The 72,089-nt window shown below is 42.0% G+C and overlaps 1 protein-coding gene across 1 annotated transcript; it reads right to left on the reverse strand.

Annotated features, from left to right (window-relative positions):
• Nucleotides 1-4,558: 4,558 nt before the first annotated feature.
• Nucleotides 4,559-44,363, reverse strand: LOC128711606 (BAI1-associated protein 3). The gene is made up of 11 exons (XM_053806486.1): nucleotides 44,000-44,363; nucleotides 37,298-37,523; nucleotides 28,460-28,697; nucleotides 23,065-23,233; nucleotides 8,063-8,351; nucleotides 7,779-7,980; nucleotides 7,392-7,699; nucleotides 6,720-7,248; nucleotides 5,311-6,651; nucleotides 4,720-4,963; nucleotides 4,559-4,650 (listed from the first exon to the last, which is right to left on the reverse strand). The coding sequence occupies exons 1-11, from the start codon at nucleotides 44,361-44,363 to the stop codon at nucleotides 4,559-4,561; spliced, it is 4,002 nt and encodes a 1,333-aa protein (XP_053662461.1).
• Nucleotides 44,364-72,089: the final 27,726 nt, after the last annotated feature.

Consider the following 72,089-nt stretch of genomic DNA (forward strand, 5'->3'; position numbering starts at 1 on the left):
TCTGTTCGTTTCTTGTTCCCTTCCACCACCATTTTACTGCTCATGATGGATGGTTCTTTTTTTGGGGGACTTTTCATTTCTGTTTCGTTTTCAAACACGAATAGTATAAGTCTTATATGTTTTGAATGCGATTTTGTTTGCTGATGTTATTCTCTTGCTTCTTTATAGTGTTGTTGCGTTGCGATTTGATCGTAGGATTGATAACTCATTGATGCGCGCCATCACCGCATTGCTAAACATACCCGCACCATTCTAATTGCATGTATGCATGTGTGTGTGTGTATATATATAAATATAAATGTATATAGTTTATGGTAGTTGTACAACATTGAGTTAAATTCTTTGATTTCCAACAATTAAAATCCGGCATTCCAGCGAAGGAAAAAACGTATATTAGCTAAAAGAGTAAAAACACAATTCCGTTCCGCTTCTTTCATTTCATTTTGCGTACACGTGTACCAAAGAACGCGGCCATTGCAGCCACCCCACATCATACGCCGGTTATCACGGTGGTTAGATGTTTGTTTCTGGTTGATGGTATTAAAAAAGTGGTGTACAGAAAAATATACATATACCAGTATATGTGTGTGGCCGCGCAGTTTAGCATTAAACAATAGTTCTTTGGTTTTTGTGTTTGTGTGTGTTGGTTTTTTGTTGCTCCGCTTTGCTATACTTGCCGCGTCAGTATGTAAAGTATGCTGAATCAACCCTCAAAACCCTTACGCAGTAGCTATGCCGCGGCTATCGCAGTAGTTTGTAGTAGCGATGGCAAATGGAACGGACAGCGGAAAAGGGGGATTAAAACACGTTAGACTATCCCGGGTGTTTTGGCTCCATCTTCTGCTTTCTTGTTCTCTCTTTGTCCGTTTGATCCTCTCTGATCGTGCACATCCGCATCTTCCAATACAATACTGCTAATCGATTGTTATCGGCATTTTTGATTTTTATCTAATTCTCACACTTGCCGGCGCTTAATCGCTTTTGTGGAGCGAGTCAAATAGTTGTACTGCTTGTAAGGATTTGTTAGTTTTGTGATGATGATCGATGATCGTAGACCTCCGTTAGGCTAATGAGTGGTAAAGGAAGTTGTGACTGTAAGTAAAATGGATGCATCTTTGCTAGTGTCGGGTGAATCTGAATGAATTTTTAAACTATATGTTTGACTCTAGAGCTCAATTTTGAAGAGTCATAGACATTTGACGATTCCCAAAAGATTCATCACTCCTCGACTCCATGAAGGAATCATGATTTTATGGCTGCTTATGATTTCTGAGCTTCTGAAATAAGGAATGTAGTGAGAATTCTTCGAGAATTGAAGAATTTTTGGAGAGTTGACACAGAAGCTAAATGACTCTACTCAAAAGGTTCGTACGGATGACTCGTCTCAAAAGATCCATTAAGCACACCACTAATGATGATGTACCCTTCCTGTTCCTGTAGCAGCAAGCATCGTCTACGTGATCTAACGTGTATATGTGTGTGTGCGTGCTCTTCTAAAAAGTAGAATATCGTTTTCTATGCGATGATCGTGCGGTTTCAGCTACTACTATGTTGAACATTAGTCGGGTGAGTGATTTTTTTTACAAAATGGCGCGCGCTTGATGGAGTAGATCGCACTCGATCGATGAAACGGAGCCCGCGTGGTTGGAGAGGGTTAGGGAAATTTTGTTTAGTACTAGTTTAGGAAGGGTTCGTTTGTGTTTAGTTTCACTAGAAAAAGGCTGCTCTATACAGATAGTATGTGTGTATGTGTTACGATTGCCTAAAAGGTGAGTGTATATAAGGTTGCGTTCGTTTAGTTTAAGGAGTTTAGCTCTATCGTTTGCCACATTATCATATTAGAGTTTCGTGCGTTTTTTTTTGTGTTATAGCTTTACACACGTTTCGTTACAAAAGGGGCGTTGTACACCAACGCCTAAGAAGAAAACGAAATCAAGGTAGTCAGTTCCGCGGAGGTCTTAGTTACAATACGCTTTGCCCTCGGTACTCGGGTGGAGGATATCAGGAGCAAGCTGTTCAGGAAAAATGCAGATATATAAAGATGTGATAGAAAAAAAAGTATTCGCTATACAAAATAGAGCAGCTTGTTTGTGATAGCTTCCCGTTTTTTTTTCTGTCAGGCATCTAAGATGCCCCAGTAGAGTGTGTTGACAAATGTTCCATTCACTATCGAGGATGTATTAAACGTTCAGTAGGTACATCAAGAAACGAGACACTTATCAGTTCGCTTTGGTTTGTTCTAGATCGGTTTTGGTTGCTGTGAAGTGAAGTTCAATGTCCGCTCTCACTTTGTTCGGTTGAGGGACATTGCTATATGGATACGTAGGATGCACTAACTCCTGCACCACGACAATCACATTCACTCACTGTTTTCCTTTGGTTAGTTTAAAGCTTGGCCATTGTAGAAAATACGTTTGCGGAGGGCGCTACTCTGTACAGTTTGCTGCTGCCACTACCAAGGATATTGAAGGATGCATGAATTGTCATTGAAGCGCCTACTAGACTGATCCGTACGCTATGACTACTAAGGTTGATTAGCACATCTAAGCTCGACATTTACCATTTACACTAGTAAGTTTAACTGTAGTTGTTGAGTGTTGCTGCACTTGTATGCTTTGCGGTGTACGGTTGTGGTTGAGTGCTGAGAAACGGGGAGCGAGAGGGATGGGTTATACATGGGTTCTACAACATGTTCCGGTTAGTTAAGTGCTATATGTGGTACTTGTTGATATCTCTACACAGTGATAAAAACACACACGCATTAATACACAGTTCCTTGACGCGTGTACGCGTTGTAGTATACAGTCGGTTATTACAGTTCCCGAATGATAAGTGTGTTAGTCCCTTTTGCAGGGTTGGTTGTGTTTTATTCATTTCACAATAGGAAATTTGGTCTAGCGAAGTGTGTGCGTGCCAAATGTACACAACAAAAGATTGTTGTAGCAGAATGAGACAGGGAGTAAAGATGGGTGCGCCGTCTCTCGTAACACAAAAGCAAACATGTTGCGCGTTGATTTTTGGTTTGTTTGGTTTTTTTTTTTAAATTCAACTCTATCATGTTGCTTCCGTTCCTTACCGGTTGGCGACTTCCTAGAGTCATTATTCATTCATAAGAAAATGTCTGCAGTTTGTGAAAATTTACAGCTTAAAAGTTAATCGTCCGTAATGGATTTTTTGTTTGGTTTTTACTCGTTTCTCGTTGGTCATTTACTCGATGCTAGCAGGGCGTTACTCGTGCACACATTATGTATTCCACGTTCGTACTACTACCACTATTACCCAGTCATGAAGTACGCTCTCTCACACAACCCGTACGCTCGATTCTCGATCGTTCACAAATTTCGTTTGCCTTCACAGGGTGCAGCAAACGTTTTGCCTCCGTTCCGGCGTGAAGTAGTTCATTGTAGAAGACAGATCATTACAACTGTATAGTTCCTTACAAAGGTTTCCTTTATAATTGTATATAGAGTTCTACAACCATCTCTTGCTTGCTTCCTCACAACGATGGTCTATCAAATACGTCCCGTCTCTAACTGATTGATACGTGCCTTCAATCGATGCTTTGTGGCGGTACACACTGTAAAAAACTACCCCATATCCTTACGCTTACAGGTTGTTAGTACGTTAGTTCTCCCCACCGATCAATCCCGTCAGCAGCATCAATCCTTCACGCTCACGCAGCAAGCTTTGGCGCGGGAGTATTGGAATTGGTTGCATAAATAGTTTCCTTAGACGACGCCATTGCCCCTTAGTTGTACATTATATCGTTAAAAATACATTTTCCCTAGTAGTGTCATTAGCGGTTACGTTAATATTTAATTATGCGAGGTACGGAATGCCTGTACCCCGATCACCCATAGTACACTGATTACGAGAGACACAGCATGTGTCACACTACGCCTTAGCAATGATTGAGTTGTTCGACATTTATACGGTTGTGACTTTTAGTGAACGTCCATGTGTAAATGGTACGATGAAGGATTTCCTAGCAGGATGCTAATGGGCTATGCACACGCCGCACCCAGTACACGCGGTACAGTGAGTGGTATGTACATCTAAACTACGCTCAGCATTCTACGCTACACAAGGTATGCTTTGTAAGGATTTTGTTTTAGAAGGCAATGGTTGGCTATATAAAACACAAGAAACGATGCGAACGATGAAGTAATTTTAAATGTTGCATTAAGTCTTACAAGAGTTTGCCAGTGGTTTTGTTTGGTGCAATCTAACATGTATAAGTACAATATAAACTCTCTACCATGCGTAAATGTTGCGATCTATCATACCATCACTATCCTGTTCCTTGTGTGTGTGTGTTTTACTGGAATAATGCTTTGCATCAATGATAGTTTTGCTGCGTGTGTGTGTGTTTGTGTAGGTGTGTTTTATTGAGCTCTAGATGCCTTGGCAAGTCAAATTATTACTGCAAGTCCGAAGGTCCTTTTCTGGGGGGAATTAGGAATAAAATTCCAACCGCTACGTCATCAGCAACTTTCAAAGTCTGCTTTTGCTAGGGTTTTGGGCATTCCTTGTAGCCCTTTTCTTCGTGGTTCACATTTTAACCCACAACACGAGCCTTCTGCTTGCGTAGAAAATCCATTGCATTTTTGTCGTTAACTCGTCCTTCAAGAATTTGCAGTATTGGATGACCTGAAATGGAGTGCACACGTAGGTGAGCATGGTTTAGGCGCAATTATCCCGTAAAGCGCTCAAGCTTACTTTTATCTTTCATTTCCAGCAGCGGTAGATCGATCTGTGCCAGACCGTTAAAGTTGTCGATGTTAAAGTTAGTGGCCACACCCGGGATGTTGTTGAGCGCCAGGAATGCTTCGCCCGCGAAATCGTTTGCCGTTAGTACGTCGTGATCCATTACGGTGAATACGATCATGGCCGACTCCACCTGGCACTGTTCCTGGGTGACGGAAAACTCGAAACACTCGTCAAACACTGGATTGAGCGTTTTCTGTGGAAGAAAAATAATGATACAATTATTTAATACCATTGTGGTGAAGGTGAATTAGGTATAATATATGCAATAAATTTACTTGCAAAATAATTTGGGTGATCTAAACAATAATTGATCTTTCGATCGATCGTAAAATCAGCACGATCAGTTTGTAATAAGCCCCATGAAATTTATTAAATGAACTTTTAAGCTTTTCTGGCAACACTGCCAACCGCCTGTCAGCTGTGAATGTAAACAAACATTGCTCTTCACTAAACAGCTGATCACACAAGGGAATGTGTTTAATTTTTTATGCGCATGAGTCGCTTTCACGTGGCATTTAACATATTTCGTATATTTCCTACCTTATGAACGTTGGTCTGCTGTTCGGAGCAGTGCGAAAACACCCTCCGGGGCAACAGTTCGATGATCACGAACGGATCGCTGAAACCATTGGGATCGAGCGGAATCACATCTTTGGCGTGTAGAATTTCCACACACAGTGAATCGTGGTTAAGGTACGCCTTTACCGACAGTGACCCGAGCGGCGTTTGGCCGATCGTGTTAAGCTGCTCCTGCAGTCGCTGCATGTAGAACAGATCGATCAGATGATCCGTGTCGGTTTTGTGGTACTGCAGGCGTTGTTCCACCCGCCAGAATGTGTCACTGTGCAGTAGCTCCGGCGGCAAACCAAGACCCTCGGCGTTGAAGAACTCGCCGAGCAGCTGAAGCGCCCCGTACATGCGGTCGTGGAAGTTGGTTGGCTTCTCCCCTTCGCCACCCGCATCCATCTGTTTGGCGAATTCCGTCAGTACGCTGTTCCAGATGAGCGTCATGGCACGGTAGAAGTTTTGCGAGAGCAGCGTTACGTTGAGCGTCGCCAGATGGGAATCGAGATACTCTAACAGCGGCATTACGGCTTGATTTGCCGGCAACGAATCCGGCGACCATGCGAGATGGAATACGGATTTCTGGAGCGGACCCTGCATTGAGGCGGTCAGTTTGGTGAGCACTCGGTCCGCCTTGGCCTCCAGCTGGGCGATCGTATTATCCAGCAGGGTTTCTGCGTTCTCCGGCAGCTGATGCGTTTCGGGATGAAATTCCGCGAGTCCCCGGCGCACATACTCCAGATTGTTGACGATCACGCACAGTTCGTCCGTTGAGCGGGGCTGCTGTTGCGCCTGCTTGTCATAATATCCCGTCCCACCATCGGCAAGCCCTTGGTGAATCAGATCCGAGTAAACGTTGGCCGTGGTGCAGACCAGATCAATGATGAGCGTTTCGTAATGTGCCCCGGAACTGTGGTCGGGCCAGGCGAGATTTTTCCAGAACTCGCGTATCTGGTAGAAGCAAGACGCCGTGTCGATGGACGATGTGCTGTGCCTTACGATGCGTTCCCCTTCGCACACCTGATCGACGCTAACGGCCGCCTTGATGCGTTGTATTGCCTTCGTTTTGCTGACGGAAATCCATCGCTGTACGGCGGGTTCGAACCATTCGTGGAAGTTCTGCAGTCCGAGCGGTTTCTCTGGGGGCTGTGGCGTTACGGAGAGGTGTGACTTCATGTTGTGGAACTCCTGCAGCGCGAAGTAGATCTCGAACGGTGCGGTATCGGGTTCTCGGTCGTGGTCTAGAATCGTCCAGTGATTAACTATCGTACCGGGTAGCTGCCCACACTCGATCCGGTTGGTGACTTCCTCAGCGAGCTGAAAAGGTAAAATATTGAGAACGGTTACAAATATCCCCAACATCATCTTATTTTTATATCACCAACCAATGAATCAAACTGTTTGTAAACGATGCTAAAATACTGGATGCCATTGGTCGAATCGAAAAGTCCATGGTAGTAGGTAATTCCCAGCTGCAAGTCCGCTATCAGAATCGTCGTATAGTGCACCAACGGGTTGGGCGATCGTTGCGATTCACGCAGTTGCGCCTGTGACCAGGTTATGGAACCCTTCCGCAGTGCACCAACGATTTCGCCCCGTACCCCTTTGCTGAAGGGGCTTACTTGTCGGAAGGCTCTCATCGAACCGAGCAGCCCGAGGCAACGGAGCAGATACTCTAACCGGACAAGCGATGGCGGATGCAGTGCGGGGAAGATTTCCCGATGTCGCCTCATCTGGCAGAGCGATCGTTCGACGAAACCGTTCAACGAATCGGCCAACCATTGCTCCAGTTCCCGCGTCAAGGGTTCGTTGTTGTAGTTGTTCACCCACAGCTTGTCCATCTCGATCAGTTGCCGGTGGACGAACTTTGTGTCTAGTGGCTTTTTGCGATTGATTCTTATGATAGCTACCAATCTGTGAGGCGCGATAAAAAGAGTCGGAAGCATTAGAAAAGCCAAAGGAAAATTCACGAAACGTCTTCACAACACCTCAGACATCTTTATGAGAAATTAATTTTCGTTAAGAAGTAAGTGTTGAGAATGAAAAGATAGTCTTACTTTGCTAAAGAAATTTGTAGATCCGATAGATCACTTTGCACAGCCATCTGGTGAAGGATGGTTAGCGACGGTCCGGCCAGCTCGCCGTTCCACTTCCAGGCCGGATCGAAGGCGTTCAGCTCGTGCATCATGAAGATTGTCTGCAGTCGTTCGAACTTTTTCACCTCGAGCGTGTTGTCCTCCTCGGACGTACCGCGGTCTTCCCGCGTCGATAGCCACATCTTCAACCGTATGCGACCCTGCACGGAGCTGCGTGAGCTGCGTGCCTCCAGCTTGAACCAACCCTCCAAGCCAGTTGAAGGAATATCCTGCCGGAGCCAGAAACATTCACCAAAAGTGTTATCTTTTGGCGCAATAGCCGAATCCACCAAGCGGTTCATGACTTACACAGACTGGGATATTGATGCTACCGAGGAAGTCGTCCTGCGAGCCTTGACGGGCGGACTGGCACACCTGTTTGAAAAATCTACCTAAACCCCTAACGCCCCTCACTTCGTTCAGTCGCGATACAGCGTCTAGCACGCTGCTTTCGTCGTCGTGGTCCCAAATGTCCAGATGTAGCTGATCCGAATGTATATCGTCGATGTCACTGGCAGATGGTGAAGAGGACACATCAACGTAGTTGAGTGGGCTGACTTTGGAATTGTCGGAATTGTCATCATCATACTTACAATTTAAACTTTTCATTCCACTTCGGACACAGCGTGTGCGGTTTGACGGAGGTCGCTCGGATGAATTTGGCCGGCACCGGACCGACCGAGTCCCGCTGCTGGCGACCATCCTTGCGCTTGAAGCTCAACCGAAAGCTGTGATGTTTGCGCAGTTTCCCATGCTCGGGCGAATCGAGACTGTCCATGCCGGTGTCGGAAAGGGTGCGCGGTGTCATCGGCGGTTGGGGCGACGGAGGCGGCGGTGTTCCGGAGGGCTGTATACCGAGCATACAATAGGGATCACTGAAACCTGAGAAAAACAGCAAGAGGAGCGAGAGGAAGGCAAAGAAATATGAGACAATGCGTACCAGATGGTGGTGGACGATGATTTATAAATGTTCAATAGTTCGGCGTACGTTCGAAACAAAACAAAACCCCGCAAAACGCCTGTGAGGAACCGGTAATTTATCGTTGGCGGGAGCGTTAATAAGTATGGAAATTCACTACCTTTCCAACTCGGAACAGATGTAACGCGCAAGAAAAATTGGCGAAAGTTCACCACCGGTGTTGCCGCTAGCATGACTGCGCAATCCATTTATCACCGTTCTTTAGGGTGCGGGCATTTTGCCAGCCTTGCCATCCAGCCCTTACAAATCACCAAGCTTGTTCAGGATAAAATCCTTTGCCGTTCGGGGTTTAGCGCTAAACAACGAATGTGTTCTCTGGTTTTTTGGGTGCGTGACGTTTCAATTACGTAGATGACGTTCCGCTGGTGTCACACCAGTCGAGCCGCATTCCCGAAAAAGCCAAAAAGACGAACAGAGCAGCACCGTGTTCGGTGAGCTTAAGATGAGAATATGCAAATTTGTACTTTTCATCACATAAACAAAAGTCGTCCGTCTCTATCCGCTTCTTACCAAAAAAGGAGAGCCTTTCATGTTGGTCGGTGACATTGGACAGACGTTTTTGGGCTCAAACAGCTTTCCCCACGTTGCTGGTTGGTCGGGTTGGTTGGGTTTGGTAAATCATTAAAATTTATCACCTTGAGGGAAGGTTTTGAGCGTAAAGCGACCAAAAATTGTGTATAACTACGGTGCTACGTATAACTTTGCAAAAGTTGGCACAATTCTAGAGTTAAGCAAGAAATGTCTAATGGAAATATTTAATGGAAGAATCCTCTTTAGTTATTTATAATAAATGCGGTTGTTTCTGTTTGTTAACATACCTATAGCTATGAAACGCACTGTAGAAAGAGATCCCGTTGGCACAAGCCAAGTGTACCTTCGCAATGGCGAACCGGTTAATGATATTCGGAAAAATAATGTTTGCTTTTACTTAGCAGGACGGAAATTGGAATTATAATTAGCGATTAGCATGAGTTGTTCGGTGACACGGGCGGTAAGCTATTGTAACTTATTGCTGGATAAAGTGCAACGAGGAGTAAATTCATCCAGCATTTGGAGATCCCTTCAAACCGTGCCAGAGGGAACCGATACAGGAAGATATGGTTCGGTCCCGCAACAATGGGAGTTCGATACGCGTATCAATCCCGCACGTAGCTAATCTAACATTGCCAACACAATATTGGCGCAAACGCATCGTCCTCGCCAATCAACCGATATTGGTCCCTAAGCACATGCCGAACTGCAAGCAGCACGGTTCGAACCACATACCCGTGTAACTCTCGGTTCATGTACAGCACGTTCCGGTTATTAATTATACCGTGCAATATATATATTCATCCACGCCGTGCGGCATTACAGGCGACATGTTGCTCCAACTCGACCACATCCCGGTGGACGGTGTTTGGTTGCGCTGCGAAATAATAACATCGGGCAGTTACAGGCAAATGCTTTCCCGACCAAAGCCTTCCCCAAAGGTTTTGCTAAAAGGGCGTTTTTTTTTTTTGGAAACGCGGAACATCAATCCATTCCAATTATGTGCTGCCAGGGAATAGAACCGGGAAGCACCGGGCTGAAGACCGAGGTGGGATGAAATAAAAGGACCCCATTGACAGGCAAGGCGCAACACTGGCGCGTTTATGATACGCTGCATGAAAGTGCCTGTCGATGATTAACTTGAAGTACGCGTCCGATGGTTGGGTCGTTGGCGCTTGGGTCCTTGGGCCAGCATGATAAACAAACTCGCTAGAGAGATGGTGCACGGCAATGGGAAACCGTGCCCAACAGCCGCTTGACTAGGTGCGTACCGGTTCTGCACCCAGTTCATAAAGAGAGGCACAGAGAGCGCTCTGGCGCTTTATCGGATTTCGCAGGTAGGCAAACACGACACGGTGCGGACATCCTTCTTCAGCCCAGTATCAATAGAATGACTTTACTTTGGTTCAATGAGCTTCGGTGCTGAAATAATAAAGATACGGATGAGGGAAACTGAGAGCGGAAAACACAAGGTGTTGAAGTATCGAGCATGATTGTATTGTAACCGTCAATCTACGGACAATCAGCTTTCAGCTTGCTTCTCGGTTACACACGGTTACAGGCCGCTGTTTCTTTTCCATTTTGTTGTTGTAACGGTGGTTTGTTTAGTCTTTGCTAGATTGGAGCGCGTGCCTTCACTATGCCTTTGCTTTGGCGTACAGGTATTCTGCAGGTAAAATGGTGGTTGGACATGGACAGCCGGGTAGTCCCCGGCTGGAGTGGTGTAGATAAGTAAGCAAATGTTGCCAGAACAATGCACAGTGTGAGGCGGTGTGCGGATGGGGAAGAATTCTGCTCGCAAACGGTGTTGTTTTGTATTGTACAGATTGAGCGACACCGTTTCCTTTCATTTTACATCTTGACGTGACATTATCTGATTGTCGCCTCATTACGATGCCGCTTCAATAGTTTTACATTGTCGATGTAAATGGAACATAAAAACAGTGGTTTTGCACGTGCGTTTAATTGTCATTCACGATTGAGACGGATCGTTTTGAAGCATTCTGTTGCTTTACAGCCTTTGGCATAACTTTAAGGTCATTAAAATAATTTTTAGGAATTATGTTTTTAATTAAATTTTACTTGGAAATTAAAAGTAGTAAAAAATATAAAAATATAAATTCCAATTATTATGTAGCTTCAGTTTCCATAAAATATTTGTTACGAGTTGAAGATATTGCTGTTCGATTACTATCCATCAACCGAGTTGAGTGGTTCCACTAGTGTCCTTCTCCTTCCTGCCAAGCAGAACTTTGATCCATCACAATCTCTGATGCCTGTTATACTGACTACTTACAGCGATTTTATCTTGTCACTTCAACCATTCTAATCGTATCGGTAGATAAATGGGATAACAGCAACAAAAAAAAAACGAAGCACGATAGAATTAAATCATCCAGCACTACACGAAGGTCAAGTAAATAGAAGCACGTGCTTGGTCATTTAATCGTCCCGTTTTTTTTAGTGGGTCCGTGTGTTGGGCAGTAGATACGTCTAAAAACCAATCTTCCAGTGCAACCATGTGAAATGAAATATGCTGCCCCGGGAGACCAGCCCGGAAGTGCGAACCTTTGGCGATTATCGTAAAGCGGAGATCGGAAAAAAACACCCCATAAAACCGGAAATTCCTCCTTATAAACCATCCTGAAGCTCCACTCTTCTGTTAATTGTGGTTAGCACTACTTCTCATCCGTCGAAAGGTTAAAAGTTTACCTTTGAAGATTTGAGGCATGGCACAAAAGCGATGCAAAAAAAAAACATAGACACAAGTCAATCTGGTCCAATGATAATGGCCAGAAAAGTGGGAAAATTCTTGGGCCAAAAATGGTTTTCGGTATCCATCTTTTGCCGGCAGGAAGCGAGATATGTTTGTACCACCACCACCACCAGCTGGCCCCATTGTGGTATGCCGCACTGAATGGTGTAAGGTCAGATATCGTTTTTTTCTTATCTCTCGACGCTTCGCCTGATTCCGAGCCTGAACTTTCCTATCGAATGGCCTTTATGGTGGCGTGGTTGTGATTTCGGGAACGTCGACCCCACGCGGTGCGATAGTGTAAAAAGTCATTACATTATATTGTCATATTGCTGCAAAGGTGGACAAGCTTTCGTTCCCACAGGCGAATGGTTTCGGTTTCCTTTTTGTTGCTCTTCATTTTGTGTACACGTTGAATTTCTGTTATTATTTACAGATGGAAAAATTCGAAACTGCTTGTGTGTAGTTCAAGGAACGCTGTCAGCAGCGATCAAAGCAGAGCGAGCGGTTTTTATTTGTGGAGTAAAAATATTATCAACCATTTTCGCTTCGCTTTACGTGGCATATCTGCAACGGGCTAATGAGCGCCAACGGGTGGCCAAATGCTCCGGTTCAACCGTGAACACCCGTGGCAGTGCTATAATAACGCAAACCCCAAAAAGAGTTCCAGTTGCGTGTGCTGACATGGAAAATTCCTACGTTTCCGAACGGGACGTAACAAACAATCAAAGGGCAGTGAAAATGATTAAATGAATGAGTTTTGAATTTGCGTGCGTAAGGATTTACTTACGCCCCACGTTTATTCTCGGGTTTATTCCCCCCACCCACTGGACCACCCCCCAATCGGTGGTGAAAATTTCAACAATCGTGTATGATGTTTCGTTTCACCCATTCTTTACATTCAGACTGCGTGCGGAGTGCTGTGCGTGCATGTAAGTGGTTCGTTTTTCCCCTCTCTACTTAACCGGAATTGGAAAAGCAGTCCCATAATCCATAGCAAATGGATTGTGGTAAGCGGTTTACGTTGAGGATGATGCCCAAAATTGCTTTCCGATTTGCTTTTTCCTTTTCTCTGGTGGTGGTTTGAATTTTTCGGTACTTCCCCAACATTCCCGGCTAATGTGCGCCGTGTTGTTTAGTTTGTATAGCGTCGGTCGTGCGGATTTGATTGTCGGCAGTCAACAACATTACGGTCAAACATTTGCCTTTGCTTTATGGTTGCGGTACACTTTGCGACTAACGAAGTTATGAACGCTAAATGCGATAAACGGAAAACGGGCGTTTGGTGGCTCTGTCCTTGGAGGGGGGGTGTATGTGCGATTCCTCAATGCTGCAGTAGGAATTTAGCAGCAGATAAGCTGCCGAAACGCAAACAGAATGAAGAATCCTTTGGAAAGCAGAGGGCTGTGCGGGTGAGGACAGCAATGCTATTGTTGTCCGGTATATCATAAACATGATGATGATGATTGGTTTATAAAAGGCTTGCACAAATCGCAAACATTGATATTTTATGAAATCTGCACCGTTTCTGTCCATCCAGTCCGAAATTCCTGATCATGGCACCAACAATGTTCTTTTTTGCGTATGTTTAGTGTGTGATGAAAGAGAGCCATCCATTAACGAGTATCCTTAAGGATAATAAAAGTAATTTCGAAAAAAAGGCACATCCAACCCTTTCGAGAAGGAAAAATGGATTTCCACGAAGAGCATAACGCTCCCTGTTTTAGCACACTGTAGCTTGGAAAAAACTGAGATTTTATTTTTGTCCAAGATAATTTTTCTATTAAGTTACCTCTCCTCAGAAGGTCACCGCTCCTGCACGATGAAGTACCGTTGAACGATTAATTCTTTTTTTTTTTCAAGCGGGCGTATGTTTGCACCAGGCATCTGGCTCTCCAGGACCTGCCAACGGGCTGCATCAAAGCGAACAAATTGATCTGATCCGGCGTATTAAGGGATGTAATTAAAAGTAGCAGCTGTCCTTCGACGAAGAGCCGATGGCAGCGATGGTATTACGGATCGGTTTGGGAAGTATGGACCGTGAAGTGAAGTCCTTGAGCGATGAAGTGTGCGATAGCACAACAACCGACAATATTTGCTGCGATTCCAAGCTGTAGCTCGGATGTTGTGTATACTGTTTCCCCTTGTTTAATTTCTACCCTCACCTTGCTCTCTCTCTCCCTCTCTAGGATAGCCAATTATAAGCCCGAAACGGAATTGCAGAAAATTGATCTCGTTAATGATTGACATTGGAAGTGTGTCATTATTGTCCAGGGTGAGTATTGAATTGGATATTTTTCGAAATACTTCAGCTTATAGCTTATATAACATTGTTCAGTATAGTTGTTTCTTAGTATATTTTTTGTTTGTGAGAAAACTCATCTGTTAGAGTGTTATAGTGGCTTATTTTGAAGATCTTCGTTTTGCGGTACTTGCTTTCAGTTCTTTCAATTATTAAAGATCCTCGAATTGACACCTTTCAAACAAAGACTCCAGCACCTTTCAAGGTGCAAATCAAGACTATCTTTGCACGGAATGGTGTCGGTGTTTGATTGCGTGTCACCTTAGCTCTCATGAAAGGGACAACACCGAGAGGAGAAAAGCACCAAGAGAGAAAGAAAGATAAAAGCATAATCTAAAAGATGTCAACTTGCTGATAATACCCGTCCATAATGGAACTTGCCATACCCTTGCTCTTTTCTTCCTCAATTTCGGCCCGCGCACCCGTGACGGGTCAAACACGAACAGAAAGAGCGTTTGCGTTTGAAGATTGTGCGTCGTAAAAGACGAAGAAAATTATCCTACCAATGGGTACTTCAAAGGTGTTGTGGCAGGGATAGGCTTGTGTGTGTGTGTTCGTACGCAAACGAAATGGATGCGAAGCCCCTTGATCATCAATCAGCACTAATGGGCCGGACCGACTCCTGCCACGATCACCTGCAGCAGGAATTTTCACCGTGCTGGCCGGGCAGATGGTTCTCCCGGTCACTGACCGGTTATTCTACTGGCGGAGCGTGGAAAATTATGATGATTTATCAGCCTGCACATAACGGTGGCTGAAATCTTGGAAAAACGGTTGGCGCTACCGGGGAGATGGTGATGCAAAGGCTTAAGTTGACAGTAGACACATCAATAGAACGGAAGAACGGTAAACCTCTTTTGCGTAACGTCTTGCAAACAAATTACACTCTCAGTATGAATATTATGATTGTGCGCGTATTTGGTTATGTATTTGAGGGATTGTTTTAAATTTACGATACGCATTTTGAGTTATTTATATTTTTGGAAAATTTTCATACCATTTCCTTTGAATGTGTTTTATCATGGAACGATCGATTTTATTTACAGTGATCGTAGTAGGTGAGTCTCGTCATCTTATTTTGGGAAAAAAATCGAGATTACTTTGATTTAGAATGGCTCAGTTTGGAGGCGGGTTTCTGTTTCAAATGGGGGATTTACAGAATAACATTTGGACGTTATTGTTTAAGATTGAGCCCATCCAATTCTGATTCAATGCTACGATTCGTGGATGATGATGATGATGAGAACGAAACGGGCTTAATGTTGTGTAATTTTTCACGATTTACAGCAAATTTGTTATACGGTAATGTAGTAATATGAGTTTTAAAAACTCCCATCTTTTTTCGCTGTTTAATTGCAAAACAAGAATGACGTAAGCAACACGAAAACGGTTCTGAAAATTGCTATCTTAATGCTGCAGGACCGGCCAGTGTTGTCAGTAGATAAAGTTTTATTTTAATGTACCCCACCAGTTGTTTGTTTAGTGAAAGGTTGGTGTATTATTTTTTCCAGCACGTTACGTCCCATTTTTTGGTTAAGTGTGTTTCGCAAAAGTTAATATGACAACAAAAAGTTTTCTCTTCTAGTCCGTAGCGAGCAGAAAGGCCGGCCAAGTGAGAATTTAATTAGGTGTTTAACGGTACGGGGAACCTGTTTTTGTTTCTGCGTGTTAAGAACGGTACACAACAGGGCAGCAAAAACAGAACGAAGGGGGTTAATTGGGTTTTTAGCCATGTTAACGTGTGTTGAATGCACGTATGCGTCGTGAAGCCAGTTTCAACTTTTACCTGTGTGCTGATGAAGCAATTAAATGTTTAAAATATTGACCATCTATGCAAATGTTTTAAGCTTGTTGATGGCTTGTTGGGAAAAAATAAATTCTATATTTTGTATGTATCGATAAGTCAATTGAGTAGTTAAGTAAATTGACGTCAAACATACTTAATTCATTCAAACACACTTAACTTGACTCTGTCTGTGAAATACATCGATTATTTAGGTTACTGGAGTATCGGGAGCTGATTATTACTGAAGGGATAAAAGGTAGATAGAAAAGCGCTTCTTTTCGATCAATTTAACTTTGCTGACATTTTATTCCACTTCTGCGGACAATTTCTCGGCTCGCACAGCTGGAGTGATTGCATCGCGTTGAATGGAGGGAATGTTTTAGCTCTATTTATGCCATCAGTCGCTAATGGTCTCGAGAGATTTCTTCGGCAGTAATGCGGATTGGTCGCACCGTGCACCAGACCGCTCGGGGAAGTGGTCGCGTTCTTACTGTCGTGTTTTATTTGCATTACTTCTGCGGTTTCTTTCGACTCTTGTCAATAGCAATTGAGCCACGCCCGTGTCTAGTGCTAGTCTTCATTAATGGTTTGGTTGTAATTGAATCAGGCTATTGATTTTTAATTATAATGCCTCGCTCATAACCGAAAGCTCAGCAGCAAACAAGAATCGCAATAAAAAAGGGGAACAAGACTATGTAATTTTAAACATCCTTCCACATTAGTTCAATATTAGCTGCCAACATTTATAGCACGTGGTTTGGTTGGTTTCAAGTACGAACAGTAACACCGGCAGGTTGTTTAATTTATGCAGCACCCTCGCACCTCATGCAAATTGGCTCGAGACTAAGAACGGGAATGATAGCGAACTAGGATGTGATGAGCTTCTGTCACACGTCCTTCAGCGTAGGCGATAATAATGTCCTCGTGTCAAAGCCCCGGTGCTATGCATAGGAAGGGTCGCTTTGGGGTTTTGTAATTAAAATGTACCCTCCAGAGAGAATCGGCGGCAAGCGTTAACAATCAGCTACGAACAAAACGATGAGGTTTAATGCGAGTAAATTTGAGTGTGGACGTGGCTGTAGGGAGTTTCCTAGAATTTGTATGCAATATTGTTCGCGGCAGAGCTATTATAATGGGGAATTTACGATTCTTAGAAGCATAAGACTTACGTGTTTACGTGTATTTCACAAAAAAAAATGATGGGGATAATGAACAGACTTCATTAAAATTTACTAAGAAAAAGTATATCTTTTTTCTTATTGGGTATTTAATGATATTATTATTTTACCTTAAATATTAATAATGTAGTTTTATTTAAAACATTAAACTGTAGTGTCTAGTCAAATCGGTAAACTATAAGACATTTCATATTCATAATCAACCATGCGCCTCCACCTGTTTGGCTGTACTGTTGTTGAAACCAGATATTTTTTTAGAATAGTTGGAATTTAAATAATGAATAAAATACTTATAACTTTTTAAAGCAGTTAAGAAAAATGGTAGCAAATGTTCATTGTAGATTTAATTAAACAGCCAAATTCACCCATCGCATAAGTTCATCATGATGGAGACGCCTGGTACATTTTGTGTAAGTTTTTTAATTTTATTGTATAATTCAACGCTTTCGGCTGCTTTGTTACAAGTTGTTCAATTCCACCTCAAATATTCCACTATTTCCAATCTCAAACCATCGGCAGCAGGTGCAAACGTTCGTCAAAGTATTCAATCAATCAAAATTCCATCCGCGACCAGCACCAGCCCCAAACCAATAGCGAATATTGCTTAATGTATGTTTATACTCTGCGAACAGTTCTCGCTACCACGGTGTTACAGCGTGTGTTGGTATTGAGATGAAACAATCCACCGTCTTCCTTGCTTGGAAAGGACGTTACAGTACAATAAATACTAAAATGAGGGGAAACGACTGTTTTGCGAATCCCGAAATTTTGCTCGTTCCTTCTTCTCCCGGATTGGTTTTGCGGGAAAAAGGAACCACAACAAAACGACGCGCAAAACGATCCCATTTTCTCTACCCTCGGAGTTGGGGGTTTACTCTGTCAGCCTTCGCGTCGCGTTATTTTTATTCTCGAAAAGGTACGATGGCAAAGCTGAACGCGCGTGAACATAATATTCACCGAATCAATTTTCTCTGATCTTTCCATCGCGTCTGGAAAGCCCGTTTGGCCCGTCTGGTGGCATGTCAGGGAGTGAAAGAATTCTGGTAGACTTTCGATTTATATGCATTAAAGAAGAAAGATGGATAAGAGCGTTGGAAGGATTTTAAATTGACAGATTGGTAATGTTTGGGGAAGATTCACGTTTTAAGGATTTAGCAACATCAGCATGGACGGCTTGCATTAATTTTCCAAACTAAGCAAAATTTTCAATTAAAAGTTACTCTTAGGTTGGTTTCGATTATACAAACAAAAAAGTTGCAACCTGGCTGACAATCAAAGTAAAGGCATCTATTCCTGTCTGCCAAAGGGAAAGTTATTGACTGGTATTGTGAAATCTTATGATGATTGGCATAAATCTTGGTGGAATGCTACTAGCACAAGATGGTTTCGCCTACGTTCACACCAATAAATCACTCACAGGCCGAGTGGTTGTGTTCGACCCCAGCGGTTCTTTCCCGGTAGCTGTCTAATTATGCTGATATTCCGTCCGAAATATTTCATCGGATTGTTCTTGAGCAGGAATTTCTGTCGAAAAAGGGCATTCGGTTTGATTTTGGTCTGGCGTGACGGACATTTAAAGGAGCGGCAAAGGTGTTCAAAGTGAATTTAAAATATTCCAATAATGTTTGTACCTACACGCACACATTCAACCGTAAAAAGCTGCCTAGCCCGAAATGCCAAACTCTTATTTGTGTAGTGCAGTTAATGAGTTATGTTTTATTAAAGTCTACTTATTTTTGCAAGAAATCCATTCGTCGTTACGTTCACCGCACACACCCGCACCAACACGAAGTATGAACACAATGGCATGAAACAGCTATATCAGCATCTCACAAAACCTAATTGTGCCATTTGGTTTTCGCTTTTTTGATGGGGCCGGAAATAAACGGCCCGGTATGCTTTGCTAGATCGTTTTCCTGCTTCATCCCTAATCTCTTGGCATTCAACCGGCGGCGGCGACGACGACGACGTTTTCATGGTGCGAAACATCGATACCGACTCTTCCGGACATCCGGTGGTGTTAGCAAAAAAAGAAGAAGAAGAAACCCAGTCCACCCACCCAACGGAGCGACGGTATCATTGACGCTGAACGCGCCATCCAACGCAATGGGAGCGTAAAGCTGCTGACCAAATGGTTGTTTGATTGCAAAGTTTTTCTAGCTTCCGTTTTTCCATCCACTCGTCCGCCTTTCAACACCCATATATAGACACGGAACGAGTTCGACGTACCCATCGTGCTCGGGGGTGGATTTCCACACGCAACCATCGCTTTCCCATACAGTCAGCGTGTGTACGTGTTTACTATCTAAACGCAGAGCTTCCCACTTCCGGTCGGTGTAAAAGTTTCACACACCGAACTCACCTCCGTTCGCCAGATGGAAGCTATTTGAGTGAACGATTCGCGGCCCGAAGCGAATATGTGTGTGCGTCATTCCGTTCAATCAAACTGCCATCAGAACGGGCAGACAGGCGGATAAATGCATCCTAAAGACGCCGTGGCCCGTTGGTGTCGTTTGTCGTCGGTACCTACGTTGGAACGGTTGGAAGACGACTACTAAAGTAAGTTCGAAACGATTATTGTCTGCTTGGTTATAAATAGGACAGGGTAAACTGTGGGGCATGATGGCTTCCCGAAGAGATATTCGCGGAACCGTACAGAAGGGTACTGCATGGATTTGGGTTTGCAAAATGGTGCTTCCCAGGTATTTCTTCCGAACCTTACTATAATAAAAGATGAATAAATTTCCGATTTCCTGTAAAACACACGAGCCACACGGTACCCTTCCTTGGTTGCCGTTAAGTCTTCGTTTATGAGTGGGCCATCGAGTGGGACCGCATCAGGCAGATACATATTGACTTCCTTCGCACACCGCACACTGTATAATACTTCGATGAGAAAAGTTCACCAATCAAACCGCACTACAGTGCGCAAACCGCGCCCATATTTCCTTCCGTCGGCACTTTCCCAGGGCTTAATGGTGGTAAAAATAATCGATAATTTCAATTTTCTTCACTTTCAAATTAAATCCCCCGCGGTTAGTAGGAAGAGGGGAGTCTTTTTCTCTTGTTTTTTTCCCCCCTTTCATTGCCACCAAACGAGTGGGAATTCATTCTACACCTTTATCAGCTTTACCAGAACACGTAACGAAGAGCCCGAGCCGGGAGTCGAGCAAGTTAGGCCGCTATCGTGCGATTTCTTGTGCAAACTTCTGGCCATCATTGTCGAAAGGTATAGAAAGGTGGTAGGAAGTTTTTCCGCAATTTTCCCTTATTCTTTCGCAGCAATTTCATACTTGCGTTGCGTTAGAGGAGAATAATGGTAGGTCCCAAGAGTGTACGAAAGAAAGTGATGCAAGTGGCACTATCCGTGGAAGAATGAACCGATGTGGTTATCGGCTGTCTTTAACGTTTGGTGGATCGTCGGTTATATTTGCGGAATCGCAATTTTACATGTGAGCTTTAAAACGGACGGCGAATCGAGTTTTACCACTTACTTCATTTGATGTTTTGAAGGGTAGTAAATTGGAAAGAATCTGTCTATGGCATCCATAAGTGGTGATTCCGTTGAAACATTAATAAACCCCAATAACCGCCAGCTTCTTTCCTAACCGGTGAAACGATAAGCTTACAGCGTTTTGGAGAAATTATGCTCCGGATTAGCTCACAGAATTCGGCTCGTTTTAAAATACAGCTGAACAACTGATTAACTAAAAAACAACCGTCTTGGTTTCGCTTCAAATCAAATTAATATTTGAAGTCATCCATACGAAGAGTCAATTAAATCCGTCCCACTCTAGCCTTCCTAATCCTCGATGAAACATAACGATTAATAAACTAACAACTTTTGGAAGAATATCAATACGAGCCTACGCGTCAGCAGTCGCTCCACCAACTCGAGGATCACTTATGAAGTGTTTTTTTTTCCAAAAATAAAAACGAATCTTGCGAGCATGACTTTTTTTATTGACAAGTATCATATTTTTCTTTTCTCATAATTTCACAATCATTTCTACCATCCCACGATTGCCCCGGTACGAAAAGGAAGAGAGCAAGCAAATAAAACCTTTGGCTGTTAATTTGCTACAACCTGCAAGCTCAGGAGTATTGAAATGTTCAATTTTTAAAAAAGTGTATGCACACTTCCTACATCTAGTAGCCAAAGTTTTCTGTAAAGCCGTCATTGCTATGGCAATGCCACATCCTCTGCGCTCATGAATGAAAAGAACGGAAACGGGTGGAAGAAACGGTGGGTCGAGTGGGAAAGAGTGCGTAAAAGAATTACACAATTACTGGGCTAATCATTTTAGCGAGAAAGGTATGAAAAAAAAGGTGGGAAGATTGAGAACGCTTTGGTGCCTTGGGTGCTTTGGGACAGTGCTTTGCTTGCCCATCGCCCGCAGCACAACGTTCAATCTTGGTGGAAAAAGGTGAAAAGCGAGCGTACTGGAGCTGGAGTAAGAAAGCACAAGTAAGAAAAGAACGAACGCTTTTTTCACCATCTCAAAGCTTCTGTTCGAATGTTTAACGATTCAGTCGGCTTCCAATGCCCGCATTGGTCCGATGGTGTTAATGGGCTTTCGGAAGTCAATGGCGGTGGTGGCATGTACGGTGAGTTCATGGTCCGGTGTGTGTTTGTGTTTTTTTTCCTTTGCCGCTGGAATCTGCTTATCTTTACGACGGTAGTGGCGCACTTTCTTAAATCTCTGATTACGTGCAGACGCACACACACACACAAACACAGACACAGTCAGGCGTTCGTTTTATGTCGCCTTTGTAAACTGTGGTCATGTTGGCAAGGATGTGGATGTTTTGCGCTGTATGCTGGAAGTGCTTTCGCCGCTGGATGCCAGAATGTGGTAATGGGTGGCTAAAAATAGACTCCCGAAAATCAACTTAGCTGGTCGTTGAACGGCGAAAGAAGCTATTGTGGATTGTCGTTTTCTTGTGTGGTAAAATTACATGATCCGGTCTCACATCACGTAGAAGCAAAATATACGGTACAATACCAGATGTAATTTTCCTTTCGTTGAGATAAAATATTGAGCAACAATATTTTTCGCAAGAATAAAATTCACTGAGCTGTGCTGGAGTGTGCATATCCTCTTGAACCTTGCAAATATTCATTTTAACCAGCATTGCTTCCTCTTGACAACCACGTACACCAAGCAACGCGTACCCTAATATATTGCACACTTGTTTTTCCGTTATTAAATTTATGGTACATCATCAGACCGTTGAGCACTTGCTTCACGGGCGCATCCGTCTTCAACCTACAAACAGGGCATTTGCAGATTGAGCCGCAAGTGGGACTGTAGCGGGTGTAATATATTTTATAAAAATTGACACACACCCACACAGACACACCAGCGTGAAGGCGAATCCCAACATTGTTTGGTTGTTCTTCTTCGCGAGACTGCGCTTGGTGTTGCTACGATTCTTTATTGGTATATGACAACACTTGCATGGTAGCAGCTTTACCTCGTATGCACTGTAATCGTTTTAGTGCGGATTTTGTTGTAAAGCTGGTTATGGTTGATGTAACATCACTGCCAGTGGATATGCAATGATGTGTTTACAATGTGTACCAAGTGGATTGTATACTGCATGAAGATTAGAACTTAGATGGCTATCAAAAGGTTATGTACGAGAAAGACACAAACATCATTAAATTTTGTCTTTGATTTACTTTTAAGAGTCGTTTTGTAAGGATCACTACTAAAACAGTATAATCTGCAGGGAATTGTGGAAAGATTGCAAATCTTACCATCCAATTTTGAATTGTTTCTCGAGAGTGCATGCAAGTTTTTAGCAAGTTTCTGGACAAATGTGCCACTATCCACAGCTTGGGACGAATAGTTACTAATACCATGCCCTACAGTGCTAGTGCACAAACGGACGAAACACAGGCTTCCAGCCTATATTACATAAAGCAATATTTTGGAAAACTTTTCCCAACATGACGAATGCGTCATTTCCGTGCAGTATAAATCTTTTCCACAAAGGAAGACCGCGGAGGGTGAAAAGGGAGAAAACCATTAATAATAAAAGCGAAAGCTACACTCACCGTTGGCATCCTTTGCCTCGAGCCCTTCCGCTTCCTGTACGATCACGGTAAGCACGATGATTTTGGGCTTTTCCTCGGTGGCGGCATGCAGCAGCCGGTAGTGCCGGTCGGCCGACACGTTGAACACGCGCTGTGCCTGAAGGTACATCTCCTCTTTGTAGTGCGCAAACTGCAGCCCCGTGTCAGTTGTTCCCGTGGCGATGTTGGTTTGTGGTGTGTTATGTTTGCCCGTAACGTAGATGTGACGTCCCGCCGGCGGAAGTTGGCGACGAATACAGACACAACAAGCGGCGAAAAGGATAGGCAAAAAGGTAAGAAAGATGAATGAGATCAGTGTGATTTTAATACCGTTGATGAGATGCATCCAGTTGCTTCCCTTTTAATAAAGCATCGCTACCAATGGCGGATGAAACTACAAGGCGATACAATGCACTACTGGGCTGGGTTTGAAATATGTCATGCCGTGTAGATATTTGACAGATGAAATGCGATTATGCGGAGAGGATTTATTAAGACCAGCATAGCTCATATTTAGCAGCTCCTAAAGCCAATGTTGACTTACGTGAAAAATACTGAATTATTTTTCTTTCTTGCACAGATTTTTACCTTCCCGCAAAATTTCTTTACAGGCGGTCCGAAGAAAAACGAACAGATAAAATACCAAAGCCGCTAAGTTGTGAGAAAACTCGTGAGAAAATGTAAAATGCCGATCATATCAAAATTTTACCATGCATGCATGCATGCAAATATCATTCCACAGCGGCACACACCCGGTATAATGTTGATTTTCTAACGAGCTTTTCCATTTCGTTTTTCCAATCCAGTGCCACGAAACGGGTGGGCTACCTCGCAGGCATACGATCCGGCTGGCAAACGATGTGTCACCGGTCGGTATTGGATTTTACTCCCGTTCGTTTGGCAGCAACAGACAGACGGGTAGCGAGAGAAGCGAGCAAAACTCCCAAAAAGTTGACAAAAAAAAAAAACGAACGAGCTAGAGGAACTTTTGTGCTCCAGCTGGTTTTAAGGGTTTCGATTCGATTCGGTCCGCGCTATTGGTGGAGCATATGGTGCTTGGAGCGTAGGTAGTTTTCGGCTGTCGGTAAGATGAAACCTCCTTGAGGTAGGATCCGAAACAGACACACTCACACACACACCGATACACTCGCGGAAAACGATGGATTCGTTTCCCGGTCATGCAGATCCCGGTTTGGGCAAGGGCAAGCAGGTAGCACACAGGTAGCCCAGGCAGACACAAGAAATAACAAAGCATTGATGGGCCACAAATTTAATATAGCAGACCGCAGCAGACGAGCAAACGTGCTCTAGTGGCGGGAAGGAATATGCTGCCAGCTAGCCAGTTGACTTACCAGCAGCGTACAAAGCAGTGGTGTTTTATCAGGCAGTAAAATGGTTTAAGATTCCAACGTTTTACTGCTGCGCACCGGGCAAAGCGTGTTGCACGTAAGGGGATTTTATTTCGAACAGTTGCATAGGGTTCGGAAATGCTTGTAAAAATGGTATTTTGATGTGCGATATCATGTTTCGCATTATAACATATTCCATTGAGTACAAACAACCGAATAGCGTTCTATGCAAGGTTGCCACACTAGTGCACTGTAGTATCGGCCTTTATAACGAGACGTCAAATGACGATAAACAAAACCAACTTTAGACAGGAGGTTTCGTTTGCGTCATTGTACCATTCAGTCCACGCCTGACGTACCCATTCAGTGAAGGACAACAAGTAATAGCATGCAATCATCGACTGAATTTGACAGTTTCTATACTCCCATTCACCGCTTCACAGCACTCACGGCATCCTCCGAAGGCCAGCGTCTATTGCTAAATCATTTCTCTTGCTAACCGACGCAGGATTGAATTGCACATGGTGAAGATTTTGGTTTTTTTTCCGCCCATTTCGTTTTTCTTCTGGTGACGCAAATCGGAAATCCCACGCTACTTAAACACTACGGTTTGGAGGGTTGAATGAACATTATTTTCGTTCATCCTTTTTTGTGGAATTGTCTTACGGCTTCCACCACAGCGGTGGCAATTCGATCTGTCCCGGTACGACGCCGTCGTCGTCTGGTCGTTTTTATCCGAGCTGAATGAATTTTGGCTCCGTACGCAAGTTGCTCACATGGCAGAGAAAGAAGGTACGACCTAAAGAAAATTGTACGAACGCCCACGGTCACCACGGTTGTGTCCGATGCACTTGAGTGAAATGGCACCGTTGGGAGGAGGTACCAGCTATTGTATGTCCGTTTGACTAAGACTTCGAACGCAACAGATATTGGGTGGTTTTTGGTATTGTATGAAAAGGGCCAAATAAAAGGAGTGATAAGGATTTCCTTGCCACAAACTGAACTGCCATCGTGATCAAATTTCAAAGTCGGCTCTCGTTACTTTTAACGATCGTGATCGGCATTTGGTTCCGAGTTTATTTTCATCTCAAATTATCCGGCATCTCAATGAATACTCGAGGAAATCGTTTCCAACAACAGCTAATGTTATGATGTAACAATAACAAAGGTTAAAAAGTAAAATATACAAGGGTCAGAACTTACACTGGTTTAGCTGTAAGAAATAAAGTGTTTCTTTTTGGTATTTTAAAATCGTTTTAATCAATGTGCAATTGCTTATTCTTATAAATTTTCTTTACACAATCACACTCGTCCAAAACTCTAGGTCTACGTGGTTTTAGGAAACTGTTAGAATAGGAGTGGACTCTTAAATGATAGATGATTTGAGAGACTTGCAGAATAAGACATTACATTCCATTAGACTAAGACAATACATCCTGCTTTTCATTGGTGTATCAGATTGGGCAGTATCCGGGATATTGAATACTATATTTATAAAAGTAAACATTTAAACTTGTGTTTTACTAACCTTTCGTTGATGACGAACAGTTCAGTAAGATTGAAGCACATATACCAAAAAACACCTTAAACATTCAATATGGAACCGTTTTTCGCTTTCAAAAGCATAAAATTTTGCAAAAGCTCTGTGCCTATTTTTGTGTTCCCTCTCCAAAAGCATACCGTTCGAACCATTCTTCAAACATATTTTCATCATGCAGCAAACCAGGCCCGAGTTATTGAATGTCAAGGTACCAGACGACTAGCTCAGCCTTCAGCTTGATGGTCGCATCTGGCCGATGGACGAGTCACCTTTCGATGGAAATCTTTCAATTACGAGCTAGTCAATAGGGTCGAATCTGGTCGGAATGGCGTGCACCATTTATGCTTCAAACCAACGATGCAGCAGTAAGTTGATTCCATCATACCTTGGACACCATATGCACAGGATGAACGGCCGATGCGGTCTCATACATGAGCACGGGAGCAGAGATTCTTTTAGACGTCTTTGTACCTCAAGCAAACTGACGGTTCCCATTGACTGGGGGCAATCTCAGACGAATTTCGGATAGGTTGGAGAAGGGAATTATTGGCCGTGAGAAGGGAATATTGTTCCTGGTACGGTTGCATACTCGTTGTTTTTTTCATCCCAGTGCACCCGAAGGAATTGGTTTTCATTCTAAGCTGTAAAACTCATTTCCTGTGTCTTTTTTTTCGTTTCTAGCGGGACAGTTTATCGATTGCATGGATGGTTAGTGAGAGCGATTGATGAATAGATGAACGAGGTTGAAAAGATGGCGTTGCAGTGGAAATTTTAGAGCATGTATGAAACTATCGCGGCGCAGAAAGAGAACGATTTTTGAACCAATTCATTGTACATCGCAGAACAGAATTTATGATCAGAAACAAGTGAATATTTTACTAAGCGAATTTCTATTCAAGGGTAATTTAAGCGAGAAATACTACGATGATGTTAGAAATGTATGCGTATACGAATCATGATTACGGCACTAGTTAATCATTCATTTCCAACTACATGCAGACTTTTCTAAATTAGAACAAATCGTACTACAAACTATGAAACATTGCCTTAGAGATTATGAAGAAGGTTTAGTATATTTACTTTAAGTCGCTTTTTTAAGTGATGTGTGTTAATAGAATGCACAGTAGTCCAGTGCCGTGAAAGTAAGAGTTTTATCGCACATTACCCGTTGGATGGAAAATTGGTTTTTTTTACGTTTGGTTGTGGGCCGAATTGCACGTGTCGCGCACCAAATAGTAGCACATACAGGTTTCCATACAACGACGAACGGACGGTTGCGTTTGATTAGATTTTCGTTCGGGGTTGAGGTGCAAAATACGTACGCGATGCGTGCAAAGATGTAGACAGAAGAGTAGAAAGTTGTGATAGAAGTTATAGAAGAAATAGAGAGAAAGATAGTTTAATAGAAACAGTACGAGAATAATGAGAGATGAAAATGGAACGATAGATGTGCAAGAGAAAAAGGGTAAAAAGAAGAATAACTTAAACCAGTATGAAAATGTGAAAGAAAATGAAATGCAAAAACTAGACAAATGTACCCAAATAAGATGGAAACAGCTTGAAAGTTGATTGAAGTCGAAGAAGTCCAATTTTAAGAGACAGAGAAACAAATAATAGCCAATGAAACACAATACGGTATGGGAAATCCAAAAGTTCCATCGAGACAACAGATTATAGTAATTATGAACACATTGATGTTAATTTTCATATAAGTTAATGGATAGGGTTTTTGTGAGGGAAACTGGTGCACATGGCAGATAAATACGTGGAGCACATACAGACACACACACATTCACATACGTACATCAGATAAACATCAAGAGGTGGTGAAAATACGGATGGGGAAATGTACGATAACGTGCCAGAATGGAATGAAACATAGAATGCAAATGCGTTGCAGACATGTGGGTCAAAAAGTTTATCACGGCTTTGCTTCATTAGCATACTCATCAGTGTGCCAAAGCAATAATACTGGAAAGAATCTTAGATAGCGTATACGTTGATGTTAACGTTGAGCATGCTGCAGAAGTTAAAGTGTCAAACGGGGACGAGTGCGTGGAAAATGTTATTTTTTCACGAACTTTTCAGCTTACTTGTAACATGCAGCTTAAAGAGTTTGTTCACATTTTTAGAGTGCGATAGAATGTGCGACACCTAGCACTTAACAAATTGCTTCGGGGACAATGTTCCCTGAATGAAGGGAAAACATACTTTTAGGCTCTTGAGAGCCTTTACGATGGAAAAGTATAATATACAAGGTAGGATTCATCAGGACATCCTCCGACTATGTGAAACATGTGAAATTTAGATAATTTTTAGCTGACTTATAATGTCAAAAATCCTATGTTTTGATTTTATTAGTATAAAAGACAGGAGATGAAAGTGCACAAGAATGGTTGATGGGAAAATATGGCGAGGACCACACCTATCCGTCTCCATGTAGTATTCCGTCGGTTCATCATCCTCATGAAACACCCATTTGACCTACCTGTCCACCAGGTGCCGGCGCTCCGACCGTGTTTGCAATCGCGTACAGCACGTCCAGGTAGAGATGCTCCTTCTGTTCCGACCGCTCGATGTCATCCTCCAGCAGACGATCGTTGTCATTTTCCGGCAGTATTTCGGCCCTCGTTTCCACCGCCCGTACTGCGGACAGCCGTCGGTTTTCGCTTTTCCATGACAGGGCGGTGAAACTTTCGAAGTAGGAACCGTCATTTTCCTGCACACTGTACGGGAGAGAACGAGAATGAAGCGGCGCGTTAGAACCATCCAGCTGTGACCTTGTTGACCGGTGTGTAAAAGAAGGTGAGTTTTACGGAACGTTTAGTACTGACGAGATATACATGGAAAAAAATAAAAGTGTTTTGCCACCGTACACGCAATACATCAACGAAATATCCAATGCGTCAACATCGAGTTAAGGTGCCACATCATCATTGCCATCATCATCGCGATTTGAAATCATTGTACTGTTCGGAACTGACACAGCGACACACATTGTGACACGGAATGGGAATGGTAAGGCGCGGCAAAGAGTGAACAGTTTTAGTTTCATGCATTTATTGTAGGGAGGAGGAATTTAAACAAAAAGTGTTATGGATGTTACAGTGTTAGAGTGTATGGCGTAGATGAAGTAATGAAACTTATTACAACAAACAGTGAGATTTATGTTTTGTGCGTATAGTTTTGAGAACTTTTGGGAAATAACTGTGCTCTAGAATGTATTGCTCTGTTAGTCTCCTCAACGTAATGTATTGTTGCAACTGAAAAAAAACATATAAAAGTAGTTCCAGGAATCATGGGTACTGTTACTGTTCGAAAACTTAAAGCGTCGTCTAAAATCAGATAGTTCATATTTTGTCTCTTAATTTGAACGAAACCCAGTAGATAAAGAATGAAATAATAACTGATAAATAATTATATAATTTTTTTATGTAACCAATCTAACTAACCATCGTTAGTGCATTTTTCTTACATTTTTAATGCCAATCACAAAGAATCATCTTCCGAGATAATATTGTCCGTAGAATAATGTGTAACAAAATACAAATTGTAAAAACATAATTTTGAACCCATCTTATTGATAACAGCGACACAAATGGAATCCATTGTTGCAATATCTGACACAACGTAAGGACATCTGCCCTGACAGTTCTGATCTTTTGATTAAAATCTAGGTTAAATGTGGTTCTGTCCTCACTTACATTACACAACCTGTCCCTGATTAGATCAGTACAGCTCCCAGCATAAGAGAGCACATGCAAAAAGCAATGCCGCCCAGCTTAAGATGGACAGCGCGCAGAAAGACAACGGAGAAAGAAATGTCCTCCCTCAGTCCTGTCCTCGCTCCTCTCCCGGTGCATTAATACTTGGTCTGGGCTTCGACAAGAACCTGCCACGATACAACATTCTGACCACGTCTTAGTCGTGGTCCATTTTCCGCGCTTTTTGCTATTCATGAGCACTTATTGCTCTCGCCAAGTGAAGGTTCTTTAATCCTGTTTTGTGGTTCCATTTTGGTGTGATTCTGCTTAAACGAGGTTTAAATACAGATTTGCATAGAAAGCGAAGGTTACTGCCGAGGTCTTGGGGCCAGCTCAGCTTAGAAGTGTGTCTTTTGCTTTTGCTGCCCATCGTGCTTGCAAAGGAGCGCTGTAATCGAAAGAGCAACCATTGTGTGCAGGAGTACACTGTTTTTCTCTAGTTTAGTTCCAATTCCAAATGCTATTTCCTAGCGTTGTCCAACGAATTCACACAATTTTATGAAGCAAAGTTTGGCTATGAAAGGAATGATCGTAAACCAAGCGGCAGTTGTAAAGAACATAAATCGATTAAAAAAACACCAATAGACATAAAGGGGGAAATTCGCAAAGTGCCAAAGTTGAACGTGATCCATAAAATGGACGCTGAAATAGTAGCTGCATTAGGAAAACACATGTACTGTTTTATTGTTTATGCAAGGATATTTACAGCTGAAATGTACATAATGTTTTTTTTTAATTTTATTTATAACTTAGCTGAACGTGAAATAATGTTCCTGGTACAAAAACACATCCCAAATTAGACACAAGTCGATTTGAAACTAATATAAAAAAAACTTCTAAAAATACACAAAAAGGAAAGAAAAACAAGTTGACAGAAATATAACGACAATAAAAAATAAATAATTGATTTGAAAAGAACATAAACGTTAGAACGTTTGACAAATTTTACGAATATTTATCGAAAGCACATTAAATCACACATCGACAATAACATTGAGAAAACAATACGTAATATTACGAAATTCGTAAGGCATGAGAGAACTATAGGAACTTCAAGATATCCATTTAAATTTAAACCATTTTATTGATAAATTTGTCATGGAAAAAAGATTTGATTTGATATATCATGGATGAACATCGACACAAAGAACAAAAACACGGAAAACCAACAACGAAAAACACAGTTACGAACGGCCATCATGTGAAACAAATCGAACAGCCCCAATGGCGGTGTGCCGCGTGTCTTGAATGAACAGAATGTGCTTGCGTACAGGAAAACATCATTGGGAACGAGTAAGAGTAAGTTAGTAGCAAGTGTTGCTGATAGTAGAGCGAAAGAGGTGTTAGTGTAGTGAAGTAGTGAAGTAGTAAGTACACGCAGTAGTAAACAACAGCACAAGTAGTAAGTGAGGAGAAGGTACAGGAGAAGATAGTAGATAGCAGCGACAGCACAAGGTGGAGACAAGTAGGTGTTTTTGGTGGTTGTTGCATAAATCGTTACCTATTGTTATTCGCACTCACGACACTATTATAGGGTGGATTCATTTTGTCGAAGCGATACACTATTTCCGTCACGCCTTGCTCGTTTGGACCGTGCGAGGAGAAACACTCCTCGGCCACTGGTTGCACCATTATCATGGGGGCCCGGGACGGATAACTGGAGCCGTGTGTGCGATTATTTCGTGCGTGCGGTGTGTGTTTGTGTGTGTGTTTGAGTGATTGTTGTTTTGTTTTCATTTGCACATTGTATTGGTGGTTTTATTCGTTGCAGGATTTGTGGTGAAATGTATGTACCGAGAAATTTATGAACTCTTTCATGAAGCGGAATGGGTGTGGATGTGAGGAATGGTTTTGCAAAAAAAGGATTTTTCCAACCACAAAAGCATGTTTCAAGCGATGTTTGTGTGGGCATTGTTGTTTTATATAGTAATGGAGTTTAGGGCACAGGTAGAGCATGAATAAATTTGTGTGGAGCAAAACATGCCAAAAACATGTGATAGCAGGAAATCAGCAAACAGGGAAGCAAGATGGAGGAGAAAATTGAGAGATAAGTTTTGTGAGAGAGAAAGAGAGAAAGAGAGAAAAAAGGCGTCAGTGATTAGTTTTTTGTTGTTGTACAAACAGCTAACAACAGACGGGGTTGGAATAGCTGCCGAAGTTTTAATGGAAGTTGGTGAGCGTAGCAAGAAATTCATCGTAGCAGGCAATCAGTGGCGATGGCTTGATGCAAAATTTTCTTCGTTTCATTAAATTAGAATAAACTTACGATTTAAGGGATGACAAATGGGACAAAAAGCACTACCAAAAACAGATCTGCACCCCATGTCCTCGAGACTCCACCACCGCCGCAGCAACACGAACACCCAAAATCCTAACAATATGCTGTTGGGCCATTGTTTCAGACATTGCCCCCGAGAGCAATTCCCAATGCGAACAGTACGTGTGCAACAATGAAAACAGGGCAGGCTAGTTTGGTGGCTGAGGGCATAATGTTGCCAGTATGTCGCCAACGAGATAATGGATGTCGGCAAAATTAATTGTTCGTCTGTGTGCTTGATGGCTCGAAATGTCGATGAGTGTACGAAAATGACGCACTTACCAACCTGCCCTGCCCTGGGAGGTACAACGACGGAACGGTGGAAATGGGAAGTGTACGGGAAAATAAACGTTTTCATTACCGAGCCTTTGCCGACGGGCCGGCGGGCATATGCTTTCATCCGCGGTCCTGCCGCCCACCCTAACGATGGGAGTCGCGTGTGGGCGGAGTCGGTCGCTCATGGCGGGAGAGAACGCGTGCGGTGGTAATAAGAATGGGGAGCATGCAGTAAGTAAGGTACACGAGACTACAAACAACAGGTGGCCACACTACGGTCGGATTACCTAGCGACGACGACGATGGCTTGTGGGCTTTGGCAACAGGTTTCCGCCGGAAGTATTTTGGCTCAGTGCCAAAGCCAAACCGAACCGAAAACCGTCGAAGCGGGCTTAACACCGACCGCACGAAACAAAGATCGATGGACAGCCGGATCGGGTTCGGTGAACATTCCAGGGAAAGGTTGTGCGGCCATGAAGCGAGTATGGAGAAGATGTTTGATGAATGGTTATGCAGTAAACGTCATGTCCTGCCTTCTTGCCAACGGTACACAAAAGTGGCATATGTTGCGGTTCGTTTAGTACGTTTTACTGTTTGCATATTACCGTGCGCTTGCTGTGTTCTTTCTTTGGCAGGAGCCAAATAAATGGAATTGAAAAAAACACCTAAATGGAAAAGTGCATCCCGGGTATGGTCCATGAAAATGCTTCGAGTAACAGTTGGAGGTAATTTGAGGTTATAAGTTGAAGGGTAAATTCGAAGTCATTTCATTAATTTGAAACGCGAATAGTGAAGTAAGCAAGTAGTAAGACTTCGCCTTGTCATTGCGTGACTGAACAATCGGTGTTTGTGCTTTCATGGCAGCATATACATAAATTTAAAAGATTAATAAATAGAAATCTACTTACACCATTGTATGTATTATATTTTAAAGGATATGTTCCTTTAATAATATTGTTTTACTCAAGCAGTCACATTTTGATTAGTAGCAACAGTTGGAGCTCTGTTATGCAGTCTGCCATCGCTTTCCTTACCCTTAGCTCGATTAAACATGTACCCTAGGTACAATCGAAGAAGTTTTTCCTGTCAGGGTTAAATTGGACCGGAAATGTGTAGGAAATGGAAAACATTAAGGCGAACCATAAAAGGGTTCGTGTTTGTTTTGCCTATTCACCAGTGATATTCTTCCATTAGTGATGGTATGCACGTCATCAGGTCTTTAAACTCCGAAGCGGAAAGCTTTTAGCCACGATGAACGATGAGTCGGAAGTAGATACATCGGTTTGTAATGATACTAGAGTTCCGATCCAAACTCGTCTGCCATTTTGAAAAGCATCGGTCGCTTTGTTCATGCTTTGTTGACCTCTTGTAGTGCAATGCGTGATGAGATATGATTATGCATTGTTCTGTGTTTCCTACAACATATCAAACTTGTTCGAAATGTTTCGTTACAACGCTGTGCAAAGTTATTAGTAACACATTCACATAAACTAAGTAGCTTTAATATAATGGTATTATAATTTGTTCCATTCGTAGATCCCAAATTCAAATCCATTTGTAGAGCCTAATCTTAGTGTGTTTGTTTGACAAATTTATTTTCCGAAAATCAGAATTTGCTTAGGATTTGGTAACCATGCTTTCTAGCTAAGCTGACATATTTAAATATTTATCAATCCAGTTATACCGCACGTTCCACGGTAACGGTAAAGCTTAACGAATTGAATACATTCACATTCACTGGCATTAAATCAGATTTTACTGTACATGTGTCGAACGTGGTGGAGAAAATTTCAATGGAATTCAGATTATTGAAACATATAAGTTTCTTCGAGCAAATACAGCAAAACATCACCATTTTTGAGTTTCTCGGTCGAGTTCGAGTTGGTTGATGGTCGAGTTTCTCAATGAAGTAAATATACAACTTGGAACAAAAAACGGAAACAAAGAACCTAGATTTAAATCAAATCCCATATTCGAAAGGGTCAGTAAACTAGCTAGATGGAAGCTTAATTATATTATGACAACAGCGCAAAATACAACACGCGTATTTGTCGGTGAAACTATCCATCAAAAACAAGAGAAGTAGAAAACTCCAGGTGAAAGTAGCTTGATGGATACATCATTTTGTTCCCCATTGACGAGTCCTAATTCCCCATTCCCCCTCTCCTCATGTCCACCACTACCTTTCAACCCCATAATCCGTGGCACACCCCATTTAGCAATGCTGACAATCGACTGGAACGAAATGGATCGAAACGGAACGAAATGAATCGACGAATGGCTTGACAGACCCCAAACCCCAAGGACACCGCAGCTGTGCCGGTAGAAAGGGAAAAGCTGTCCCTTCGATCGTCACTTGCAAACCCGAGGTAACGGCCGCAAAGCCATGGGACGACGTGGACATGTGAAAGTGTATCGTGCTATTATTCTCGGTATTATCCCTGTTAGTTCTTTGTTACGGTTGGGCTACTTTGGACGAGCGCTTTGCAGCGGGGTATGACAGCTGGGATGGGTGAAAAGTGAGAGGTTGTGCTACCGGAACCGTACACAAGCATAGAGAGAAACTCATACAGGGTAGGTAGTACCCATCTTGTTCAACATTTCCGGTTCAATCCCATACCCTGCAACTGGCTTACTAAACCCGACCGTAATTGTGAAACAATTATAAAATAACAATCCCTACCAGTTGAAAGCTTTTTGCTTATTGGCTTGCTTCATTCCTCTCTTCTCGGCCGCCTTTTCGATGTTGTTGGTGGTCAAAAGATAGCAGTTCCATGGAATGATGTGACGTAAATGCAAATCAGAATACAATGTGTAATGGTTCTTTGCCTGGTGCTTGGAGTAGTGATATGTTAGACTTTAGCTTATATTTGAGAAAAATTCCAATATACACCTCAATAAAGCTTTCAAAGGAACCGGAATCCTCAAGCCCTATTCTACACAGAAGACTGTTCAATATATCTTTCCGACTACAACCGACTGCTGTTTTCACACGGCTTTCGGACAAAATATTTCCTAATGCTATTTTCCAAAATATTAAATTCACTTTCCACATTCTGCCCAGTTCAGTGGGTGCATGCGCTTCACTCGACGAGGTGCAGTATGCGAACGGTGGGACTCTTCAAAACCGGAAGCTTCATTTATTTCACGACACCATTCACCGAGATCCTGTTCCCGGGCTATTTTATTACATTATCCTTTTCCCACTCACAGTGGCAGAAAGGAAATGAAGGTCCATTATTTCCCGTTGGCCGGGAGGCAGTACTGGATACCACCCGGGGTGGAGTCGCTTTTATTGTGGTTTTCGAAAACTAATTATGACAACATTACATCCCGCGCGTCCCTTTCAACGGCAACATGAGTGTTTCATTTTGCTGGTGGTCTGTTGCAAGCCACAGGAACATAGTGGATATTGCTATATAGTCGCATATTTTCGGAGTGGATAATACGAACTAACTGGAGCGTGTGTAGGTGTAGGTATCTATTTTAGGGCAACGCATATACCGGTAAAGATGAAGATTAAAGAAATTAGTTTAATGAATTTTTCACCACTTCTCTCAAAAACGCGTTACAGCAAACCAATGTTTGTGCCTCGCCATGTTTGGTCATGTTGTCCATGTTGGGGTTGATGTTACCCGCAAGCGTGTAATGCGCCCGGTTGCCTTTGTTTGGCCAATGGTTGGGAGTGTGAGTTCATTCTGCAGCGGGCACAATATCAGCCGCCCATCACGTGGATGCTTTCCCGGAAAGTCATTCAAGCATGGAAGGTTTAATAATAATGTAATTTAAACTAGCCAAAGCCGGTGGTTTTGTTTTGCTTTCGACGCAGCTTATGGGAGGGATTCGTTGCTGAGAAGCATCCATTGCTAGCGATACATGGTTGCGGGTTGGAGTTACACTTTAGTGAGCTCCCATCTGCGTGTGTCTCTTATTAGAGAACCCGATTTTCATGACATGAGCTTTGGGATTGATATCAGCATTAGTGTTAGTATTAACCATTAATTCGTGTTATCGCCTGTAAAATTGATTGTAAATTTTTCTTGCAAACAGTGTCATGGTCTCAACCTTCTCAAACAGATGTGTCAATGGGAATCGTAACTTGAAACTTTATGAACGATAAAATATTGCTTTTCATTATGTCGTTACTCATCGAACGAACCACATGGATGAAATGGGTTTTAATGAAACAGCTGGTAAGATAATGAAAACGTTTCGATTGCTACTATCGACCATACGAACCCCTCCGAGAACCTTCGTTCAATGTCAATGTCAAGGGGTAATGTCAAGGGGAATAGCTTATTTTGAGCTTTTTACACACCGTTCGGCATAAAAGTTGGTTGTCATAACAAAGGCTCAATTTGGGGTGCAAGTACCTTGCCCTAAATTTATGACAGTGAGAGCGGGCGAGGAGATTGCCGGGCTGGAAATCTTAAGTAACTAATCGATCCAATAAGTAACCGTCATAAATAACACTAAGCCCGGTAAGCGACATCCCAAAATCTACTTAGAAAATCGAACAAATCGATTTATGGCCTGGAACCATAGTAACAACATCGCTTTTGTTTCTCGCTGCACCACGCGTTCGTGCGTTTGAATTAGAATATTGGTCGAAAAGAGAACGAAACGGAATAGAGTTCGTGTTTGATTTCGAGGGGAATTTTTAACCCACGGACACGAGTGTCTGTACCTCGGATTATACCCTAAGGGGAAAAAACGGTTTACAAGTAAACAAGTGAAAAAGGAGCAGCAAAAACAATAAATAAACGTACACTGTAACACTGAGCCGAGGATGAAGAGTAAATTGGATTGGAAAGGATATTCATGGCCAAAAAGGGAATAAAAATAATAAAAAAAACACACACACATTTTGGGCCCGTCGGATAACTGCCTGTCCCCAATCGAGCTGGGATAAATAAAAACAAACACAAAAATCATAGTAAAATCCATAGAGCCAATCGGGGAAACTTACCCGGACGACGATTTAATTTCCACCTCGGGCCACGACGGGCGTCGTTTCCACACGGAAAACGACGGTTTGTCCGGCGGGTTGGGGTTGATGGGCGAGCTGCGGCCACGGAACGAACCCTGGCGGTTTGGTGGTACGAGTGCATCGAGACCACGGCCGGATGATTGGCGCCGGATAGGCGGAGTGCCGGGTGCGGCGAGGGTGGATGGTGTAGCCACCTTGCCATAGCCTGTAAGGAGGGATGAAATGAGTTAAAGGGATGAGTTATCGATGAAATCGGATAAAATCGAAGCAAGAACATGTGTGTAGTGCCAACGTTTTCCATCATATGATCCCGTAACAACACTTTAAGATGGCACAATTGAAAGCAGAAGGATCACACGTACACTGCCCAAGGACAGGATGCTTCTACTGACCGAACTGGTTTTCGATTGGTCTCGGAAATGTTTGAGGTTTTCAAGTGCTTGTGTGTGCACACGCACACAAGATGCCCTCCTGCAACAGACAGCCGTGATTTGGCTTCTGGTACGGAAAGGCGTACGCCATTACCTTTGCCTTGGTAGCATACCAGCAAGTGCACTTTCGTGACACAAGTGCTGACCCAACACTCGAGTGCTATTGTAGTCTAATGAAATCATTGAATTATGTTGCTACACTAATGCGCCCACCCGCCGAGATGGAAAACAGGTGCACTGTGCAGGTGATGGTTCAGCCCCGTTGGCAAATTCTACACTTAAATGAATACGGAAGAGGCAAATGTAGACGAACGATACATGAATGCATCCACACACATACGCTCATCTACACATGCACATGAACTATCGGCTGAATGAATAAATGTGCAATCAGGCAACAGGCTTCACGTGCAGGCACACCCATGCATGCTGAAATGCCGAATGTAAGAGCCTGTTTTCTGCTCAGCAATGGTTTTTTTTTCTTCTCCACGTTTCGCACGTGTTGTTCGGCCAATGGAACCCGGTTGGAACCACAAGGTAGAGGGAACCTCGGGTTCTGCTGGCATCGCAATTGCTGTCGGAAGTCTTTACATGTAAGACATGGCTTAATTTATCTTTTATTGTGCTTGCTTGATATCGAACACGTACGTTCTGGCTTTAGTTTGTGAAGAAGTATTGTGTGATTCCCCTTGCAGCACTCTACAGGGCAGATATTTTTCTTAAAAGGATATTTTTTTAGTAAACTCCAATGGCTCTTGATAGGAAATAACTAAAATAGTTCGTTTCACTCATTTATTGTGGCCAAATACTAACCCTTCGCTCTGCGCTACAGTTTTATTGCAATAACTTGAAGGACTCCGGAGGTTGCAACGCTTTCCGAAGTGTAAACTCTTAGAGAGTTCGTTCATATCTTCTGTTCTGTTTGTGTGCAAATACAATCACACACATTACAAGGAAGCGATCTTTGGCAAGTTGGAAAGGTTAAAACCGGAAGGAAGTACATGTCAAGAAGCAAACGGTTTGCTGAGAAAAGGAAAACAGCTGCCAAACAAACGTACCGAGTTTTGGGAAGCAATTTACCGTAAAGATCTTCATTGCCGTTCACACATACACAAATGGGTCCGATGCAACACACAAATGGTGTTGCGGTAGGTTGTGTCGAGAAGATGCAATAATAATTTATAGTGTGTCTAACTTTCGCCAGCAAGTTACGAGGTACGAGATACAGCGGATGAAAGCGGATGCTCGTTAGAAGGATCTTTAACTTTAGCGAGAACCTTAGGGTGTCTTTCTTTATGCATCTTTTTTTGCATCTATTGTGATACTATTTAATGATTCTTACATGTTTCTACAATTTGATTGTCATGCGCTGCTTGAATGAGAAACACAACTTATGGAATATTAAAGATTATTGCGCTATTTTTTTAATTTAAAAACTCAAACTCCATCCAGTGTTGCTGTTTGCATTTTTCTGATATAAGTAAAAATTCCAGCAACAAATATTTTCTCTTTGTCAATACTCGTAACTCCTGCAAAACATGACTTTATATGCTACCATGGTTTTTATCAGGCCATTCTTGAATTTAAACTTGATGAAAATTGAACGAGGCAGCAAAACAATCATTCCACTTTTGTTGAAACGCTTGAATAGCACAAGCAAAAAGTTTTCATTTTGTTCACTAACGAATTGCAGCTCTATCTGTTCTAGAAAGGGACGATGCGTTGCAAGAACTTTTGACTTTGCTGACATTAGTTGTTTATGGTGGCGCGTTCTTCAACCTCGCTTGTGTGTATGCTCTCGTGAGACGAGGAGTTTTTGATGTAGATTGTTAGGTTTCCATGTTTTAGTTTAAACACATTTTGAAAAATACCTCTTGCGATACACGCGTGGAAAAACATCTTCGAGCATTACCGTATTGACCGATGAAGTTAATTATATTGTCTTTTTTTGCTTATTTTTACATTAGGAAACGCAATTTTAAGATTGCTTTATTTTGTTTCAACGCTTCCTGGCTTGTTTGCATATGGTATCATTCCTGGGGTGGTAGAAAACATTTTCTCAGAACAGATTATGTCACGTCGACTGAATTCAAAACATTATGCCATTTATACGCAATTTATTTCATCTTTTCATTCGCAAGACTTCGTCTCAGCATGAATTTAAACCTTATGATGAGATTTACATAAGCATAAATCCTAACGGCAATCAAAACAACATTTCAGTGGGAAAGTCTCCCATCTATAGAATATAAATATGATTCTCCACTGACGAAGATAATCGATTATCTGGGGATGTCCTTGCGAAGCGATCGAAAGCATGTAAACAGAAGCATTTCGTAATAGAGGGGCTATAAAACAGGAATGAAATTATGACCCATTAGCGGAGGATAGGCTAATTTCTACTCTATTTATGTAAACTCTTGTAATGGAGGAAAGGAAATTTTTCCAAGCATCTAGGGCATTCCATTTTATTAGAAAACAGACGCATGCAAACACCGATATGTAAGTCATCCTATGGGAGTTTGTTCATGAGTGTTTTTCGTGCATACAAAGGAGTTCGTGAAAATACACTAGTAATACCGGGCGACATAATGCAAACCGTTTTTAAACAAGTTACACTACACTATGATTTCATGTCATGTGAAAATTCTCTATTCTCTCTAATGGTGGGTTACAAAATTCTTCTTTTCTTGCTTTCATTCACATGGTTGCATGAAATTTGTGTTTTAACTTTCAAAATTCTTTGTCAGTAGAGATCGCACCCTGTTTCTCCAAGACATTGTTTTTGTAACAAAATAACATACATGAATGAACCGTCTGAATGGTAGCAAGGGAAAACTTTAAATCAGTGTAAATATTCATGTTTCATTTAAAAAGATACAAAATTATACTTTGTATTATCGCATCAGTAACTATATCGTGATAATACGCACAAGTCAGCGAACTAAGCAAGAATGTTTTGCTACATTCAACCAACTTTAAGCGAATACATTTTTCATGTCATTTTTTCTCTTTCACCTGTTGCAGTTGCATTGTATGCTAGAGCAAACATGGATTCGTAATTAGTCCCGAGGATACTCATCCCATCATCGTCATCGTACTCACTCATTCGACATGACATTGCTCATCCCAGCCCGTGTCGATACGTGTTGGCGGTAGAAGATCCTCTGTAGAAGAAGAATGCCACAGCCACGAACGCTTCCCCAAAATTATCTGCAATCAGCTACAGTCTGGGTGTTAGGGGCATTACGCTTTGCTTTTGACCCTGTAGCATGTACACCATATCCTCGTGATCTTCAGCAGGAACAAGGGCGCGAGACAGTTTCATGCTCGAATGGAGTGAAGTATAATTTATTTACGAGTCACAACATGAGCAAGGTACGACCGTGTGTTGGAGCAGAGCAGTGATTAAAGCTCCATCGTTTCATGTTTCATGTGCGAGGCCTTGCTCGGTCTAATTGTTTGATTACAGACCAGATTGGCCGGACGGGAAGGTGTTAGAAAAGAGGGATGAAAAAGAATGTAGAAACAAAACGCATAATACCACGGACATAATATACGGCGGGTGTGGTAATTACTAACGGCATTGAGCATATTTTTCCACTGTTTAATGATGTCCGTACAGAGGGCAAAAAAAAGGTATACAATTTATTCATTCTCATCGAAGAGAGCGTTAGCCAACAGGTGGATTGCTTTGGGTTGCTTTTTGCCACTCCAACTGAATGTTTTATGCATGTTGTCTGATGTTATTCTATACGATTGGCACAGCTTTCGGTAAATAAACTGTTGGACTTAATTTGACATGTGTTCCAGTTCATTTTTTGTTTGCCTTGTAGGGATGAAGAAGTGTCGTTGTTGACCAACAACCAATACTATTTGAATAATATTTATACGAATCAATGTTATCTGAGGAAAACAGAAAAACGATGTCAAGGCCGGTTAAAACTGATTTAAGTAAACTTTTCAAATATACCTCCATGGATGCCATTCTATACTGTAACACATAACAAACACATCTGTCATTTAGGCAGACGCAATAGAAAATAATAAATATACATGAAACGCATTAACATTAAAAGGACAGCACGTAATGCAATCAGAAAACAACGATACGACAACCAACTGGCTGCGAAATTAAAAAGCAAATATCTTCAACACAATCCTCCTGATAGCAGTCGATCGTATATTTAACGATGGCCAGCAAGGATGAGGTCCAAATTCAATTTAGATTCTCTCGTGGATTCTGAAACGCACGGAGACGAAAAAGCTGGTCCTGATGATGCTGCTCATCTTCCATCCGCATTCACATGGAACTTCCGAACGTACGCACTCCCACGCTACCATTTGTGTTGTGGCAGTTGGAATAACTTTGATCCCATATCTTCACACAACGAGAAAGAAACCCCAACCGGGGGTTATTGGTGATTAATAATTCTTTCACCTTCCGTTGAACAACTGGATTGAGGAAAGTCCCATAAAGACCGTTTGTTGATGTTGTTTTTTTTTTACCCCCTACACTCCACCTCCAAACGTGCTCCAAACTGTCACTTAAGGGTCTCCGAGTATAAAGCAAAATATTCAAAGCACGAGCCAGTTTTATTCCTGCGGCAGAACGACCGGCTCGACGAATCCCGTCATCATGTGCAGGCATGTTTTATGGATGTTGGCTTTTGGTGAGTTAGTTTTTGAAATATTCAAAAGTGCTTTTGTTGCGAACGGGCTGTCAGGCGACATCGTTGGCATAGGGTAGGGCGTGGTTTAAGGTTCGGGCATCCCATATCCCACTTCATCGTACCCGATCTAATCCATCTCTATTTTCGCTCGCCGTTTCAGCGATGTACGAAGGAGCTGGAAGGGTGTAGAATGTATGATTAATATTTTTCACCTTCCCTGGTGTTTGATGAAGTGTCATCCTCTGAGGGGATATGCTCAGTTTAAAAGCATTCTGATGGACTAGCATTAAAGCAAAGGCGAAGTATAATAAATACCTTTCAGAATTATGAATCGGGCGCTCATGAACACGTTTTGGCCTGAAGCTGTTTGTTTTATAAGAATAGTGATTTTTACATTGGTGGTACCGGTGCAAGCGGACTAACCATCTGAATAAGATTTATCGTTCTGGGTAAATATCACGAAGGGGTCTTTTTAATGTGGGTTGAAATTTGTTGGGTAATCAACTGTCGTCAACCATAAAGAGCCTTAGGATTTTTTTAACTATTCAGAAATACTGGCTTTACTGCGATATTGAATAAAGAAATAACAGTAAAAAGGAGCAAACATATCCGGTAAACGAATCAGGAGTGAAAATTGACGCTAATCAAGATCTTCATAAGCCGTAACCCAAATCTTGAACTTCTGGACGAAAACTGCTGCTTTGTATTTTTAATCAAAGCTCCAATTAAAAAATTTCCAAGGAATTTACCTATGACGGTACAATATCTGTCATCTAATTCATGAACAAGGACTTTCCACTGATGAATGTCTTACAAGTGTAACAGGATATGATATAGTTGGTTTGTCAGGTCATGTGTATGACACCGATCTACACAGTCATGAAATTTTTCCCGACAGATTTTTTCTTTGGAAATCTTACTCGACAACAAAGTGTGGTAAGTACGTTTTTTGCAGGACAGAATGATCTTGTTTTTTTAACATATGAAATAAAAATGTACGTACGTGATAAGTCTCATGGAGAGTGCTCGAAAACATCCCAATCAAATGTTGAAGTATTATATGACCAGGAGAAGAAACTAAACATTCCGCTCAATAACATTTCTGTTGTGTTTCTGTTTTCTCACTCTGTTAAATGCTTTGCATTTATTAAACGTCAAAAGTGCCACCATGTTTTGCAGAAAATGTGCGCTCGAGCATGTGGAACACTTCCTGTTTCATTCCAACTCTTCCATTTCAAAAAACCACAAGCTGAACATTAAATGACGGAAGCGAATATCCCCTAAACCTGCCTCGCGTTTTAAGAACTCTTCACCATTGCCGTATGTGCATGGTTTTGTACTGCAAAACTAGTTCCCTGAAAGGCACGTGTAGCAATCAATTTCTTTTGCTGTATCGTTTACATCACATCGAGAACGCGACTCGCCCAATCCGATACCGCGCGCGATACATGGCCGTAATCTTTTGCCTAAGCCACCACTTGACAGTATGACTTGTGAGCCCTCGCTGTGAGTGCAGTGACGTTACATTTCAGAAGAGCAGTGCAAGAATTGCACAGCTGCATCAGCTATCCACTTACCGAGCGATGTTCCTGCTGCTGTCGATGTGCCACCACTCACTCCCTGACCGGTTGATCCTGCACCTCCACCACCCGTTGTGATATTGCTGCTTAAAGCGAGACCACACATGCCTTGGCTGCTGCTTCCGGGGCCCCCCGGGCTAGGGCCAGGACTGTGGCCCATGCCACCCGATACACCACCACCTCCCGGTCCACCCATACTGTACGGCGAGGTGACAGAGGACGACGAAGACGAGTGGCCACCGGAGGGCCCGGAAGAACCTTCGGTCGATTCCTGGCGCGATAGGGAAAACCTTCTTGGGTTTAACCCGAGCCCGGCGACCCCACTCGTCACGTATTGCTGTAGCGAACTGAAGAAGCTCATCTTGTGGCTGGTGAGTGTGTTTACTGTTTCCTGTTTTTTTCTTCTCTGCTTTACTTTTTTTTACCTCTCCGAAGTTACTCAGTACGGAAGCACACAGACGTGTTTTGTTGTTTGTTTAATGTTCGTTATTCCTTCTCCCTATAGAATGACTCGCTCACGTACGTTCTATCTATCAGTTATTGTGGGCAAAAGAACTAGTTCTCGATGTACACTTTTGGACTGTTTCGCTTACGGTACGTCACCTTGTGGGAGAAACAAATAAATTGACGCTTTGCTGCCCTTTATGTCAGCCTACTCGGTTCTAGTTGTAACCACCCAACACAGGGCTTACTATTATTTACAGCTTCATCTCCAGTACGTGCAAATGTCTCAGCGGGCGAACGAGTGCTGGTTTCGTGTTTCGGAGCGATCGTGGCATTCCTTGTCCGCTGTGCAGAACTGGAAACAACATCAATGTCACTAGTTGAGCACTGTTGTAGCTGGCAGGTTTGATGACCAGCGTTCATAGTCAGATGGTAAGAACTTGCACGAGCCACTTCACATCACGGTAACGCTGGTGTGGCAAGAATCGAAAAGAAGCTCTTGGCGTAACGCTTGTACAACATCCGCTTTTTGCGAGGGCTTTGATGGTCAGTTTACAGCATCTAAGGCGAACGTCTGATTGCGAGTATTGTTGAAATATATTTACGTCCGAACCATCCGCCAAGCTTTTGCGTTGTCAGAATTACATTTATCGTTCCGTACCGTTCGACGGTAGCCACGGCAAAAAATTTCTTTGCAGGGGTGTGATTACTGTGGAGATAGTGTTGTACAAAAATGTTGCTGATTTATCGTTTCGTTTGTATTGATTGCATCACGCAAGTATAATTTTTTCCCGTTGTAACAACTACCATTGAACGATGTGCTGATGCTTCCATTTCTGTAAAAAGAGAAAGAGAAAAATGAATGCGTCAGAATGCGGTACAGTTATGATCTAATTCGTTTCCATTTCCATTTGTTTGGTACGGAAATTTTCTTTTTTTTTTTGCGTGCCAACCCCGTTTTTTGACACAACTCAAACCAGAAACGTGTAAGCACTTAAAATCAAAGCAACCGGCTGGCGCCTGCATGTCGGCAATTGGGAGGTTGGTTGGGTTGAATGCTGTATGTTTCGTATGTTTTGAAGAGTGCGCAACTGAACCACTGAACTGCTACTGAGTGCATCCTGTCGCTACCGAATCAGCTTTCTACACCTAGAACGGTCGTTTGGCGTTTGGAGCATATTTGGCAAACTCAATTAAGATCAAATTTGCATTAAATACAATCTAATAAATCTCATATTTCTCGTTCTACCCGGAAATCGCTTCCAAATCGCGAGGCTGTAGCAACGCCAGGTGGCAAACAGAACAGCCGTCCGCCGGACGAATGTTTTCCGGCTAGATGGTGCTTTAAATGCAAAGATATCAACACTACGCGTAGGGTTGACGAAAAAAACATGCTACGCGCATTGGCAATGGGACCGGTTTTTGGAACTGCTGAAGACGTATCGCTGCTGTTGGCTTTATAGTAGGGCTTAGCGTTGCTAATACACAACCGGAAGAAAAGCAATAAAGGAACGTGTTCCCGGGAAGCGACAGAAGATACCGTAACAGAGTAGGCAAAACTGCAACTCTATCAAAACCCTCGCTTCATATCAACACAAGATTCAGCTCATTCTGCTTGGTTCCGACGGGAGGTAAAGAAAAGATAAATCATGACAGCCTGAACGAGCAGAATGGTGTAGTTGAGTAGATAGATGGAAATTTTTTTTTTAATGCTACTCATAAACCGTAAAGTGGAAAATGTGGTCAGAGATAAAATTTCGTCCAATGAATGTGCACTACCGTTCGCTGCACTTTATGTTTGGACAAAAAATACGCGGTCATTTTCTCGTGTTTTATTCGCACTATTCTTGGATGGCAAACAAGATGAAAGGTACGTGTATCTGCACTGTACTATTTTATTGTATGTGCCGAGTATGACAGAACCTGTTTTACGAAAGGATTACATAATATTTGAGCTAAAAATCGTCTGCAAATTTGCTCTTTTGTGCACTAATGTTTTTACCTGTACTTTGGCTGAAAGGTATAGAATATTCAACCTACAACTTTAAAGTATCACGTTTTATAGGCTTTTTAAGCTAGATTGATTTAAAAAAAAGTGCCAGATTATGTTCCTTGAAAAGTTATCTAAAAGTATTGTGTTAAATCAATATGAGTTTTATAACTGGGTGCAGTAGCAAACTCTTCTTGATCATAAATAAAGCTAATATTATTTTCGTGCGGACAGAAGCAATAAACAACCATTTTTGTTGTAGCGAGCAGATGCAAACGAAAGCTACAATCGTCATAAGCTGCTTAAGCAGAATATCAAACAGTGCGAGTTTCTGCAGTCGAACTTGTTTCCTTTTTTGTAAACATATTTCATACTGGCTCAGGAACAAAAACATTCTCTCATAACTGTTGCTCGCTTTTCTTCGGAAAGGTAAATGCAGTCAGCATTTCCCGTGCTTCCATTTTGTGCTTCATGTTTTATATCCCATAAATAAAGAGGAGTTATTTGATTGTACTCAGAAGGCAAGCGAATACGAATACAACGTAGATTGGAAAAGATTATAAATAAATAAGTGAAATAGAAACGTTATTAAAAGCATGAACAAACAAATACAAATGAATCGAAATGTTCTATGCCAAGCCAGGTCTTTCGGCATGATAAAAATGAATGATGCATACGTGCATTGTAACATTCTACGAAGGATGTTTTCATCTAAAACGTGATATGTTTTTGCACGAGTAACATATTTTATTGTAATGCAGCCGAAGATACATTCAACATTTGCTGAGCAGCATATTTTTCCCTCACAAAAAAAAACCACTGTCGTACATCATTTCGGAATGCTGTTGTGATTGTTTTGCGACATGGGTGCTGCAGTGCCGGTACGGTGGAGGAGAAACGTTAAAACGTAGTTTGTAGTAATTTTCTGTCACCTCCGTAAACAGACTCAGACGAAACTCCGCCCCGATCACGTTCCGTATGATACGCTTTCCTTACGTTCCAAGCGTTTCGCTCAACCTAGCGCGGAGTGAGCGAAGATGCTGCCACCCAGCTCGTACGGAACTGGGCGAAGAATTCCAATTAAAGTCAACGGGATGCTTTTCCGACAGCGTCTTTGAAACGGGCCCGGCACAGAAATAGAAGCCCTTGCAAGATATGCCGGATGGCGCACAACGTCCTTGATGGAGAGGATACGGCAACGAGACGACGAAGAGCAGAAAATTAGGTCGTAAAATCATTTTAAATTCGTATTGCAGACCCATTTGCCTTTAGTCGATGTGAAGCAATGGCATGCTTCCCAAGCAACGAAACGAACATAGCCAGCACCTCGGTGTTGTCGGAGTGCGTGCGTGTGCTGTTGGTTGAAAAGATGAGTTGATTAATTTTCTGGCCCTGTTGGACGGCCACAAAAAGCAACAGTTCGTCGTAAAGCGTGCTGTATTCAACAAATTTAACAGCTCAGTTACATGAAAATACGTTTCATTAAAAGACTGAACAGAGGTCCGTTCTGTGTTGCTGATTGATAGCAGAAGCGTAAAACATTGATTCAAGCAATGGATTTGCTTCTTGCTACGAACTAACTTCTAGTCGAATTAATCCCTCTTTAAATGGCAACAATCATCCGCCATCTTCATCATTTCTATCGTACATGACGGCTTCGATTATTGGAGGATACCATTTCTCAAAAGGCCCGTAGCTTACATAGGTGCGAAATGAACGCCTACATTAAATGAAGTTGTAATAATCATGAAATCGTCTTTTAGTCCAACCAGTAACACTTATGAATAAATTACACATAAATTCGTTGATTGAGATTCGATGTTTGTTAGAACACCGTCAGAGCTGATTCAAATGATTTTTATTGAAAAAAAATCAAATAACACTAGTAGGCTTTCCCAGCTAACACGCATGCACAATGTCCACAAAATGTTTCCCCCTCCAATATGTTTATAAGCTGTTAAACAAGCATTTTTCTTACGGTTAATATGTATTCAACTGTAATTTCACTCATTCCGTGCCAGGCGCCGAGCGTTCCGTGTTTCGAATTAATTTGCACTAACTGCACGGAAACGCCATTACAGTGGGAGAAAGGTGTATAACAACACAAAGGAAAAACAAAACAGTTCACAAATTTCGAGCCAAACAACTGAGACAAGCAGTAGACCAACGGCCATGCAATGTAGTCACGAAGGCGGTACAAGCAGGCGAACCGGTCGAAAGAGCGAGACATTGTGTCAGCAATTAAGGCATATAAACTTTAATCGTTCGGTAATCTGATATGGCGGTGTGGCCATTTTTTTTCGCTCTCCGGTACAGAATTTCTTGCTGACTTCAATACGGGCGCCTTCGCAGGGGGGATCTTTGTAAAACACTCATGGGAATTGGCAGTAACATTCTCGTCAAGGAGAACCGATCGTGCCGTTTGGTATTTTGCAAAAGCATGAATGGACGACATACCATTACCCGTGGTGGGTGCCAACGGAAAGGAAAGTGTTTAAAGTCCGTCCGTCCAGAGACGGATAAAAAAGGCATTTATATTTTAATCACAATGCGGCCCAGTGAGCTGGGGAGAAGCGTGCGGTATGGCATTAGTGCACAAAATGATCATTTTAAATTTGTTTTTATGAATTGGACTTAATCTTTTTTCCCCCCTCTATTGGAAAGGAACCAACGCTATAAACGAAAGTGCTTTTTGGCTATTTCTTCTTTAGCAGACGGCTATAAAAATCATTATATTCTATTATGACGCCATACAATAAAAGCGTCTTCGAGTGGACGTCCTCTCACCGAGCTGCGGGTGAAGAAACCTTTTGTTAAGCGCAGACGATTCACACGATTTTTGAAGAAATGACTTTCCTTCTCGACGCTTGCTTTGTTTCGGGTGTCTGGCTCGTGGAAGTATGGATTTATTTTCGATAATAGATGTTTATGTTAATATGTTGTTGCGAGGGAAATATATCGTAACAAGTGTTTCTCAAAGCACTTTGCGTATTTTCCTGCTGCTTTTAGCATGTTATCTCCTTGAAAAATCTGCTTTCTTTTGTAAATTGAACCGAACACTGCTTGAACGGATTGATTTATGTCCTTCGTGCCGCCATGCCCTTAATAGATTAATGTGTTTATACTGATGCCGAATGCGATTTTAGATACGAAAATCAAACCATCTCCAAATAAGGCACCGTCGGAAAATAATAAATACCGTAGTATTAGTGAAAGGATTCCCCTCCCTGGTAGCGAAATAAATTGTACGGTTTTTCGCTGTTGCTTACATTAACGAATCCCTTTTTCTTTATTTCCTTTCTTTTATTGACTTTCCCCACTAAGCCTCTAAACAGTGCTGCTCCGCGAAACCGGGGATCGGTATAGGCCGTTCAGGACGGTCTCTGAATCCCTGTGAGCTAATCAACCATGGACGGTGTGTACGTGAGTCAACCGAAATTGTTATTCGTCTTCGAATTCAAGTTTGATGATGGCGCCTAAGCGAAAAGAAGCACCCGAACGCAAACAAAATAAATCGTTCTCTAGCGGACCGGTATGCACACTAACGAACGGGCTAATACTAATTTTACTGATTCACAACATTTTTCACGCATTCGAATGATGAAGATCTGTGTGGAAGCAAGCGGAGAATGAGAAAGATAAGACACAAAACTAAACAATGTTTCGTGCCATCGTAGGTATGCTTTCCTAAGCCCGTTTGGCACGTTTCATTGGCGTTCATCGCAGTTAGGCATCGTGCGATTTGGAGCATTCATGCAGCTGTTGGTTGGTCATTTTACCGAACCTATCATTCGATGGCTGTCGGATGCAATAAATATCCCATTGGCAGATGGACCATCGTGTTGTTTCCTGCCAGCGGTATGGTTTCATTCGAAATGGGTCAAACGACGCTCAGAACCAATGAGTCATGTAATATAAATAGAAAAGATCTAATTTGTCAATAATTTTCTTCGATTGTTTTGAAGACAAACTCCAGAAAATTAAGGTAAATTCTTCATTCTTCTTTTAATAAGGCACTCACTTTCTTTTCTTGATAAATTAAATCAGTTTTAAGCCGAAACGGAATGAGAAAACATTTGAGCACTGCATTTTTTCGTTTAACCATTTGTAAAAGTGATGAAAAGCGGGAATAATTCTCCACTTTAACTAGACTTTATTTTCATTTCTTCATCGTTCAGTCCGCTTAGAATCGATTGTTTCGATTTTTGGTTTCTTTTCCATTTCTAACGGTGGTAGGATTTGCATTGAGCAAACAACAGTGTGACAACGTATGTCACTTTTGAAAGAGTAACATACCGAAATGTAAATGGCTTACAACCGACGCAACATTTGATAGATGTTTTCCACCCGATAGCCGTTGGCTTGATGGACGTATCTTCAGTTAGTAAAGTAACATAGTGCCCCGGGTTAGCAACAAGTGTGTGTACGATTGAATGAAGGACGAAGGTGGACTGTTGGACGAATCTGACAAGATCAGAAAGAGAGGAAAAAGTACGGTCTCACCCACCGCATTTCTCATGTGTCCCAGATGATAGACTTGTATGGAACTACCCTTCAAAGTTGTGCTATTTATTTTATCGGATTTTTCGAGTGAAACTCTATTTATCAATGGTTAATATCTCCCTTTATATATCTTTCTCTCTTTCCCTCGCAAAAACGTTCATACAAACAGTTAGAATCAGAAAACATTGTTTGCAAGTTGATTGAAAGATTGCGAGTCAGTCTTAAGTGGTGCTCTGGTACGGTTTTTTCGTGCTGGGAACGTTCGTTAATTCTTTTTGTCGTTATCGAGAAAGTTTTTTCATCAATATTTTTGCCGGCTTATTGGTTCGAGGAATGGCAAAAGTATCATAACTGGGATGTTTTGTTTCGTTTGCCTTTTTCAGCCTCGAGTTTTTCGCTTGAAAAGCTCATAAGCCTTGAACAATTGGGAAACATTCGCAATATGTACTAAAATAAGGATTTTGTAAGGCCAATGGAAATAAAAGATGTGTGTTTCGTGGAATTAATGTGAATACTGCAACTCGTGTCACTGACACTGTCTCTGAACATCCTTAAATCATGTACATTTCAAGTGTTAGTTGACACCGTTTGGGAAGATTTATGTTCCATCACCAAATTTTGCATGATGATAGGAATACACTTTTTTTGGTTTGCCTTTTACCTAGTCTTCCCAGAAACACACTCCAAATAATAACGTCAACAAGTTTGATGGAATGCAAAAAAATATTGTTCACCAACGTACAGCTGGTACACTTATTTATGCATGCGCCGTGGTAGTAATAATTTGATTCCAGCGATAGCTTTTGGTGACAAGTGCCATTGCACCTGTAGACGGTGTCGATGGGTAGACACTTGAAACGTTCTTGTTTAGTAACGATGAAGTATGGCGTAGCGAGAACAAATAATTTAACAATTCCTTTTTTCAACAACGGCATCAAAACGTCCAAAATGAAATTGCAATTGAAAAACATCAAAGGTGGACTGGTACATCACGAAACCAGTCAAGTGTTATGACTTGGTTCGCATGCACAGCGCTCTCCTTGCCACACACAATGTATTATGAATGAATTATGTGAAGTGATTACCTGTTTTGACTCCACTCTCGAATAGTCTGACGACTATTGACGGATACAGGCAGGTTTTCCAAACAATGTTTCAAAATTGTAGCATGAAAGAAGGGTCTGAGAGGTTGTTTTCTAACCCGGTCGACACTAAAACCTTCGTGTTGCTATGTTATACTTTAACTAGCGTTGTACGTTAACGAACACACCAAACAGACAACCTCACAGATAAGCCTCATGAAACTTTTTCGATAGTGGTTGATGATTTGTGGGTGCTGTGTATCGTATTTCTATATGCCATGAATATTAATGAATCAGGTTTGCCTACGAGAACAGCTGCATTAGTCGTCTCACATTACGATGACGTATACCATCAGCCATCAGAAGGGGACCATCGAGTAACGAAAAGCAGCTATATTTGCATGGCAGTTTCGTGTGCATTCACCGCTCACGTTTAATGGAAACGGTTTCCGTTGTGTCCGTGATGGAGTAAGGCTTCAGGCTTATGAGTATAATGGGAACGATGATGACCATGATGTATGCTTTTCTACGGGCAAATGAACACATTGAACAAACGGGAGACTTCGGGCGCAAATCAGCGGAAACTATTGACTAGATCTTTGATTCGCTGTCACGGGATGGATGCAATATTCGATTAATTAATGCGTCAGTGGATAATGTCGAGAGCTCAGAGCCCTCTACGTGTTGATAACGTGTTGACACATAAACCATTCTATTAAATTACGGTTCAACATGACATAAGCCTTTAGATAAGTCTAAAACAGACATGGGATTATTGAATTTGAATGTAAAGGAAATTAATTGATACGAATTGGGATGTGTTGTTCTCGTATTTGTGTATGAAATTACGTTTGCTTTAATAAAATATTTGCTAAATTTGCTTGTAACATATGATAGACTCCAACGATACGTCATGCACATCAAACACTCTCCCACACACAAAGACACAGCGAACTGTGCGAATGAGGTCTGCCGATGCCCAGTTGGCGTAAATTCCCACTCATTATGGTGATGAATAATTTAAAGATTTTTACTACGCATTTGATGGATGATGTGGTTCAGTGTTGTAGTGTCAAAGCAGTATAATCAATACCAAGTACAGGGTCTATTTAATGTCACACGTACGTTGATGTCATGTTGCGGTTTCAATTCAATTCCATCATCCAATTCTAATGAAATTATTTTTTTAAAGCGGTTTAAAGCGATAGTGAATATCTCATTTATTTTTCTTAATTTAGTTCATAAAGAACGAACATCATCTATCTTGTATTTTACTTCTATGAAAAAACATATATTGTTTTCCATAACGATTTGAAGTACCAGGCGTCTCCATGTTGAACATTCTGTAACCGTAAAACGAGCAATAAGAATGTTTAGTCGTTAACTTAATTTAGCTGCAATTGTTTTAAATTATTAAATATTTTTATATAAACATTTCCAGTTCACGAAAGCGTTGGAATTTTCAGTAAAAAATGTTCAACTAAAAGAACAAAATGACAATACAACGAACCGACGTGTAACGTCGTTTGTTCCATTACAATATTTGCATTATGCTCCAATCAACGCCTACAACCAAACTCCACCAACCCGAAAAATGCTTCCCTATGCTTGGTTTAAGCGATGGCCCATACGAGCGAGTGCATACTTTCACGAAATTCTACGCAAGGCTAGGGAAATTGTGATGAAAATCCCATTTCCCATGCTGACAAAACCGGATTTGCCCGACGGAACCGAAATGTATCCCACATCCATTGTTTCCCGTTGCTACCGCTTACAATAAAGGTAACGGCATCGGTTTGGGGAGGGCAAGGACTGAAGAGGATAATGTATATTTATATGTCGTTGAAAAATGACAAATATCGTTCAATCTTGGCTGTTTGATCTCAACGACTGTCGAGAGCAGCGTCAAAGTCAACGTCCTCGAACACAAACCGTTTTCCAATGCGATTTACTTCCATTTTCATCACTCACGGCCACCCTGCATCCTTGCCCACCGCGGGCACGGCTTATTGGCCTTGGTGTCCTTTTTCCTGCGTGCGCCAAAAACGAACGTCAGACGAGCGGAGAAGATGAATCGTAAAAGTTCCTTCCCTTATTGCATCACTCTTCGCAAACACCGACCAAGGGGGCACAGTGCACGACTGGAAAAAATGTGCTGGGAAATGGTACCGTACTAGTATTTGTCGAGGGGGAAACAACATTCACTGTGAATGCAAAAATAAGGGAAAACGACCAATGCTCCCGGTGTCAAAAAATGGGAAAAACTTGTCGAGAAGCCAAGTGGAAGAGTGGGCCAGGGCCCTGTGTGTGTGTGTGTGACTTTTGTCTGGAGAAATGGCTGCATGCCTGTCTTATTTCGCTCCGTGTGTTCATTTTATTTTTCCATTTGTGAAGCGTCCTCTCGTATGAGGTACGCTGGTACGCAAAGTGCCGGAATTCCATTTAGTATTTTTATGCGCTTTCTTCTTTTATTCTTGTTAGCGTGGGCACAAGCTGGTGGAAACGGAGTCTCAAACCTTCTAGCAAGCTTTCAGGCCATTTCCTGCATGTTTTGTCTGTTTAGATAAAATGTTTGGCATGTTATGAATGCGCATTGTTGATACAGGAGCGATTTTGATTTGTTGGGAACAAAATATGCTTTCATCTTTATGTCCGTTATAAACTAGCTTATTGTGATAAATTTTGTTTCCCAATTTCAATACTAAATATCAAACCACCAATACAACTATTCCTTACACACTGTTTTTGCTAAAAAGTTCTATGGAAATGTACGTACATCAAATAAATCCCACTGGCCGGCTGCATTTGCTTCTCACATTTCGTGATTTTTATCCACTAAACGATGCATATAAATTGAACGTACAATAACGTATAGGAACGTTTCGTCCTATTTATGGTGACTCCTTCACGGTACCACACAATGGCGCACAGCTCGCATCAAACCGTACACACAATGCAAAACACTGGAGGCTCTAGGTTTTGTTGCCTTCTGGCAGCGGGAACGTTCAACAGATTGTACACTCAAACACAGATACACAGCTTACACACGCACACACGGACATACGCATAAATCCTGTACCGGATGGAATAGACACAATTACACGATATGTTAGTTGCATCGAACGCGTTCTTCATAGGCGTTCGTCCCATTCATAGGCTTAATTTGTTTTCACCCATTCCGATTGTTGTTGCGTTCCGCCTTGAGGAGTAAAGAATCGCAACGGCAAAGGAACTGAATGGTATCACAGAACTCCCCTAGCTGTCTGCAATCGAGTCAAGTACGGCACGAATTCGGAAGAGATATCATGCCTATTGTCGACTGTTAGATATATTTCTTTCATTTGCTGATTTCGATTTCGCATTAACGAGATGAATGCTTGGCACTATAATAAGTAATAAAACACAAAAGTTCTGTATCCTTCAATTTTATAATACAATAATTCGCAATGTAAATGAAATGTTGATAAATTCTTTTTCATATAAAATCTAAAATTGGTTCACGAAATGTTTACCCTTGAATTGGAAAAATTTCTAATCTTTTTAGAAATGCTAGCTTTCCTCTAACACACGACGATTTAAAAACCATCCCTTTAAATCCAAACTTAGTACATTTACTGGCTCCCTTCCCTTTTGCGCACCACGTCACACACAAAGCTCTTTAATCAACCAGTATAAGCACCTGTAATCACAAAACCAGAAACCTTCCTTTCCAGCTCTCTGTATTACTTTTTAACTCAAACACTACAACGTTCAGCTGGTGTGCGTTTTCACATTTCACCTTCACCTCACACTTCCTTTTCGAGTGTAGCTCCGATTTTTGTTATACCCTTCCTTACAAACATTACACCGTCATTGCTTCCATTAAAGCACACGTTTTGCACGAATAAACCTTTACCGTGGCTGAGATAAGGGAAGGATGTTGTAATGCAGAAGTTACTTCCTCTACCATCACTAGCACACAACACACTCCACCACTACCACTACCGATGCCGTTCGGTTGCGTACAAGGTGGTTGCCCCAGGAGAAAACTTCCAACCATCAATGGCCACGGTCAACACACTACTGAACGTGCTCGGCACGGGACGATTTTTATCAACCAACTCCACCGATAAGGCAGACAAGAGGCACGAAAAGGAGAGCGAGAGAGTCTCCAAATCTCTTGGGAACATTCGGTGCGATAGTGTTAGTGCGGTAGGATGTGTTTGTTACAGGAGTAAGAGCGAAAATTGTACATGTGTTACGAGTGCGTTGAGAACATTTTGTCCACGCTTAGAATCGGTGTGGGGAAAATGAGTGTCGATGAACAGATGAGTGTTTCAGCGGTGCGAGTTATCTTGATAAGTTGGCGCATTTTTTTTTTGTATACGCAAAGCTTTCAATATTTTGATTATTGATGCATTGTTTCAAGTGTTGCTTGTAACGGGTTCAGGATAAAAAATAATTATTAAATAGATTCATACTTGCACATTAAATTCGTTTGGAGGTGTTATTTTCTCTAAAATCTTGTCTTTTTGGAATGAAATCGAAATACTAATCGAATTCTTGCGATTGAAAAGCATTAAAAAGTTTAAAAATATAACAAACAATCATGCAAATCGAATTTTATACATAATTTACTTTTTACAACATGAAGCAAACCATTTCGCCAGAGGATTAAAAGCTTGTCTATTAAACATATGATAACGAACAGCATCAAAAAAGGAAAGCTGGAATAGAAGCTCCTTGAACAGCTCTCAAAAAAAAAACGGAAATATTCTTTTATTATTATTGTGAGAATACGAAGAAAACACAATCAAAATATTCCTTGAGTTATCCAGACCAGCACCAGAAAGCAAACCACTCAAGTGTGGGCTAGAAGTTGAAACAGCTTTCGAGCAGAATGGCAATGAATTTCCACTCAATTTCCAACCTCACTCAGGACGAGTCCTGATGTGTGAGTGTGCTCGTATCATCAGAAAGTAGGTCGAATGTAACGATGATTCGCCCAGCTTTTGGTACCCTTTTCTTTCGTCCACGCTTCGGAAAATGTCGTGAGGGAAAAGCAATCGCTGAAACGTACGGTTCCATCAACTCGATTCCATCAACGCTCAACGTGTAACGATGCACGGATAAAATTGGTAGATCGATAAGGAAGAGTTGGGAGCGGGGTTTATTCGATTGATAACTGCTACGAAGAAATGATAACACATGAAACCACGAGAAGTGAGAATCGAATAGAAGGATTATTCCGTAGAAGAGTCGTCTCGATATCGGTTAAAGAACAGGCATCCATGTATTGTAGGAGGTTTATCATCTCACTTGTGAGACTCTCATCGAGCTTTTTTATTTTGTCACTGGAAGGAAACGGAAAAATATTGGTAAATGGCATACTGGTGATCAAATCTAGTACGAACAATGCCAATCTTTTTCTAAAAGAAATGAAAAATACAATGCAAGTTAAAAAAAATCCTCCACTGCTAACAGCAAACATTAAATGCTAATTATCGTTGATTGTTTTTTTTTTCGGTCAAATCGAATGCCGAGTAGTGCTATCATTCTATCAATCAATTAACAAAGTGCGGCTTGATCCATAGCGTTCTGAAGCGATGTTTAATGAAATGCAGCGTGGATGTAATTTGTATAATGGACATGTCATTTATTAATTAAAATGTAAAACAAGAATCATGCCCGTGTCATCGTTTTTTTTAATTTCTTGTTGATTTTTGGGGGGTGTGCAGTGAAAGAAGAGGAGAGCTGGAGGGGAAACGCTTTGGAATAACATTCTGCCTTTTTGGTACAATTCGTAACACAATTGGCAGTAACGTAAATTAATAAATGAGCTGTAAGCACTAATCGATTCGAGATTCGTACATTATGTTCGTTAACCTGTACTGTCATCCCATCGTGCAGGATTCGAACCAGCATGCTCCCCAAATTTCCAGAAGTACCAATTTAATCAAAAGTGAAATTGCCTCAAGGTTCAACTCCGTTCCCGTTTGGCAAACACAACTGTACAACTCGCTGAAATGCACGTACGATGCGACGTGTATAGGTACGAATGGGAGGCGCAATCAGACCATACCAACGCTGGCGGTAACATTCGTGAGCATGTGAATGCATAAATTAAAATTAAATTAACATTTCTCTATTTAATCAAGCTCGAGCTCCGTTGCTCCTCGCTGTCGATAAGTTTTCCCCGCATTACTGCGGGAGATCTTCTTTTTTTGTTCCTTTTTGTTTTCTTCACCAGGAGACAAATTCGTTTTTTCTTGCAGTTCAAGCTTGTGCGAGTCCTTTGCTACTCCATCTGTGGCTACATTCACTGATGAAGCAACCGCAACACATCCATACCGGTCTGGCTCTGCCCGACTCTTGCTCGGGAAGGTTTCTTTTACACACCTTTCACTAAGCTACCCTATTAACCCGCGCCTGAAACGTATGCAATCGAAAGGCAATACTGATACTATCGAGGCAACGGTTGCTTTTCCCTAACCTACACCCGAAAAAAGGGTTCAGTATCTCCGGTATCTCGATACGCTCGAAAATAGTCGTTAAAAAAGGAAAATCCCACAAACCGACGGAAGCTTACCCACAGACACACAGGTGGCGTACAGGGGTTTTCTAATTTTCCCACCGATTTTCCGGCACTTCCTACCCGCACGAAGCATGACGAATGAGTTTCTGCTTTTCGCTTAAGGAAGTGTAGGCAGGAACGGATGCAAACTGAATCGAAAGCGTATCCTGGTTGCGATGGGTGCGCTCACGCTAATGTCGATTGAAGGTTACTCCGGGCGGGTACCGGGACTCGTGCAACCCAGGATGAAGGAAAAACCTCGAAACCCTGCTTCCTTTAGCTAGTAATTTGGGGAGAACTCTTCCCACGTTCACCGTATCAAGCGTTCGTATCCAAACGGGCTCGCATACCTTCCATCCGGGAGATCCGGGAGGGTTGAAGCAAGGAGCAAGATTCCGGGTGGCGTTCCAAGTTCCACACCCTTAAAAAGAAAACGCAACCAGCGCTTCCCGCATGATGACGACGATGACAACGACAACGAGAGTCGATGGTCTGAAGGATTTAATTCAATAAAGAAAAACATTGTCACGAAAACGGTGCAGGCAGGCAAGTCGTGAAGTGGCATTTGTGTAGGTGTATGTGTGTTTCTGAATGTATGTAGTCCGTGACCTGGATTACGCTTCGGTATTATCAGTTTTTGGGAAGGGAACGTACAGAATTCCCTATCGTATACGAATGATGGGGATGAGTAGGGAAAAAGTGGGAATATTCAAGGTCTGCGTGACCTTTTTTTCTCCCATCGTGGACAGCATGGCTGGGAAGAGCGGCAAACTGGAGGAACAGCTCGTCCCTTAGTAGTATACAGAAGCAGGGCTAGAATTCTAATTTACCTCGGGTGACACTCATCATGCTTCTGATTCGGATGCTAGGAGTTTTTCGGGACTGGCATCTAACCACCGTCTCGTGCTTGGGGCTAAGGACGACAACACACACTAAATGTCCTTATTCATTGTTGGTATGCGTTTTGCTATCATTATTGTTGCTGTTGCTCCACCTTGCATAGGTTTCCATCGAGTCTAGCCTGCGGAAGGTTCAAGGGTTTGTCTGCTTGGTATACCGAGCACATCCTCACCCGAGATAGGAAGCCAATTTCTGTCCTGCCCGAAACGGTGTAGTGAAAGTTAATGAAGTGCACGGTGTACCGAGTGGGACGTGAAATCGGGCAGTGAACACACCGAGGGAACAGGACACTTAAATTAACCTTCCGAAAAAACGCAAACCTACCCAAACGCAATAGATCCGTTTTTGGTGTCGGGCTTTTCTAGACACCCTCTGGAAGGAATTTGGCCTCCGTTCGGAAGGAATGAAGCGATCTCGTAATGCTCGTAAATTGACGATGGTGTTTAGTTTGGAGGGTACGGTTGCTGTTTAGCAAGGTGACGATGCCGATTTTGTTGTTCAGACAATGGAATGGAATAGTGTTACTGCTGACACGTGGTACAAGTATACGGGGTCAGTCACACGCACGCATAATGGTAATTCAAAAGTAATTGCTTCCGGTTCCGGTTGGTTGAATTTGATTCGGTTCGGAGTTGGGTCTGGCACACATCTGCACAACACTAACTCCACATGGCAAACGAAACGGAAAGACAGCACTGGTGTGGTGTATCAAATGGAAGACTGTGTAACTTCGTTGATCGAGTTAAGGTTGTGTCTTGTGGTCTTTTGCGGTCATAAACTATGATTTAATGCATTATTGATTTTAACTGTGGGTTTTTTGGGGCACCGTTCGAGATATTGATGTTCTGGCAGGTAATTACATTATTATAGAGAATGGAAAATCAATTATTTTGAATTAGATTGTTAGAATGATTAGAACTTGGTATCACGCTATTGATACAGTTCTATATCCGATATTCAGTGTAAGAGGTTCTTTTTACTGCCTTCGTAACAAAATAGTAACAAAATATGAGAGTCAAGGATGCGGCTTAGCCTTGCCCACCTCTGTTTATGTAACTTCGTTTATTGATAATGTTTGTTCCGCTAAGAAAATGTTATTGAATCATACACAGAGGTTCTGAAATACTCAATATCAACGAAACATTACCTAATATTTTACATTTTTTACATTTCCTCTCACATGTTCAATCGCATTAGAATCTATTCAGCAAAAAGATATTGCTGAATATTGCCCACCGTCCCATTGCAACAGCAACAGGGCGTCTTAAAAACGGAAATACGGAAGGAAGAATGAGCATGCAGGAAGTTCACTCCCGAGTGGCAGTAACTTCCTACTTTCGTTTCCATCCCACTATCCCAACATCCCAGAAGGGAATGCTGGTTTGAGGTGAAAATGAATAGATGATGACTGATGTAATTACGCCATAAATGGATGCCTGGGGCCAATTGGGGCACAGAGCGTAGACGAGTATTCACGAACGAACTAAAGAGTAGATGTAATGGTTATTGGTGGCATGGTGTGAGCCACTAGTACGGGTGTTTTCATTATTCTACTCACACAATGCAAGTCAAGCACTATTGTGTATCTTCTATATGATCTGGGGTTTACTGAAGTAATTGAAAAATAAAGTTTGATAAATGTTAATCATAAATTCGTCGAATCAAATGGAACATGTTTTTAAATAAATTTTAATTTCTTTCAAAGAATATTCGAAAATGTCGATCTCCTTTCCATTTGCTATAACCCGATTTATCTCTCACTTGTTTGCCGCATTCTACCAATGATCCATTTTACATTATAGCTTGGCCGTTCTGCCGGCGAACTAGACCGCACTCAACCGTCAGAATATCCACACAACGAATTGGTGCACTGGCCATTCTAAAGCCCCATCCAAGACCCCAACACTATCTCGATCTCAAGACATTCATTTTTAACGGTCGATTTCACCATCCCTTACCGAAGCAGCAAGGATGCTTGATCCTGCTTTCTGCCAGCCGGAGAAAAGATTTCCAAAAGATCCAACCTTTCCGGGCACCGGGAACTTCAAACGTCGAAAGTAGCTACCAGCAACACATCATCACCATGAAAAAAAGGAAAAAAATAAACACAACGGATCCTTTCAGAATGAAGAGCCCATCGACGGAAGGATCTCTTTATCTTTTCTTTGGAGCGCACTACTCCTTCTGGTCTCACATTCGTACCGTGCCACCCTTTTCAAGGGCTGTGTAAATGGATAAGCAATAGCAGTGGTGCGTCCGTCCCGTACCGCGAACAATAGTGAAGCCCCAGCCCGAAGAATGTCGGCGTAGAACAGTGTGTATCAAAAGCATGGATGGATAAGTAAAACAAATCGTCCCATTTTGTTCGCATTAAGCTTCTGGGGTTTGAAGCGGGACAGCATAAAAGGACGTCGGTGACAGTTGATGGAGAGCGGAAGGGTTTTCACGATTTTCCGCTGCTTCAGTATTATCTTCCATCCTAACCGCTGGACGATAAGAAGCCTTTACGAAAAGAAGGACCCTAAGCATCCCGTATCGTTAAAGGGGTTAACGAAACACTCTCTTTATACTTCATGCGCAACGGGGTTTGACAGAGCGAGCGTTTGGAGTGCAACACTAGGTTTAAGCGAAAGTGGTGACAAAAAACGAAAAAAAAACACACTCCCGCTCACACAAATACAAACAATAGGCGAAGTTCATGCAGCGGGAAAACCATCAAGCTGTGAGAAAACTCTCGTGACAAGTTTTCAATAGCTCCGTCTGTCGTCCAGATTCGAGATGTCCTGCTTGTAGAGTGGCTGCCACTTCCTTGATGAGTCCCATTTTGCGAAGATGCGGTAAATAGGAAAGCCACGACAACAGTTGGTCCCAGTTTCCACCGGGGATTGCATTATCCTTTCGTCGACGACGGGTAGCGCCGAGGTAAGGCTGGACTTTGCGAAGGTTGTCAGATGCATTGGTATCAATTACTCTTGCAGCTTTGGAGGCAACTTGCGAGAGATTTTGGCCAGATTTAGCACTTGAAAGAAGCAAAGCTGGATTTTCCTCTAAGTAGCAAACTTTATTGCATGGCACAGTGGTGATGAAAGTTGAAAAGGCCATTATTTTAGTTAAAAACACCATTTGCCGAATGGTATTTGAGTAGAATCCTTAAAGAGCTCACTTATGTGTAATCATCTGTGGTTTAATAAAAATGTTTAAAGAAAGCAGTTTTCCAACGACAGACACAGAGGTATTTTATATCAGGACAAGTGTAATCGTGTGTCGTCATTTTTATGAAAAGATTTTGGACAAAAACAACGGCAAAAAACCAATCCATTGCGAAACCATTGCTTTAATAGCAAACAAACAAAGAAATCCAATTTAAATGCGATACAGCAAATGTATGGATGTGCGCCAGTGTCACGAGGTACGAATCGTATGCGGGTCAACCACCACCCAACAGCATGGACAACTTTTTCCCGGCAGGCGAGAAACAAGCACCAGTCGCCCGGATACACCGCACAAGTTACTGTTGACATAAGAAGACATCTCTTGCAATACCCGAGCGGTCAAGTATTGGATGCCCCAAAACCGATGTACTGCTTTCCCGGCACGGTACTGCAAAACCGCAACTTTCCATCATTTAACGTCACCTTCTGACCCTGAAGTTGAAGCTCATCAACTGACCGCAATTGGGTCGTACGGCTTCAGCACCACATCTCCCATGGATTGCAGGGCATGACATTGTTTCAACAACTGATAACGGACTATCCATGGGAATATTTGACCCCCGGAACCATCACCAATCCATTCGAAACGAAGCCCCACGCTAACCCAAAAACATGTGTCTTCGCTCGGTTTGAAATTCGAAGCAATCCTACAGAACGGTACAACATTCCACCGTTTACAGTATTCGTCCGTAAGTCGGAGTACAGTTCGCTGGGCAAATAATTTGTGTCTGCGAGGAATCAGAACCGACATCCGAACACCGGTAATGATAGGGATGGGACGCGTGTGACCGAATGGAACTTTCGAAATTAAGTTCGAGTAGCCATTGCGCTCTCATCCGTACATGGTGCTAGAAGAAACAATGGTTTCACTCCGCCTTTGGGAGCGTCGGAAGTTTCGAAATGCAACCGGTAAAATGCAGCCACATCATAAAGTTCCATCCTGCCTCGATCCTTTCGGTGCTTTCGGTCAGGTTTCGGTAACCCTTTTGTGAGGTTCCGATGCGATACCGTACCAAAGACATCCATCCGTTCGATTTGCTGTACGGTGGCATGTTTGACATGGTGGTCGATGCTTCGAATGCTCGGAGAGAAACGTCTGATGTGGCTTTGGAAGGTGGGTTCCCTGTTGCGGGTTCGTCGTATGGAGTTCGCTGCACTGCAATGCATGCACTCTCCAATACAATACAATGAAAACGATGACATGAGGCCATATTTTCACTGCATTGTGAGCTTAATATAAGACATCGGGACTTGTTTCGACATGATTGACGGGTCGGATGATGTGTCGCATTGAGCAGTTGAAGAGAATGTCAAGAATTCTGCACTCTTCCACGCGAGAGTAAACTTTTCCCTTGTTGCCCATGTCATGCTGGCGGTGTTTTTGTTTTTTCAATGCGATAAGGCACTATAATGAGAATGGTTTCAATTTCGACAGGTTGATCGAAAGGTCAGCTTCATTAGTTTGGACTCATTTGGTCAACTTGAATTTAATAGCATTCGCCTGAAGAACATCAATAATTGGATTATTTCGATATGGTTTTAATTCATATTTCCGGAATTGTGATATCGAATTTTAACCTCTGCTTGAAATGCGTTTCGGGTTTTAAACGTCCAAAGGTATGCCATTGCTGTTCCTTTGTATTTAGTTAGTGAAATAGCTATGTTGTTGAAAAGTGATAACATAAAAATAAATAAATAAAATAAGTAAATAGTGATAGTATTACACACTTGTGGGTGTAATTTTGTCGGTGTCAATTATTGACAGGATGGCGCCATAGCATACACAGGGCTAATTATTATACTATGAGCTATGCTTAATGTATTAGGAAAAGACATGAATTTGTGAATGTGCAACAACAGCATAAACAAGCGAAGGAATACATAAGAACACAGAAATTATGTACATTTTTTATTTTATTTTCCTTTCTGACGGCCAAAGGCCAAGTATGGTCGACTGAGTTTGACGAAATTTCCTTTCAATTAAATTTCTTTTCTTTCTCTTAGTACTTGTTGCACATACTAACTCATTCTATTCCAAATACAAATGAATGATGAAACGCCACGAGGAGTATTATTTGTGTTTGCAGCTTCAACAAAGATGATGAAAGTTTCTTGTTTTTACGATGCCAAGATAATCACCGTACCTCACCGGTCATGGCGACCGCACCAACAACCGACGACCATCGTTATGTTACGCAATGTCTCATTCTGTACCGTGCAGCACGTGTCGCATGTTTTCAAAGAATTCACCGACAATGTAACGGTAGAGAATACAACCAATCTTTGTAGCTTCCCACAACGTCAGACAGCGTCGCCGGAGTGCAATGAGCGAACAGACTCATTACCGCCATCGTGCCGCTAACGTCGACGTGGCTGCAATTTCACACACTCGGTTGCATCGCAAAACATCTTTTTTCGCCAATTATGTCCGCTGAGCATGGGATGGCATCTGATGGGAGCGCTAGGCTAAGTCTTTTTTTTCTCCTCGGTGACTGGGAAGTAAAACTGTGGAAAGAGCTTTGTTGCGTTCGTCGAAACCTACTTTGATGATCGTTCATGGTGCTACTTAGGATCGGGCGCAGCAGACAGCGTAAAGATGTCTTCCAATGCAATATGAAGGATCTGATGAGCGCACTTTCTTCACAGGAATTGGAGGCAACGAATTGATGCTGCCTGAGAGGGAACCAAAGATGAAAGCATGTCTGTTGAAACGCACGCATTTAAGCGTCGTTATACCGGTGGAATGGCATAAATATTACAGGTTCGTGTTTTATTGGGAGCCATTTTCTATCGTTATCCTGTACACCCGGTGGAAATGTTATGATAATGACTGTAGATGATGTTAGTGTTTTTCTTTCACCAAGCGGGATAAAGCAGGTACGATGAACATAAAAATAAAAATCATTACGATATCGCAGCATTTGCTGCTTTGCGTTATCAGCTATTGTCGATTCCGGGAAGTGGTCTATGTTTTTAACTAATAACGATCCGCAGCAGTTGGTGGCAGCTTATTAAAAAATTTACAGTTAAAACTCCAATTAGTAGAGTACTAAGACGGCCAATTTTTATGCCATTGGCTCCTTTATTGCCATGACATCTGTCAAATGTTTGACAGTTGTAATGCAATAAATGGTGAACCATTCTGAAGGCTAGATGAAAAATGGATACCAATTCACACAGAAAGATTTCGGGGTGGATTGTAGTGTCTTGTTTGCTGTAGCGTCTATTTGCACCAGTCAATTATTAAAACGTCCGCCATGACTCTGAGCGAAAGTTGGTTGAATTTTTCACCATCCCTACGCTTCCATCTGGTGGAAGGAAAAAATAAATAAATCTCCAGAACACTGGCCGCTGTTTGCTTTTTTACTTCACCACTCTGCTGTAACCGCAAAAGATGACGGACGCATTAAGAATTGGTAGGAAAGTTTCAAAACTTGCCCACTAAAGATGGGCTCTTCCGATTCCGATGGGAATGGTTACATTCGGTTTCGGAGCAAGTGGCCGGAGAGCAAGAGTAAAATTCTTCAACTTTTCAAACACTTTGGGGCTTTACCGGCTTTTCCCTCGATCCCAATGACGGTCAACCTGCGGATACATTGCTAAAAATACGTCCGTTTTGTTTTCTTTCACTTCTCTGTTGTCACTTTCAAGCAGCGGTGTGGCAAGACTTTAGAGCAGATCAAAGGCCATACGAAGCGGTCACCAGGAGAGAACTTCGGGGTTTTGTTCCCATGCAACCTGTCCGCCTTTCCCGGCCGCTCATCTTCGACAGATAATTCGACTTCCAAAAGTGAAATTAATTCTTGCGCCATCATAAATCTCGCCGGTTTTCCCTTTCGCTCGTTAGCAAGTTATCGGGCAGGAAATATGGTTGGTGGACGTTGTGGCTTAGTATTGCCTTTTCTTTTTACGCTTACGTGGTATCAGTTTTTCTTCCGTGTTTGCCCTTTCTGCGTTTTGTGGGTTGGAAAATACTTGTGACAAGGTCGTTCGCGCATAGTGGTAAATGGAAAATGACAATGAACATACGATGCAGGTTATGGACAATGAAACAAACAGAACCGGAGTGGTGGCAGTGGTGCCAAATGGCTGGAAGCGATGACAGGAGGTAGCAACAAAACACATGACGAAGAGCAACATAAGGGTTCACCAGGAACAGGTTTCGTTGAACTCATATGTTACTTTGTTTGCAGCATCTTGTAGAAGATGTTTATTATTTTATCTTTACACACTCAACTTCTTTTTTCGGTTGTTTGAATGTTTTTCGATCCACTGTTCATGTTTGTTTTTTCATCTTTATCATATTTTATTTTTTACTCGTAAGATTTTCGTTCGTTTCGCATGATGTTTCATATTATTAGCAATGAAATGTCGTTCTACAATATAAAAACAGTTCATTCTTGATCAGTATTACTCCATGTTAAAGGCTCATGGAAAAGCTTGCATATTTCCATAACGCAATATATTTTTTACGTAATATATAACTGAAATAATTTGTTTTACGAAATATGAGATAATTACGAAAGTTATAATAAATAACTCACTATGGTGTTTAATTTGATTTATTGACATTCCAATATGGTTAAAATCGCTCCAAGCAATCAATTTTGAAACAACTCCCTTTCTACCGCGAACAAAAAAACCTAATACCACACTGGAGAGTAAAGTTGACTAACAAACATTTCCCAATGCACTAAAAACAAACTCTTCTGCCAGATTTCCACGGTAGCTACAGGTGTAAAGCAGTGGGTGTCCTTCGTTGCAGGGTCTGAAACGCTCTGTTTTGGAGCAAAACACCCAGCGGGAAGCTTTCGGTCATAAACATAATTAAAAGTTTTCCCTACCAACGGCAGCACGGGCCAGCCCGACACGCTTCAGTAACGCTGCTTTAAAACCTGCATACCCTTCGGTGACACAATTTTTCTTCCTCCTGCGCTTGCTTCGCTATAGTTTGCCGTTACAAAACGATAATGATTTTACCATAATGCTACAACCCAACACACCCGGGCGTGCACAAGCACGTTGACGAAAGTAATCAAAAAGTTTAAACCATTCACCAATCACAGCAAATCATCTCGTTAAAAATGATGATCTTCGAATAACAACTCGCCCCCACCCCGGGTTGCCGGTTCCCGGGATCCCCACCAGGTGGTTGGCGCGTAGGGAGGACGGGTGCCAATTTCCGTCAACGGCTCCGTTGCCTTACCCTGGCAGTGATTGCATGCCGTGCACGTTTAGAACCAGAACGATTTTATGACCTGCCATATCTTGTACACCCTTACACCTCTGCTGGTACGTTTGTAAATCACGCAAAACTCGGAGACGATTGCTTCATCTTTCATCAGAAATATATAGAGACAGCAACCGTAGTGCAACCGTGATGGGGACGATAATGTTCGTGACTTGTCGGGTTTGGTTTTTCCCTTTTGCTGCAAATCTACACCGTAGGAGAATGACTACAAATTGCTTAAATTGAGTTTATCTGGCTTCTACCGTGGGTGCTCCATTCCCTCACCAACCCAACCACGCCGCACGCGATACGAACCATCAGGAGTCGTTCTTTCGCTAAGGTATCCCGGCAATAGATACCGTAATTGTGACAAAAGTTAAGGACGCTGGCGTGATGGATTGCTGAAATAACGTCATGCTGAAGGATGGACTGAAGCAGGTACTGTCGATGGGATGTCGAGCGGCAGGATACAATCCCAAATTGCACCAACTCACGAAACCACGAACAAAAATCAAAACGAACGGTGCATATATGCGCCACAAATACCTTCTGGGACATTCGCTCTTTAGAAGTCTCTATATGATCGGGTAGCTTCTTTTTGACGGGGTTTTCTGTCGATGGTTTCCAAACATTTGCTGTTTTATTTTTTATTCCCGTAGCTTCAGCTCGAAATCGAAATAAGTTTTCTTTTTCCCCGAGTGATTGCAGTCTGATAATGCAGTCAAACACATTTTTCACATTTATGGCCGGCGGAAGGTTGAAGCGCTCGTCGGGTGTAGTTGAACTATGCAACCGAGCATAAATTTCATAATGCTCGCCATCATCGGTGCATTTGCAATGGATTCGTACTCCTGAATCTGATATTTGATTCGAATTTGGTGGAATTCTGCAATATTATGGTTTGTTTGATGGTTTACGGATGTGGTCGGGGGTTTTGGTGTGCAATCAACGCAGCGTTGATTGAAGTTATGCTACAGATTAATCACGTTGGGAGGGAATTTGATGCCAACGAGTTTTTTTTTAATTTTCACTCTTTAATCATCTTTTACCACAATATGATTGGCTTACCTTTCTGTGAAGCGTTGAGTTTAATTTATTCTTTTAATTGTAATTTGCACAGTGCTTTTAGCGGATCGAAGGTTTTACATACAGACATTGAGAGGCGATTTGTGGAATGTTGGAATGTGATGGCGGGAATTCAAATATCATGGTAGCATGAAAATATTTTCTCGCTTTAGTAAACATTTTAAAAAATCACATAGAAACAACATTTCTTTTACTTCTAAAACCTACACACTATCATAGTCATAGTGTGTGTATAATGAGGGACCCTCAGGGAGAGTTAATTATGATCCAATGCCTAAAGTCCTAGTCCTACCTGACAAACCATACGAGTAAATTAAAATTCAATCGAGCTCAAAATGAATAATAAAAAATTAAGAATGAAGATACTTGATCTTGTTTAATTAACCTCATTCTACATTTCTGCTAATTTTTCCGAACACACAAAAGCAATATCGTATGCTACTTTAAAATGCATAAACCTGATAGTTGCATTACTATTGTTGATGGAAATGCATACGAAAGTAAACCACGGCAGCGAATTATTGATAACCAGAATGAATACTCTACTGGGAACTCATTTTCCTGGGAACTCATTTTCCCGGGAACTCATTTTCCACGCCGAGCCGGTACTCATTTCTCCTCAATCGATGCATTTCCACACGCATGACTGCGCAGATAAAAGGAAAAATGTAAAGCAACATCGTACCGAACCGATAGAGAGATACAGAGCGAATATGAGCCAGAGAGCACAGTTGTGCGAAAATGGGGAAAAACAGCTTCTTATCTTCGCACCACACATTGGCAAACCCTCTCGAGCGGGAACGGTTTTATACTCTCCCATCGTGTAAGAATGATAGTCACTGACCATCATCAAAAATAACCTGTAGAATATGCTACGCGTCCATCTTGTTTGATAGTGAAGGACGCTTAATGCGTTGTTGTGGCTTGTCTACGCAGCACATGAGCTGTCGTGTGACAGTTTTTGAAGGTGTGTTTTGTTGGAACAGATTGCCTACGGTGTCATTAGGATGCAATCGGAATATCCATAAACGCAATCACAACAAATAATAAAAACTGTTCCTTATACACCGTGGTACCTACACAGACACACTTCCGTCACAGAATTGTGTTAAGCCTTTGAGTGAGAAAATTGTTGAATTGTAACAGACGGTTCATACCATTCCCGTCGGGGGTACGCACGTTGATAAAGGCTCTCAACATTTTCTTCTGCTCTTTGCTCTGCAAGAAAGGAAAAGCTTCCTCTCGCACAGCCAGGAGAAGTTGAGTGTGAACTCCGCACTGGTGTGTGTTCCCTGTGGCACTGTGTTTTGCCCATCCTGCCCATGCGTGCTGTCGAGCGGTTAGTAACCATAGCCTTCCTACTGCAAACTCCCGCGAATTCTTCGCTCCTGGTACAGCTGTGAACGTGGACGCGACATTTTCACCGATACAGTCCGATGTTTGCTTTTCTTTCTAAGTTCTGTCGCAAATATGCTGTTGTGTTCGTATCTCGTTTGCTGTTCCCTTTTCTTAGTCAGTTGGTATGTTGTTTTTATCCTTTTAGGCTTATTTAATCGTTTTGCTATTTATGTGTGCGTAAGTGTGTTCACCAACACAATCAAATTCGCAATTCTGCCAGAAGGTGCAACCGGATGCGTGCATGAAATTGGGGCCAAAGATGTTCTTTTTAACCCTCAAAAAACATTGTTTCGAAGTGAAACACATTTTTCATCCCGGGGTTTAAGCTGCGTGTGTTTCGCTTGTCACAATAATATTTGCCCACATTTGTCTAATCACCAACCCAAAATGAGTAACTGTACAATAGCAAAACTCATGTGTTATGAGCAAAGGCAGAGCACTTTGTAACCGAAGATAATTAAAAACTGTAGAACCCATTCTAAGCGAGTGTTTTGTTTCGACATGTGAGCTGGTCCGCAGAAAAGCAACACGTGCCAGTCATTATATTGTATTTGAGTTAGGCGCTTAGATTGTGTGCGGGTGTGTTAAAAATGGGGTTGTGTGTAGAGTTGAAAGTCTAGAAACAAAAGCCGCTGAGAAAGAGTAAGGTGGGTCGAGGATTAAGCAAACATACCACACAAAATGTGTTTCGCAGTATCTATTCGAAAAAAGCAGCAGGAAACTGAAAGCAGTAGAATCATTGCCAGCTTTGGCATTGAATGTGACCGTGTTTCAGCAAAAGGAACAATTAATTCAATTGAAACAACACATCAACAACACTACTTTGGACCTCGTTTTGTTTATCATTAACGCAAACCGAGGGTTTGCCAACAGCTGGAACGCTGCATGATTATCCCATGCATATAACTATCTCGTTCGTATGGTTGGCTGTAGCTCCGGAAGGATTCGCAGAATGCATTTGCGGAAAGTTTATAAACAGTTGTTTAGCAACGGTGCAGTTTGAAGTATTTAATTAGCACGTTACGCTTCTCCGCCTGATTAAAAGTTTCAATCATATAATGATGGAAATTCTATCACTTTCACGTGAAACAGCTGCACCGTCGAAGCATGTTTTTAAAACCATACATAAACCTTTATACATTGCATAGTTCAATTGAATGTTTTTTTTTTCCTTAAAGGTACTGAAACAGGTTTGGATCAACTTTTTTATCACATAAATAACATGGTGTGGACGACATTGTAACGCCATCAGTATAATGTAAACTAATCGTTTTTTTCCATTCATGAACCAGTATCTAAAAACATCTCGCCGATAGAGATGACAACTTGCAAAACTGTTTCATTATTTTTTTTCTGCGTGAGTTATTTGCATCGACACACAACTTTCTACAATGTTCGTTTCTCACTAACGAACGCTTCATCGTTGCTGATTAGCTGCTGATAGAACGGAATCCAATTAAAAACTTTTATCGGGTACACAAGTTGAGCTATATACCGTGAGCGGAGAGACCGATTCAAACTGTTATTTTATCGCGTATCTTTACTTTCACCATTTTTCTTGTGTTAGCTCCTTTTTTTTACTGCCCCCTACATCTAAAGCTTGTTTGATTGAATAGAATCGCACGGGATTATGCTGGTGTTGATTGTACCATTTAAGTGTTTCTGTATGGATTGAATAAAGATGTAACA

This window comes from Anopheles marshallii, chromosome 3 (genome assembly GCF_943734725.1).
Source record: "Anopheles marshallii chromosome 3, idAnoMarsDA_429_01, whole genome shotgun sequence".
Taxonomy (NCBI): domain Eukaryota; kingdom Metazoa; phylum Arthropoda; class Insecta; order Diptera; family Culicidae; genus Anopheles; species Anopheles marshallii.

Excerpts from the sequence above, each read along its gene's own strand:
- LOC128711606 (XM_053806486.1), bottom strand. The coding sequence starts at position 44,363 with ATGAGCTTCTTCAGTTCGCTACAGCAATACGTGACGAGTGGGGTCGCC. Across the intron at positions 7,981-8,062 it reads TGGAATGAAAAGTTTAAATT|TGACATCGACGATATACATT; the intron begins GTAAGTATGATG and ends ACCATCTGCCAG. Across the intron at positions 6,652-6,719 it reads ACAAACAGTTTGATTCATTG|CTCGCTGAGGAAGTCACCAA; the intron begins GTTGGTGATATA and ends TTACCTTTTCAG.